Source organism: Rutilus rutilus (genome assembly GCF_951802725.1).
Source record: "Rutilus rutilus genome assembly, chromosome: 2".
Classification (NCBI taxonomy): domain Eukaryota; kingdom Metazoa; phylum Chordata; class Actinopteri; order Cypriniformes; family Leuciscidae; genus Rutilus; species Rutilus rutilus.
In genome coordinates this window covers 57,412,332-57,484,420 of record NC_140210.1, presented here as the reverse complement: position 1 = coordinate 57,484,420, position 72,089 = coordinate 57,412,332, and the positions used below count along the sequence as shown (strand labels likewise).

The window sequence follows — 72,089 nt, the reverse complement described above, 5'->3', positions numbered from 1 at the left end:
ACGGAATGCATAGCTGATATAAAAAATTGGATGACTAGTAATTTCCTACTACTTAATTCTGAAAAAACAGAGATTCTAATTATTGGACAAAAAACTTCCTCACGTAATAACCTAGAATACTGTCTAACACTTGATGGCTGCTCTGTCAAGTCTTCGTCGTCGGTTAGGAACCTGGGTGTGCTCTTTGATACCAATCTTTCATTTGAAAGTCACGTGTCTAGTATCTGTAAAACCGCATTTTTCCATCTTAAAAATATATCTAAATTACGTCATATGCTCTCATTGACAAATGCGGAACAGTTAGTCCAGGCGTTCATGACATCAAGGCTAGATTATTGTAGCTAATGCTCTACTGGGTGGTTGCCCTGCACGCTTAATAAACAAACTACAGCTAGTCCAAAACGCAGCAGCTCGAGTTCTTACCAGAACCAGGAAGTATGACCATATTAGCCCGGTTCTGTCAACACTGCATTGGCTCCCTATTAAACATTACATCAATTTTTAAATATTGCTGATCACTTACAAAGCACTAAATGGTTTAGCTCTGCAGTACTTGAGCGAGCTCTTAACGCATTATAGTCCTTCACGTCTATTGCGATCTCAAAATTCCGGCCAGTTGATAATACCTTGAATATCAAATTCGACTGCTGGCGGTAGATCCTTCTCCTATTTAGCACCAAAACTTTGGAACAGTCTTCCTAACATTGTCCGGGAAGCAGACACACTCTGTCAGTTCAAAGCTAGATTAAAGACACATCTCTTTGACCTAGCATTCACATAATACATTATAGACTTCTATAATTCAATGTTAGGCTGCATAGATTAGGTCAGCCAGAACCGGGAACACTTCCCATAAATCCTGATGTACTCGTTACATCATAAGAAGAATGGCATCTACGCTAATTTATAACGACAACGCAGTGCTGAAGTGCCAACTAGTCTCTCCCTATGGAGGATCCCTTTCCCACTCTACAGATAAAGCGGTGTCGGGAAACTCAATTCGCGTACCTACACCGAATTGATAAAATAAAATAAAATTCTGTATCAAAAATTATAAGGAAAGCCCAGTACTTTGTTAAGGCTTGGTTTGTAGGGAATTCCAAACCTGCGCACATGTATTCAAACGCACATAACTATAGAACCAATTCTTAATGCGCATGTGAACGCCATCAGCGTTTCTCACAGGTTCGCGTTTAAAGTCTGTGTAGAGAGAATGGTGTCGTCTTAGCGGCCCCTAACTTAATAACAAATGATCGTTGCGACGGAAGCGAATCAATCAAAACTAACTTTAGCTGTAAAATAACTTTATTAAAGAACCGCTATAAAGCCAAAACAATCTCTGTTACCTTAAATTATACGTTTATCTCTGTAAAGCTGCTTTGAAACAATCTACATTGTTAAAAGCGCTATATAAATGAAGATGACTTGACTTGACTAGATGCGAACCCGACATTATACATGAAGCTGAAGTCTTACTCTCAGCCTCACGGGCTGATCTGAGATACAGAGAGGCCACGATCTTCTCGTTGCATTTCATTATATAGACAGAAACTCCTTTCACATGGAAACATCTGCTAACAATGGGAATTTACATTCAGTGTTGACACCTTTCGGGGGGTAGGAGACCATTGGCGCTTTTCCACTACACAGTACCAGCTCGCCTCAGCTCAGCTCGGCTCGACTCGACTCGGCTCTGTTTGGTTTTCCACTGTGTAAAAGTTGTACCTGTACCTGCTTCCAGGTACTTTTTTTCGTACCACCTCCGGCGAAGTTCTAAGCGGGCTGAGGCGAGCTGAGGCGATACTAAAATGTGACGTGAAATCATGGCAGACTGCTGATTGGTCAGAGAGAATCGTCACTATTCACTGCGTCATCATTGCACGCGCCAGACGCAGTATCCTGAATAAAAAACAGCAAAAACAAAAACATCCAAAAACAGCATACACTCGATTTCCTCCATTGTCCTGTGTGTGTAGGTAGCGGGTGTGTCTCGAGCATCTCGCGTAAAAGATTAAGTCACGGCAGTTTCCTGAGGCGTCGCTATGACGACCAGGTACTATTGTGAAGGTACTATCTGCAATGGAAAACGGAGCGAAAAGCGAGCCGAGCCGAGCTGAGTCGAGGCGAGGCGAGTCGAGTCGAGCTGGTACTGGTAATGGAAAAGTGCCACATTTGTCTAGAGACCACCTTTCTTTGTGTGCCAGCTATCTCTAAACTCTTAAAAACCTTATTACCTTTTGTTTTACTTATTTGGAAATGAGACCTTTGTACCAGTCGCACTGAGACATTTCAAATGATACCGAACATGTATAATACTCGATGATAATTATCCACATCAAACCATATGTATTTTTGGGTCATTTTCATGTGGTCTCAGCATGAGAGGTCAACTTTCCTGTGAACCACCTCATGTTTAAAGTTTCATTAAATTATATGCTTAAAATATATAAATGCATCACATAGATCTTGGATGGTTAAAATCAGGGTCAGAAATTAATCAGGGCTTGAACTAGGTAAAAAAATCCTCTGTTTTTATCTGTCATCTAATAATTATCTATGCATATTTAGTTATGGGTTTAAACACCATCCCTGCAAACAAGATATGCTCTAAGAATATTTTCCATTAATTTGTAAAAACGTCATTTCTGAATGTTCTCTGAAAGATCAAACCGTCCAGTTTTTTAACTGTTTTGAAAAAGGTTGAGGGGAACAATCCATTTGATCATTTTGCAAACGTTACTTTTAAATCTTCTCTTAACATTCCGAAACAAGTACAACATTTTAAAAAATGTTGCATTTTACCGTTTCAGGTCAGATAGTTCCATGAACGATGTACGGTTAATGATTAGATGATGAATGTTTTATTTGTAACGTTTGTTCATAACTTTAACAACAGAGCACAGAGCACGGATTAGAGTCTACAGATCAGAATACACGCAAACAACTGGAAACAAGATAAGAAATCAACCGGTATGTTCATCTGTTTGTACTATTTACTACAATAAACCACAAACCTCAACTGCAGTAATCTCTGGAAAATCTTTGTGTGTCTGCGTAAAAACTTCACTCCTATCTGTGCATGATGGTAAAGCTAGAGGTACAGTAAGGCAAGGATTGCCATAACACACACACACACACATATACAATATATGTATGTATTAAGTGTTTTAATCATAGTAGTGGACTATTTTATCCCATAACCCTTACGAAAAGAAAATACATTTCCATATATTTTTGATCAATATATTAAATGGTTTAAATATATTGAAAAATATATGGATATATTATTATAATATATGATTATTATTGTAATATATTATTATATTACAATATATTGAATAGTATATAAGGAATTGCTGCTTTTCATTTTATTAAAAATATGTGACAATATAGTTTCTATGTTATTGTCACGTTTTGGGTTTGTTCATGCCTTGTTTCCATGTCTGTCATGTGATTCCCGGTTTGTCATGTGATCCTGCCATGTCTTGTCATTGGTTAATTGTCTGATCATTGTTCACAGGTGTCCTTTGTCTTGTCATTAGTCTGTGTATTTAAGCCCTCATGTTTGCCATGTGTCTTTGTCAAGTATTATTTCCTGTAAGTCTGCTGTTGTGCATAGTTCATGTTCATGCTTTGGTTTTTGTTTTCATGCCACGCCATGTTTTTGTTTCATGTTTTGTTTTAGTTATAATAAACTGCATTTGGGTTTTCATCTTTCAACTTGCCTCCAGTGGACCTCTTATTACAGTTATAGTAATGTGTACTCACAAAGTATGTTACATACAAAATTAGTTGCAATTAAGGCAATGTTTTTACAGTCAAATTGGTTGCTTTAAATTTCTCAAGGATGTTTTACTCAAAGTTGTTAATACCAAGACAAATAAAAGAGTGCTGGGACAACAATAGACCATTTCGTTTGTAGTCGTCATTATGGTGATCAGCGTTTGCTTCCGTTGGGCTCTTGGCTTAAGTTTTTACAGTTTTTTTTTCACATCCGCAGCAAGCAATGTGAGAGGTGTTTTGACAATTCAGAGCCATCGAAAGACGAATATGAAAAACATATACGAAAGTTCAGACTCAGCGTGCAAAGACCTTTAATTAGTAATAATTTTGCACTGTAATGTTCATGTAACAAACTGCAGTGAATTATTGGCACTTTTTTTATTGACTAAAATGAAATAAGTTCCAATACTAATATACTCACGTTATTAACACAGTATAAATATAAAATAGCAGTTGGCCAATTTAAGACAGGTTTTAATTCAGTGCAGGGTATTATTATAGTAACATAGTTCATCTCTGCGCACAAACACAACACAATTAATCACACTTAAACTAGCACATATATTTTTTTTTAAAAGTGCTATCTACTTGATCGCTCACCGATGCATTTTGACTGGCTGTTGCCGTAGTTACTGTAACCCAGGTTACATTTGCAGATGAAGCTGCCTTCCTGATTATTGCACTTTGCGTTTGTGCCGCAAACATCTGGATCTTTTTTACACTCATCGATGTCTGTGTGAGAGAGAGAGAGAGAGAGAAGACTGTCAGTGACATGAATGCAGATTCCTTTGATAACATCTTTTTATTTAATAATATTGAAACCATTTTGATGTTAAGACAGCAGACACACACAGAATGTTATGATGTTTAATGTGATTGTAAGCTCGCACTCGATCGGCCTAAAGTCCGGCATCCGACCAGCGCGGAAGGTCTCTACGTGTTACTGTCTTTTCTCGTGGCAAAGTATTTTTGATTTAATGAAATACATTTGGAAATGTATTCTCGCGTTATTTCATCTGACTCCATAAATGAAAAGGTTTTAATGATATCTGTGCATCATTAAATGTGAGCGAATGTTTTACTATTCTTTTTAACTCTTTAATGAAAATAATGCCAAAGTCAGTTAGAATAATCAAATGTAACAATTTATTATGTCAGGTAAATGTATCATTCCAATTCCATAATCAATTCAAAGATAATCGATACAAAACATCAAATGCTCTGGAATAAAGAGAAGAGATGTATATTTCTTCCAAACCTAACGAAACTTACCAATTCACAAAATTAACGGAATGCATAGCTGATATAAAAAATTGGATGACTAGTAATTTCCTACTACTTAATTCTGAAAAAACAGAGATTCTAATTATTGGACAAAAAACTTCCTCACGTAATAACCTAGAATACTGTCTAACACTTGATGGCTGCTCTGTCAAGTCTTCGTCGTCGGTTAGGAACCTGGGTGTGCTCTTTGATACCAATCTTTCATTTGAAAGTCACGTGTCTAGTATCTGTAAAACCGCATTTTTCCATCTTAAAAATATATCTAAATTACGTCATATGCTCTCATTGACAAATGCGGAACAGTTAGTCCAGGCGTTCATGACATCAAGGCTAGATTATTGTAGCTAATGCTCTACTGGGTGGTTGCCCTGCACGCTTAATAAACAAACTACAGCTAGTCCAAAACGCAGCAGCTCGAGTTCTTACCAGAACCAGGAAGTATGACCATATTAGCCCGGTTCTGTCAACACTGCATTGGCTCCCTATTAAACATTACATCAATTTTTAAATATTGCTGATCACTTACAAAGCACTAAATGGTTTAGCTCTGCAGTACTTGAGCGAGCTCTTAACGCATTATAGTCCTTCACGTCTATTGCGATCTCAAAATTCCGGCCAGTTGATAATACCTTGAATATCAAATTCGACTGCTGGCGGTAGATCCTTCTCCTATTTAGCACCAAAACTTTGGAACAGTCTTCCTAACATTGTCCGGGAAGCAGACACACTCTGTCAGTTCAAAGCTAGATTAAAGACACATCTCTTTGACCTAGCATTCACATAATACATTATAGACTTCTATAATTCAATGTTAGGCTGCATAGATTAGGTCAGCCAGAACCGGGAACACTTCCCATAAATCCTGATGTACTCGTTACATCATAAGAAGAATGGCATCTACGCTAATTTATAACGACAACGCAGTGCTGAAGTGCCAACTAGTCTCTCCCTATGGAGGATCCCTTTCCCACTCTACAGATAAAGCGGTGTCGGGAAACTCAATTCGCGTACCTACACCGAATTGATAAAATAAAATAAAATTCTGTATCAAAAATTATAAGGAAAGCCCAGTACTTTGTTAAGGCTTGGTTTGTAGGGAATTCCAAACCTGCGCACATATATTCAAACGCACATAACTATAGAACCAATTCTTAATGCTCATGTGAACGCCATCAGCGTTTCTCACAGGTTCGCGTTTAAAGTCTGTGTAGAGAGAATGGTGTCGTCTTAGCGGCCCCTAACTTAATAACAAATGATCGTTGCGACGGAAGCGAATCAATCAAAACTAACTTTAGCTGTAAAATAACTTTATTAAAGAACCGCTATAAAGCCAAAACAATCTCTGTTACCTTAAATTATACGTTTATCTCTGTAAAGCTGCTTTGAAACAATCTACATTGTTAAAAGCGCTATATAAATGAAGATGACTTGACTTGACTAGATGCGAACCCGACATTATACATGAAGCTGAAGTCTTACTCTCAGCCTCACGGGCTGATCTGAGATACAGAGAGGCCACGATCTTCTCGTTGCATTTCATTATATAGACAGAAACTCCTTTCACATGGAAACATCTGCTAACAATGGGAATTTACATTCAGTGTTGACACCTTTCGGGGGGTAGGAGACCATTGGCGCTTTTCCACTACACAGTACCAGCTCGCCTCAGCTCAGCTCGGCTCGACTCGACTCGGCTCTGTTTGGTTTTCCACTGTGTAAAAGTTGTACCTGTACCTGCTTCCAGGTACTTTTTTTCGTACCACCTCCGGCGAAGTTCTAAGCGGGCTGAGGCGATACTAAAATGTGACGTGAAATCATGGCAGACTGCTGATTGGTCAGAGAGAATCGTCACTATTCACTGCGTCATCATTGCACGCGCCAGACGCAGTATCCTGAATAAAAAACAGCAAAAACAAAAACATCCAAAAACAGCATACACTCGATTTCCTCCATTGTCCTGTGTGTGTAGGTAGCGGGTGTGTCTCGAGCATCTCGCGTAAAAGATTAAGTCACGGCAGTTTCCTGAGGCGTCGCTATGACGACCAGGTACTATTGTGAAGGTACTATCTGCAATGGAAAACGGAGCGAAAAGCGAGCCGAGCCGAGCTGAGTCGAGGCGAGGCGAGTCGAGTCGAGCTGGTACTGGTAATGGAAAAGTGCCACATTTGTCTAGAGACCACCTTTCTTTGTGTGCCAGCTATCTCTAAACTCTTAAAAACCTTATTACCTTTTGTTTTACTTATTTGGAAATGAGACCTTTGTACCAGTCGCACTGAGACATTTCAAATGATACCGAACATGTATAATACTCGATGATAATTATCCACATCAAACCATATGTATTTTTGGGTCATTTTCATGTGGTCTCAGCATGAGAGGTCAACTTTCCTGTGAACCACCTCATGTTTAAAGTTTCATTAAATTATATGCTTAAAATATATAAATGCATCACATAGATCTTGGATGGTTAAAATCAGGGTCAGAAATTAATCAGGGCTTGAACTAGGTAAAAAAATCCTCTGTTTTTATCTGTCATCTAATAATTATCTATGCATATTTAGTTATGGGTTTAAACACCATCCCTGCAAACAAGATATGCTCTAAGAATATTTTCCATTAATTTGTAAAAACGTCATTTCTGAATGTTCTCTGAAAGATCAAACCGTCCAGTTTTTTAACTGTTTTGAAAAAGGTTGAGGGGAACATTCCATTTGATCATTTTGCAAACGTTACTTTTAAATCTTCTCTTAACATTCCGAAACAAGTACAACATTTTAAAAAATGTTGCATTTTACCGTTTCAGGTCAAATAGTTCCACGAACGATGTACGGTTAATGATTAGATGATGAATGTTTTATTTGTAACGTTTGTTCATAACTTTAACAACAGAGCACAGAGCACGGATTAGAGTCTACAGATCAGAATACACGCAAACAACTGGAAACAAGATAAGAAATCAACCGGTATGTTCATCTGTTTGTACTATTTACTACAATAAACCACAAACCTCAACTGCAGTAATCTCTGGAAAATCTTTGTGTGTCTGCGTAAAAACTTCACTCCTATCTGTGCATGATGGTAAAGCTAGAGGTACAGTAAGGCAAGGATTGCCATAACACACACACACACACATATACAATATATGTATGTATTAAGTGTTTTAATCATAGTAGTGGACTATTTTATCCCATAACCCTTACGAAAAGAAAATACATTTCCATATATTTTTGATCAATATATTAAATGGTTTAAATATATTGAAAAATATATGGATATATTATTATAATATATTATTATTATTGTAATATATTATTATATTACAATATATTGAATAGTATATAAGGAATTGCTGCTTTTCATTTTATTAAAAATATGTGACAATATAGTTTCTATGTTATTGTCACGTTTTGGGTTTGTTCATGCCTTGTTTCCATGTCTGTCATGTGATTCCCGGTTTGTCATGTGATCCTGCCATGTCTTGTCATTGGTTAATTGTCTGATCATTGTTCACAGGTGTCCTTTGTCTTGTCATTAGTCTGTGTATTTAAGCCCTCATGTTTGCCATGTGTCTTTGTCAAGTATTATTTCCTGTAAGTCTGCTGTTGTGCATAGTTCATGTTCATGCTTTGATTTTTGTTTTCATGCCACGCCATGTTTTTGTTTCATGTTTTGTTTTAGTTATAATAAACTGCATTTGGGTTTTCATCTTTCAACTTGCCTCCAGTGGACCTCTTATTACAGTTATAGTAATGTGTACTCACAAAGTATGTTACATACAAAATTAGTTGCAATTAAGGCAATGTTTTTACAGTCAAATTGGTTGCTTTAAATTTCTCAAGGATGTTTTACTCAAAGTTGTTAATACCAAGACAAATAAAAGAGTGCTGGGACAACAATAGACCATTTCGTTTGTAGTCGTCATTATGGTGATCAGCGTTTGCTTCCGTTGGGCTCTTGGCTTAAGTTTTTACAGTTTTTTTTTCACATCCGCAGCAAGCAATGTGAGAGGTGTTTTGACAATTCAGAGCCATCGAAAGACGAATATGAAAAACATATACGAAAGTTCAGACTCAGCGTGCAAAGACCTTTAATTAGTAATAATTTTGCACTGTAATGTTCATGTAACAAACTGCAGTGAATTATTGGCACTTTTTTTATTGACTAAAATGAAATAAGTTCCAATACTAATATACTCACGTTATTAACACAGTATAAATATAAAATAGCAGTTGGCCAATTTAAGACAGGTTTTAATTCAGTGCAGGGTATTATTATAGTAACATAGTTCATCTCTGCGCACATAAACACAACACAATTAATCACACTTAAACTAGCACATATATATTTTTTTAAAAGTGCTATCTACTTGATCGCTCACCGATGCATTTTGACTGGCTGTTGCCGTAGTTACTGTAACCCGGGTTACATTTGCAGATGAAGCTGCCTTCCTGATTATTGCACTTTGCGTTTGTGCCGCAAACATCTGGATCTTTTTTACACTCATCGATGTCTGTGTGAGAGAGAGAGAGAGAGAGAGAGAGAGAGAGAGAAGACTGTCAGTGACATGAATGCAGATTCCTTTGATAACATCTTTTTATTTAATAATATTGAAACCATTTTGATGTTAAGACAGCAGACACACACAGAATGTTATGATGTTTAATGTGATTGTAAGCTCGCACTCGATCGGCCTAAAGTCCGGCATCCGACCAGCGCGGAAGGTCTCTACGTGTTACTGTCTTTTCTCGTGGCAAAGTATTTTTGATTTAATGAAATACATTTGGAAATGTATTCTCGCGTTATTTCATCTGACTCCATAAATGAAAAGGTTTTAATGATATCTGTGCATCATTAAATGTGAGCGAATGTTTTACTATTCTTTTTAACTCTTTAATGAAAATAATGCCAAAGTCAGTTAGAATAATCAAATGTAACAATTTATTATGTCAGGTAAATGTATCATTCCAATTCCATAATCAATTCAAAGATAATCGATACAAAACATCCAATGCTCTGGAATAAAGAGAAGAGATGTATATTTCTTCCAAACCTAACGAAACTTACCAATTCACAAAATTAACGGAATGCATAGCTGATATAAAAAATTGGATGACTAGTAATTTCCTACTACTTAATTCTGAAAAAACAGAGATTCTTATTATTGGACAAAAAACTTCCTCACGTAATAACCTAGAATACTGTCTAACACTTGATGGCTGCTCTGTCAAGTCTTCGTCGTCGGTTAGGAACCTGGGTGTGCTCTTTGATACCAATCTTTCATTTGAAAGTCACGTGTCTAGTATCTGTAAAACTGCATTTTTCCATCTTAAAAATATATCTAAATAGGTCTGAACCCGATGACAACGCAGTGCTGAAGTGCCAACTAGTCTCTCCCTATGGAGGATCCCTTTCCCACTCTACAGATAAAGCGGTGTCGGGAAACTCAATTTGCGTACCTACCCCGAATTGATAAAATAAAATAAAATTCTGTATCAAAAATTATAAGGAAAGCCCAGTACTTTGTTAAGGCTTGGTTTGTAGGGAATTCCAAACCTGCGCACATATATTCAAACGCACATAACTATAGAACCAATTCTTAATGCGCATGTGAACGCCATCAGCGTTTCTCACAGGTTCGCGTTTAAAGTCTGTGTACACTGTAAAAAATTTCTACCCCTCCCAAATCAAAAATTTCAAGTGACCGATAACATCTAAATTTTTCAATTGGCCCAAGTGAAATTCTGTAAATTATAAAATTAAATTTACAGAATTTCACTTGGGCCAGAAAAATTTTGATGTTATCGGTCACTTGAAATTTTTGATTTGGGAGGGTTAGAAATTTTTTACAGAGAATGGTGTCGTCTTAGCGGCCCCAAATTTAATAACAAATGATCGTTGCGACGGAAGCGAATCAATCAAAACTAACTTTAGCTGTAAAATAACTTTATTAAAGAACCGCTATAAAGCCAAAACAATCTCTGGTACCTTAAATTATACGTTTATCTCTGTAAAGCTGCTTTGAAACAATCTACATTGTTAAAAGCGCTATATAAATGAAGCTGACTTGACTTGACTAGATGCGAACCCGACATTATACATGAAGTAGGGCTGGGCGATTTAAATCGCGATATTATTATGCGCATCTCGTCAGTAAAGCCGGTTCCTTGATTAGTAGTAAATCGCCATCACCTGCTTTCAGATGGAGCGGCATTTAGGGCTGAGGAGATAATTAAGTGATTAATTTAGTGATGATTGAGCATTATTGAAGACACCTGATGTTAACAAGCAGAATCACTGAAGAAGAAAATCACAAATTGTAAGTTACCATTAAGGTGATGGGTGTTTGCTTTAGTTGGGCTCTAGACCATTATATGTTTACTTTAATATTTACTGTTGTTTGTCTGCTGTTATTGATTTATAACAGTTAAATGAAAAAAGTAAAATGTTATCTTATAGTGTTGATTATGTTTTGACATAATCATGCTGTGATCTGTAAAATGAAATTTATTGAGATAGTTTGGTTTAACTTGTTAGCAGCAGATTTGTGATTCTACAGCCTATGATTATCAGTACTTTACTTATAATTTAAAATATTTAATAAACATTGTTCTGATCAAAAGAAATTCAGATAAATTCATTTAAAACACAGACATCAATAATCAGCCTGTGAATCTCAACAATGGTGACAGTAATAAAGCATGTTGCAGTGGCTGCCACCAATCACAACTCATTAATGGCTCCCATCATGCATTGCGGTATGAATAAATTATGATCTGAATTGTCTCTATGTAATTTACTTTTCCTAATTGAATATTCTACTCCTCACCATTGTTGAGATGCATAGACTGAATCTTGACATCTGTGTGTGCCTAAAAGAATGATTTTTTTTTTAAACAACTTTTAAGAAATCCTTTATATTATATGAAAAATTCTGGGCATTTATGCAGATTCACTAACCAACAAAATAAATCGAAGTCAGAAAGAAGGATTTTAATGAGTTCAGTGATCAAGTTCAAATGATGATTGTCATAACATAACCAACACCATCAGATCACTTTTTTCTTTGTTCAACTGGTGATTATAATTCAGAAACAACAGACAAACAAAATCTAAAGTTAATAATATAAGGGTCAAGAGCCCAACTAAAGCAACCATTGATCGTCATAATGGTAACTTTCAATTTGAGATTTTCTCCTTCAGTGATTCTGCTTGTTAACATCAGGTGTCTTCAATAATGTTCAATCATCACTAAATTAATCACTTAATTATCTCATTAACTTAAACACTCTTGAGTGTGGACTCATACACTCCCAGGAGTGTTAATTTAACACTGGAGTTTTTGCTGTGTACAAAGAGCCGTAGTTAACTGACAAGAGCCATATTGCATTAATTATCGCTGGCGATACGTCCGCGATATTAATGCGATATGGCTCAGCTTGTCAGTTAACTACGTCTCTTTGTAGTAAAATAAATGCCGCTTCATCTGAAAGCAGGTGATGGCGATTTACTACTAATCAAGGAACCGGCTTTACTGATGAGATGCGCATAACAATATCGCGATTTAAATCGCCCAGCCCTAACATGAAGCTGAAGTCTTACTGTGCGTTCACACCGGACGCGAAAATGCGTCAAAATTCGCGCCTGCCGCGTCTAGTTATACGCTTGACCACTTTGTGTGCATTCGCGTGTCAAGAGCGAAATTGACGCGCGTAAAATCAAAAGTTTGAATCGAAATTTACGCGCGTCAGAGGCGAAAGTTTCGAAACCTGTTGGCGGCCATCTTTTTTTAGATGTTTATCGAGCATTAGCAATAGCATTAATCGAGAGAGTCACCGCTCTTATATGATCTGAAGAGCAGAAACAGCTGCGTAGGGGACATCGTCGCTGTTCTCGGGTCCACCAAACCCTCCGGAGGGTTTCAGGGGTTTCACAATTTTCTCCAGGAGGTAGGTTTGGTGGACCTAACGGTGAGGACGCTGACGAGGAAAGCGTAGGCCGTATAAGCCTCGGCCTCGAGTGGTGGTCGCTGCCTGACGAGCCCGCGCTGTACAGCCCGGCGCGAGGTTCACCCTCGCCCGCACCTAATCTGTGATTTATTTTTGTTTTGATAATAAATGGAGCTGCAGCCTTCAAAAATGAAACCTGTCCTGTGATTTTTTTTTTTATACACTAAATTGTGTTTGTTGTCTTTACATTAGATTAATAATGTTTCATATAATCTAGAATAGATATGGAATAAATAGCATTCAATACAAAATGAGTATCTCTCATATATTGAAATCGAGTTTTATGTTTTTATTTGCTTTATTGTGCATTTTTAGTCATATTACAAAATAATTTATTGAGGCCAAACATAAAATAACATTATAAACTGTCACTTCACCACGTGACAGCAGCATGCAAGCAGGCTCCTGATTGGTTAACGCGGCGCGAATTGACGCAGAAGTTCAGATTTTTCAACTCGGGCGGCAGACGCGAATTCGCCTCAAACGCGTGAATGCACAAATAGCACTAATAAAATCATTCGCGCGTAACGCGCCAAACGCGCCAAACGCTCAATTCGCGTCATTCGCGCGAACTTGACGCGCGAATGAGGCGAATTCGCGTCTACCGCGCCGCGCTAAACGCCTCATTCGCGCCGCAGGAATTTTTTACGCGCGTAACGCGTCTTTGCATTTACTTAACATTGAAATGACTCGCGCCTGACGCGCTAAACGCGTCCGGTGTGAACGCACCATTACGCCGGTTTCACACAGCAAGCGTCAGCGGCGCGTGAGCAGCGCGTTTTTTTTTCGGCGTCCATGTTAATCAATGAGTGCATTCACACCGGGAGCAGGAGCAGCGCGTGAGCGTCAAGCAGGAGCGTCGCGTGAACAGCAGTGCAGCGGGGGTTTCGGCGCCCGGTCTATTTTTTGCTGTGCTGCTCACGCTCAATTAAAGTGAAAGCACACTTTTGATACTTTTGATGGACAAAATAAATGTGATTTAACACAAAACGTGCTCAAAATGCACAGAATAAGCATGTCAAGAGTTTTAACAACAATGCCAATGTCTAGTGTTTTAACAATATGCCAGAAAAGAAAATTAAGTATAACAAATATGTATTTACCCATTTAAACTTTTTAATTATTAGTTTTGGGTGAAAGTAAGGTGTATTATTATAAAAACAAAAATGTTGAAAGAACTGACACATTGTTTGAAATGGTTATATTGTCTGCCAAACACGGTTTGCAGCTGCTGCTGTGACGCTGTACTACGCTTCCAGTGTGAATACTCGCGGGAGTCTCCTGCTGCAGTGATGATGTAGTTTCGCGGATGCGCCGCTCTCGCGCCACTTACGCTTGCTGTGTGAAAGAGGGGTTACCCCGGTTTCACACCGCAAGCGTCAGCAGCTCGTATTTTTTTCGGCGTCCATGTTAATCAATGAGTGCATTCACACCGGGAGCAGGAGCAGCGCGTGAGCGTCAAGCAGGAGCGTCGCGTGAACAGCAGTGCAGCGGGGGTTTCGGTGTCCGGTCTATTTTTTGCTGTGCTGCTCACGCTCAATTAAAGTGAAAGAACACTTTTGATGCTTTTAATGGACAAAATAAATGTGATTTAACACAAAACGTGCTCAAAATGCACAGAATAAGCATGTCAAGAGTTTTAATAACAATGCCAATGTCTAGTGTTTTAACAATTATGCCAGAAAAGAAAATTAAGTATAACAAATATGTATTTACCCATTTAAACTTTTTAATTATTCATTTTGGGTGAAAGTAAGGTGTATTATTATAAAAACAAAAATGTTGAAAGAACTGACCCATTGTTTGAAATGGTTATATATTGTCTGCCAAACACGGTTTGCAGCTGCTGCTGTGACGCTGTACTACGCTTCCAGTGTGAATACTCGCGGGAGTCTGCTGCTGCAGTGATGATGTAGTTGCGCTGATGCGCTGCTCGCGCGCCGCTCACGCTTGCGGTGTGAAAGAGGGGTTACTCTCAGCCTCTCGGGCTGATCTGAGATACAGAGAGGCCACGATCTTCTCGTTGCATTTCATTATATAGACAGAAACTCCTTTCACATGGAAACATCTGCTAACAATGGGAATTTACATTCAGTGTTGACACCTTTTGGGGGGTAGGAGACCATTTGTCTAGAGACCACCTTTCTTTGTGTGCCAGCTATCTCTAAACTCTTAAAAACCTTATTACCTTTTGTTTTACTTATTTGGAAATGAGACCTTTGTACCAGTCGCACTGAGACATTTCAAATGATACCAAACATGTATAATACTCGATGATAATTATCCACATCAAACCATATGTATTTTTGGGTCATTTTCATGTGGTCTCAGCATGAGAGGTCAACTTTCCTGTGAACCACCTCATGTTTAAAGTTTCATTAAATTATATGCTTAAAATATATAAATGCATCACGATCTTGGATGGTTAAAATCAGGGTCAGAAATTAAGCAGGGCTTGAACTAGGTAAAAAAATCCTCTGTTTTTATCTGTCATCTAATAATTATCTATGCATATTTAGTTATGGGTTTAAACACCATCCCTGCAAACAAGATATGCTCTAAGAATATTTTCCATTCATTTGTAAAAACGTCATTTCTGAATGTTCTCTGAAAGATCAAACCGTCCAGTTTTTTAACTGTTTTGAAAAAGGTTGAGGGGAACATTCCATTTGATCATTTTGCAAACGTTACTTTTAAATCTTCTCTGAACATTCCGAAACAAGTAGCAACATTTAATTTTTTTTTACATTTTACCGTTTCAGGTCAAATAGTTCCATGAACGATGTACGGTTAATAATTAGATGATGAATGTTTTATTTGTAACGTTTGCTCATAACTTTAACCGAATGTTCTGAGAACGCTCTCTGCTCTCTGTACACCATTTTAACCAACTGCCACTGTAAATGTCGAAATAATGAAAGCTGAACATTTGTTCTGGAAGGCACATATTGACCATTAATAAAAAGGTAATTTCTGAAACTAAAGTTCTTTGGTTTGATTAACAGTCAATGGAAAGCAATTCGAGTGAGGCCGCTCACCTTCACATCCGAGGTCTAGTCTTGTGTTATGATCAAATCCTTCAGGACACGTGCATTTATAAGAGCCAATGGTGTTCACACACACCATACCATCTGAGCATTCAGAGGTCTTCTCAAGACACTCATTGATATCTGTTGGGGAAACAGTTGGTATTAATCATAGTGTTTTAATCATAGTAATCATAGTTTATCCCATAAACCCCTCTCGTACCCACACACTGTCCGGCTGTTGCTGTGAAATTGGTTGTTTTTGATTGAAATCCTTTATCACAGGTGCAGTAGTAACTTCCATGTGTATTGAAACACTGAGCGTTTTCGCCACACCGATTCAGCGTCTCACACTCATCTTCATCTGTAAGAGAGGCAGGAATCAAGAAAGAAATATCATTACAAAGTTTAAAAACTACAGTTACACAACTTCCCTCTTCTGAGTGACATACAGAGAATTAACTGTGTATTATGCACACACAAAAAAAGACATTGTATTATAACACACAAGGTTCTCATTACCGACACAGTTCCCTTTTTCTCTTTTTAATCCAACGCCACATCCATGAGACTCACTAGACAGCAGGAAAAACCCTGATGAAGAAAAAGAAGATCTGTAGAATTATCTGTTTTTGCATTCATACATTTAGAAAAATATAGAATATATTTAAAAATGTAGACATTTATAATGTTACAAAATATTTCTATTTCAAATAAACTGTCCTTGTGAACTTTTTTTGTTCATTTTGTTCATTGGACCTCAATATATTTCAGATATGCTCACTGAATATAAACCCAACAGATCATTAGAATCATATCAGCTAGAAATACCAAGGGTTCACTCTAAGCATGGCGAGTCTGCTTTTAGCTATTATGCTGGAACCAGCTTCCAGAAGAGATCAGATGTGCTCCTACTGTAGTCACATTCAAATCCAGACTCAAAACACTTCTGTTTAGCTGTGCATTTAATGAATGAGCACTGTGCCACTGTTCGTCCGACTGTTTGTACTGTACTGTATTTTATTTTATTTTTCTAAACTGTTTTAATTATTCTTATTTCTTTTTATTATTTTAATTTCTTCTATGTAAAGCACTTTGAATTGCTATTGTGTATGAAATGTGCTATATAAATAAACTTGCCTTGCCTTGATGTACTATGTGAGAATTTGTTGTAACTGAACAACAATGCATGTGCAGAACGCCTGCCCACAAAGAGGACTCAAGAAACACATTAAACACGCACAACTCTTCTGGTTTGCTACAGCATTATAATACATTATACTACGGGGGCTGTTGAATGCTTGAATCTGATTGGTTGAGGAAACACAGCTAAAGTAGTTCCAGCAGGTCTTGACCGCATTACAGCTCTATATCACTACGCCAAAGGATTTCAGTTATTTCAAAGGTCTTTACAGCCGACAACAAGAACCAAAAACCACAACAACACTGACCAAGCAAATAAATATAGTAAACAATAGGATAAAAACAACAAGTTTTTGCCACAAGATTAGGTCACATACTATCTCTCTCCCGCTTAAACACACACACACATACAGTACACACTCACACTCACACAGAAATGTGTTTTCAGCACTGATCTGACGGTTTTATCAGTGAAATAGTTAACAACTTTAAAGCTGACATTTCTCTTTATCAATGTAATGTTCTTGATGCAGATATATATACGCTTCGTTACCACCTCGGGTGTGCATTATTTTCTCATTCATTGGACTGTTTTCAATGATTCCTTACATATAGTGTATTATATTATTAACTACAGCCAACCAGTGCAGCCCTGATGCATGTAACTTCAAGTACTATCTTTAACGTAAAGATATTTATCACACACATTAAAACAGTGAAGCATCAACTCACCAAAAACAATAAGTGTGCACTTCAGATCCATGTTAGGAAACACTGCGATTCCTGTCTGTTTCTGCTTTGGTTTGTGATATATGAAGGGTTAGTCACTTCTTGTCCTTCGTGTTTCAGTGTACAGGGCTCAGATGAGTGCTTCACACTGAAGCTGTCACATCCTGAGCTGGGTGATGCTGTACACTTGCTTCCGCTCGACTGAAGGGTTAGACATGTGATCTTTACTGATAGTGCCACACTGATAGGACAAATGTATCATTTATCAGTCAAATTTGTAACTGAGACATCGGTGAGGCGCTTTCTCCGTTTCCTCTTTATACGTTATACCAAATTGCTTACCACAGCTATGCAGACGACACACAGCTCTACTTAGCCCTATCGCCTAACGATTACAGCCCCATTGACTCCCTGTGCCAATGCATTGATGAAGTCAACAGTTGGATGTGTCAAAACTTTCTTCAGTTAAACAAAGACAAAACTGAAGTCATTGCGTTTGGAAACAAAGATGAAGTTCTCAAGGTGAACGCATACCTTCACTCTAGGGGTCAAACAACTAAACATCAAGTCAGGAATCTTGGTGTGACACTAGAGTCAGACCTTAGTTTCAGTAGTCATGTCAAAGCAATAACTAAATCAGCATACTATCATCTGAAAAATATTGCAAGAATTAGATGCTTTGTTTCCAGACAAGACTTAGAGAAACTTGTGCATGCTTTCATCACCAGCAGGGTGGATTACTGTAATGGACTCCTCACTGGCCTTCCCAAAAAGACCATAAGACAGTTGCAGCTCATACAGAACGCTGCCGCCAGGATTCTGAGCAGAACCAGAAAATATGAACATATCACACCAGTCCTCAGAACTTTACACTGGCTCCCAGTTAGATTTAGGATTGATTTTAAAGTATTATTACTGGTATATAAATCATTCAATGGCCTAGGACCTCAATATATTGCAGATATGCTCACAGAATATAAACCCAACAGATCACTCAGATCATTAGGATCATATCAGCTAGAAATACCAAGGGTTCACTCTAAGCATGGCGAGTCTGCTTTTAGCCATTATGCTGGAACCAGCTTCCAGAGGAGATCAGACGTGCTCCTACTGTAGTCACATTCAAATCCAGACTCAAAACACATCTGTTTAACTATGCATTTACTGAATGAGCACTGTGCCACTGTTCGTCCGACTGTTTGTACTGTATTGTATTTTATTTTATTTTTCTAAACGGTTTTAATTATTCTTATTTCTTTTTATTATTTTAATTTCTTCTATGTAAAGCACTTTGAATTGCCATTGTGTATGAAATGTGCTATATAAATAAACTTGCCTTGCCTTGCCTACGTTCATGGTTGAGAATGCTGACTCACAAGTGTATGTGCTCACAAAGAAGGACAAGAGAAGGAAAGAAGGATTTTGCACAAGTGGCTTCAAAGTGGGAAAATCTTCTCCAGACACCAAACTCCAGAAGTGACCAGAACGTGCTCTGAGTTCAGCTTCGAGAATATCTTTTGTCTGCAGTTCTACCATTTCTGCCAACTGATAGTGGGAGAGTGAGATGATCATCCACGTGGAAGGGGTTTTCATTAAAGTTGAACATTTCCTTGTGCTCATTCACATCCTTGAATCTGGACTCAAATCCCCCCTCAGCTCTTCCAAAACATTCGCAATCCTGTGTGGCTGAAGAGCTGCTGCAGAGATGGGGCATTTGTGGGAAGTGAATGAATTCTCTGTCGTTGTTTTAACCCAATTTTTGGGTCAAATATGGACGAACTCAAACGTTGGATTAAAAATGCAATTCAACCCAACCCCGTCAACCCAACGGCTGGGTTTGTCCATATATGACCCAAAATTGGGTTAAAACAACCCAGCATTTTTCAGAGGACAGTTATTTTGTTCTGAAATGCTCTGATTGCATTCAGCATGTTGCTTGGAGGCTCATCTCTTCCTTGAAGCTGCAAGTTGCGAGTGTTTTCAGGTTTTCAGTCAGAAAGGCCAGCTGTGTGATCCAGCACCGGTTCCCGTTTTCCTTTGCTGTCCAGGAAAGTGAAAATCCCAGCGAGGAGGCTCAGAAATCGTTCAAGCTCTTTCCCACGGGACAACCATCTCAATTTACTGTGCATCATTTAATCACCATACTCTGTGTCTTAGCGAGGCGCCAGGCGCGACACAAGTGTGTTTTGCTAGTTTCAGCCTGACGCAATTATCATTTTCACGTCCTGCGCCACGTTGTCTAAATAGCAAATGCATTTGCGCCCATTTATGCGCCCATGGGCTGCTGGTCTGAGAACGAGGTGTGTGTTCTGGCGCATTGTTGGCGCGTTGCTATTTTGAGGAACAGAAATAGACTGAGCCGCTGACCGACTGAAACCTGGTCTAAAGTCGATGGCACAATATTTTTTTTGTTATTTAATGAGCGCGTTAGTAATGTGCGCCTACAGGCGGGTCCACAACGCGCGTACACTCTGCTTATTACACACACACTCTGCTTATTAAACACACAGGGACCCACAGCGGCACACAAACATGCCAAATATTACAAATAAAAGGATTACAATGTAAAAGATTAATTTTGTGTACAAGATATGGTGGAATCCGGCTTGTACCGTAGATGGTTTGCTTGCGCTTTAAAGGGACACTAGGCAAGTCTGAGTGTTTTTTCTCTACGAGCTCCCACTAGTGTCTGGTAGTAAATGCTTTCAAACACTCTGTCGTAAAAACGAACTGTTGTCCCTCCCCCCTCGCCACGAGCAACCCAGCTGATCAGCTGTCAACCCAGCTGAGCAGAGGAACCGGCTATTTCAAAACCAGTTATGACTACCGAGGTAAGTAAAGCAATACTTTCTTTCCAACTGATGGCGATTTTTTTTTTTTATTGTGTTGTCATGCATACTAGTATTTTTACCGGGAACGAACGATATGAATGAGGCGAACTACTGCTTTCGTGTTTGTTTGTTTTTGGAAGAATGGGCATGAGCATAAAAAAATATATATACCGTATATATATCGGAGGCTAATATTTGTCTAAAGTTATATTAGCAAGGTCTATAAGTTCATCTGGTAGAATGATGGTTTACCTTTGCTTGTCTAAGAAAACCTCAGAACGTTTTTTCTAGCTCGATCATGATATGTGCAACATTTTGCGCGTCTGATAATGGGCAATATCAGATGCGCAAAATGTTGCACATATCATGATCGAGCTAGAAAAAAACGTTCTGAGGTTTTCTTAGACAAGCAAAGGTAAACCATCATTCTACCAGATGAACTTATAGACCTTGCTAATATTGACTAATGTTGACTTAGTGACATACAATAAAAGTGTAAGTTACACAAATAAAACCGACAGAGGAACGGCCAAACAACTACAGAAATCAAACGTGTTTGCTAATGACAATGCTAACATCAAAGTTATAGCCTACACTGTTAGCCCTTGCTGTAAAAAAAGGCGTAATTCAGACAGTGTCATACCATTTTCCATTAAAACAGTAATATACCGTAGAAAACAAAAATAGCCTACAGGAATATACTGTGAATTAACAGTGCTCAAAATCGACACTCAGAGGCTGTTTTCACAATCACACCCTATACCCTCATTCACTATTCCCTACATTAGTTCACTAATATAGTCCACTTGACAGAGTGAATGAAAAGAAGTGAGTGAATTGAGAAACTGATGAACACCTGATAAGCAGAATCACTGAAGGAGAGAGAAACAAGAACAGAAAAAAGAGAAACACAAAAACTACAACTGACTTCCAGCAACACTGAGTGTGAAACCAGTTTACAAACCAGTTTACGATTATTTCTTTCATACATGTACAAAAGTTCTTGTTGAGAATTAACAGAGATTTAGTTAATAATAAAGTTTGTTGTCACCATGATGGAGATAAGTATTTGCTTTAGTTGGTCTCTTGTCCCTTAACTTCTTACCATTCATCTCTCTCTGGCTGCTGTAACAGTGAGTTTATAAAACACATTTGTTATGGCAAGAAAAAGTCAAGAAGAAGTATATAAGGTGTTATTATTCTTTTGTGATGATGTCACAGTCATCTTGGACATGTCTGATTTTCAGATTTTTCCTGTATATATTCATTGAAATCATGGGTATGTCATATTTGGCATAAACCTGTGTATCTACAAAATGAAATCAATATTTCTGTTATCAGGTCTTCTGAAAAATAACAATCATATAGTGCATTCAATTTTATTTAACTCCTGCTTAACTCAGACACACACAGATATCAACAATCAGCATATGAATCTCAACAATGGTGAAAAGTTTCATGTCGCAATGCATGCTGGGTTCCAGGATAATATAAAACTCCCAGCATGCACTGCTGCATGAATAAAAAAAAAATAATAATATTGCCACCATTGTTGAGATTAATGTGCTAAATTGTGATATCTCTGTGTTTCTAAAACATAGTGTAGCTTTATTTTTTTGGTTTAACCCTCCTGTTACCCCTCAAATCTACCAACATCTTTTACCCACTGGGGTCAATTTGACCCCAGCAATTTAAACCCCCACAATTTGATTTTTTCCCCAAAGGTTTAAGTCAGGTACTTTATGTTTCTTTGTTGACTACTTAAATAGCCCTTTAAATAAAACACCACCAACCCCCCACCCCTTATACATCCAGAATACCTATTGCACGACTATGGACAAATTAGCAAATCACTATAAAATGTCACTGATTTATCTAAAATTCTAAAATTATATATATTTTTTGGTGTTTTAATAGCTTTTTATTTATTATATTACACAATATATTTTATCAAGGATGGGTTTGGGGTCAATATGACACTCCCATTGATAGTCTCAGGATGCCTCACTGTTGGCACGACACAGGACTCATGGTAGCGATCACCTTTTCTTCTCTGGACAATCGATTTTCCAGATGTTCTAATCAGATACATTAACTTTGCACCAGTCTTCTGCTGTCCAATTCTTGTACTTCCTGCAGAATTTCAGCCAATATTTGATGTTTTTATTGGAGAGAAGTGGCTTCTTTGCTGCCCTTCTTGACACCAGGTTGTTGTCCAAAAGTCTTGGCCTCGCTGTGTGTGCAGATGCTCTCACACCCACCTGCTGCCAATATTGAGCAGTTCTGCACTGGTGGTGACACGATTCCCTAGCTGATTCCTCTGGAGGAGAAGTTCCTGGTACAGTACTTGCTGGACACTCTGGGACATCCTAAAGCCTTCTTCACTGCAGCCGAACCTCTATTCTTGAAGCTCTTGATGATCTGGTAAATGGAGGCCATTTTGATGCAAAATGATCCTTCATCTTTCTTTGGAGGAAACCATTGCTAACAGAATAACACAATGATTGGAAGCACTTCTTCCTTCCTTATAGCAATTATGTGCTGATGATATGATTAGTAAAATGATGTTAGCTGGTAATTTGGTGCCAAGGACAAAAACAGTGAAATTTGGGGTTTTGTGATAAAGCTTTTTGAAATTATGTTAAATGCCTCTGATCACTCTGCACAATAATCTAGAAAAATGTGCATCAACATCATAACAACTGAAGCAGCAAAAATTTCACATTTGGCCACAGCTGTACCGTCATTAAAGTGGGAAGTGTCCGGTCGAACAAGGTGATGTTGGTGGCGCATCCACAAAATATCAAAGTTCTTGCAAGAATTATGTTTTCCCTTCCCTGGAAATATATAATTGGCACTGGAAATATCTAATTTCTTGTGAGAATTATGATTCCCCCCTCCACTATATCGTGTGAACTATCAGTGGTTCTCGCAATACTTCAAGTAGGCCTATATGGTAATGTCAGGTTAGGACCCTAAAGCAGAGTGAAGGTTTTTGAAGATCATAAAATCTCAACTTATAATGACCTCAATATCATCCAAAATAATTGTGGGATTTGTGCCTAATCACCAATGTGAACAACAAAAAAATAGATATTTCTTATATGTTTTATACGGTTTTATACAGCAAAATGAGCCTGGGGTCAAATTGACCCCAAAGAACACCGATGCTACAAAAGTACGTACAGAACATTGAAAACCTATCATCATGTTAATTTTATGTTTACCCAGTTGTCCCCATTAAATTAGGAAAAGTCTTTAAATATGAAGCAAAAAAAAAAAAAAATTAAGTATGTATTTAGAGACGTTAAACACTGAATGGGGTCAAATTGACCCCAAAGGTAATAGGAGGGTTATGCATGATGTGTTAAAAAAAAGAGTCATAGCAATTTATTGCTGTAGTTTCACAGTAGTGCTAATGTAACACTTTTGATCGAGAATAAAACTCTGAATGAATAAGAATTAATTCCGTAGTGAATGAACCAGCAATATGATGAATTTGTCACCATAAGCATTACAACCACAATCATTTATAAACTGTGTGTGCACAAGTGTGACTCGCAAAAACACAGCTCAAGCAGCAAAAGAAAAATGAATGTTTTAGCATCAGCATCCCAACTAAAGCAAGCACTGATCTCTATAATGGTAACTTCAAACAAACATTTTCAATTAAACATCTTAATAACAACTTCTGTAGATGTATGACAGAAATAAAGTCATACTGGTTAATAATAAGTGTAATAATGTGTAATGGCTGGAAGTCAGTTGTAGTTCTTGTGTTTCTCTATTTTCTGTTCTAACAGCAGGTGTTCATCACTAATGCTCAACAATCACTTACATATTCCCTTAATTATCTCACTGCAACACTGTCTCAATGTTACTTTTACTCTTTGTAGTGTGGATTTTCCTGTGGGGTTGAAAGGGTTAACAGTGTAAGATAAAAAGACACACCCACAAAATGTATTTTAACAGTAATAAACTGTAAGTTATAAAACTGTTTTATACTGGCAACACTGTTGCCAGTAGTTTACTGTAAAATTCATTTTTTGGGTCACCATTGTGCAGAAGAGTAGAGCCTGTGCTTCAGTCCAGGAGAAGATCTACAAACATTGATGATTTGCTGCATGTTGCTTTATTTAACAGGCAGTGACTGTGTAGTTGCTGGTCCAGTGGAAATCTCTTTATGTTCAATAGTTTTTTAGTGGTCTCAAATGAAAGAAGTTCACAGTAATACTTTGCTCACATTGTAGCTGCATTGGTCTGATGAAATAAAGGCCACGCTTCATACAGATGTCTTTGTAGTTTATTTTGTATCTCTCTCTTCAGTAAACACCGTAGACACCGTGAAAACTACAAGAAATAAAAACATATACTCAAAATATGCATTTCTCAGTCCTTCACAAGTCTCTCGAGCCAATGTCCAATGAAATGTACGTGAATGTTGCAACAGAAGTACAATCAACATCATGAATAGCACATCACATTGTGCACGTAAAGTAATATAAAACAACACTATAAACATTATGAAATAAAGGCAAATTACCGTGTGCGCCTCTCAAACCATGCAGATCAGGCAATTCCTTCTCAGACTACATCGCTTCTCTGCATCCATATTCACTCTGACCCAAATAATGACGCAGACCCGCTCCAAACTGAACTGGGTCATGTGACACATCACGTTTTCTACGTAAATCTTAAAGAACCCCTGACTTTAAAGACCTCAAAGGGCATACATTATAAATATAGACTTCTAAACATCACAACTGTTTTAATTTGAAAGAACTCAAATTGACATTAATTTATAACAAAAACATAAATACACATCTCAACAAAAAACATGTCCTTTGACAGTTACACTCCCACCAAATTACTATCATTTATGATGAACTTGTAAACTTGCAAAAGTTTGAATAAATTTAGTAATTTCACAAACCAAATTTCAGAACCAAATAGAATGTTCTCTGACTCTTGGCATCAAGTCTAATATTTAAACTCTTAATACTTCAAACTCTCAACTTGTGTAGGAGTAAAGAGATTAGTTCCATTGCATAAGATTTAATTGTTTTCTACAAGTACCACTAATTTATGAATAGGACGTTCAAGAATGGATGGATTAGTAAGTCGCTGACCCTCTTTCCCTAACCTTCTATTTCCTATTTGTATTGTGGTTTTTCGCACCAGGCCATCTTCATCTTCACAAACATCAAGCACTCTTCCCAGTTTCCATTCATTGCGCGGAACCCCTTCCTCCTTGATGATGACGATATCCCCAATCTTCACATTGCGTCTTGGAGTATGCCACCGTTGTCTGAGAGTGATGTTTGACAGAAATTCCTTCCTCCATCTACTCCAAAATTGCTCTGTCAGATATTGTACTCTGCACCACCTTTTTCTTCCGTACAGGTCTTCTTGCACAAATTTCCCTGGTGGAGGCAGAGGAACAGAGGTTTTCATGGTGAGTAAATGGTTTGGGGTAAGTGGCTCTAGCCCCTTGGGATCATTGATTGTATCTGTGGTGAGTGGGCGGCTATTAATGATTGACATGGCTTCATAGAAGAAAGTTCTTAAGGAAGCATCATCCAATCTTCCAGAGCTCTGTGAAAGAACGCAGCTTAGAACACTCCTAACTGTTCTGATCTGCCTTTCCCAAACCCCTCCCATGTGACTGGCATCAGGTACGTTCATTATGAAGTCACACTGCTTCTGGGATAGGTAAGCAGTCAATCTGTCCTTGTCCAATTCTTTCAAAGCTTTTGTCAGCTCATTTTTCGCCCCAACAAAATTTGTCCCTTGATCCGATCTGATCTCTCTTACAGCTCCACGGATAGCTATAAAACACCGCAAGGCATTTATGAAGGCATCAGTTGTGAGATCTTCCAGCATCTCTATGTGGATTGCTCTTGAGGAGAAACAGGTGATTATGAGACCATATCTCTTATGCTCTTTACGACCTTGCTTAATGAAAAATGGTCCGAAACAATCCATCCCACAATAAGAGAATGGTGGAGAGGGATCAACACGGCTAGCTGGTAGATCCGCCATCTTTTGCATCTCTGTTGGCCTGCGATTTCGCCTACACGTAACACATTGCTTAATGTGATTTGCCACAACTTTGCTGCCACCAACAACCCAGTAACCGTTCGCTCTCAATTCATTGAGGGTCTGCCCTCTGCCTTGGTGCTGAGTTTTTTCATGGCAGTAACTCAAGATAAGACGTGTGACTACACTATCTCTCGGGAGGATTGCTGGGTGTTTCGAGTCAAGAGGTAAGGAAGCTCTCATCAATCGCCCTCCCACCCTCAGAACACCATCATGCAGTACTGGGTCAAGTTGGAACAATGGATGACAATGTGGCAATTTGCCATGACTCAGTTTTTGCATCTCATCTTTGAAGGCATCCTTTTGTGCCAATCTTACAAGCACAATACTGGCCTTTCTCATGTCTTCAACATTTATGGGTTGAACGATTTTGTATCTTGCTAATTGCTGGATACGAGCAACAACTTTCAATGCTGTGTGCCATTTTGAAAACCGCTTAAACCTCTCCAAAAAATTCTCATCTTCTACTACCTTTGTTTGTAGTATTTGTGTCGTTCTGATTTCAGGATCACCAACAAGCAGCTCTGGAGTTGTCTTTGGTGTGATGATATCCTTTTCCCAAAGAAACTTGGGTCCCGTTAGCCAATTTGAGTGAATCAGATCTGACACCTTGAGGCCCCTGGAGGCATGATCCGCTGGATTTTGATCCGAGTTTATATAATGCCACTGTGCAGGGTCAGTTGTTTCACGAATTCTCTGAACTCGATTCGCCACAAACACGTGAAACCTACGTGCTTCATTGTTAATGTAGCCTAAGACTACATTTGAGTCTGTCCAGAAATATTCTTGATCTATTTTGAGCTCAAGCTCCTCCTTTAACATGCTACTGACCGCTGAAGAAATCACCGCAGCTGTCAACTCAAGCCTTGGTATGGTCACGACTTTTGTGGGTGCAACCCTTGCCTTGCCAATCACAAAGGAGCAGTGCACTTTGTAGTGTTGTCACGGTACCAAAATTTCAGTATTCGGTACCGATACCAGTGAAAATCCACGGTTCTCGGTACCAAATTCGGTACCAAAGCTTAATTTAGATTAAATTTACATAATTATATTAAAGTGTATATCACAGTTACAAAGATGGAAACTGTAGTATTAAAAACACTTTACAATAAGATTCCATTTGTTAGATAACATAAGATAAAATGACCTAACAAAAAAACAATAGCCTAGTTATATACTGTCGCAATTATTCTCCTTTAGGGGTTAATTTAAAAATACATTTTTAAAATCAAAAGTTAACATTATTTCTGTTAACATTATTTAATGCACAATGAATGAAGTGAACAAACATGACCAATCAAGTGTTTGTATTAAATAACATTCACGAACATTAATTAATGTTGTAAAAATATATTGTTCACTCAATGTGTTATGTTAGATAACGCATTAAGTGATGTTAATGAATGGTATCTTATTGTAGCATTACCAAACTATACAGGAGATAAAATATGTTTTATTTGACTTGAATATACTTTTATTTAATCCAAATCTGTATTCATATTTAACTTTAAAAGGGCTTTTTAAACCTGCTAAGAGTTATCCAGCCAAGAATAAGACTAGAACTGCTTTTCTGACGGACTGATATTAATGACGGCTTTTTATTTCTCATCTCCATAAATATATCTAGTAGTAAAGCTAATGCAAGGGCTAGAAATCAATTAATAGGCCTATGTCACACTTCCTCGTCGTCATGGAGAGCGCAGTTCCCACAAGCGTTTGTACTCCCGTGGCGTCTGTCGTTGCTATGCATCCATGAACGCGCATGGAAAAGCGAGCGCGCCGCTTCTATTATGAGCGCGCTTGCCACGCGCCATTTGAAATAACGTATCTGCACGCGCAAAAACATCAGCACCACATCAGCAGCAGCACCGCCGATCGCCATCAGCGCTTTTATGAAGAGGACGCAACTGCACGCGCTTCGGGCATGCACGCGCATCAAGTACCGGGTTTGAGAAAACCTGGTACCGTGACGTTTAAAAAAAAATAGTACCGACTTGGTACCGAAGTACCGGGTCTTTTGACAACACTAGCACTTTGTCTTCACTCAACACTCGGATATATGAGCACTGACCATAGCCATGACTACTCGCATCTGAAAAGTGATGGAGTTCGATCCTCTGAACAGTCCCTAGATGTTCAGGAGCAAAACATCTCATAATCTGGAGATTTTGCAGGTTCTTCAGCTCGTTCAGCCAGCTTGTCCATTGTGGCATTAACTCTTCAGGCAGCGGTTCATCCCATCCAATGCCCTTTTGGCACATCTCCTGCAGTATCTTTTTACCTAATAGGAGGAAGGGAGCCAGGAAGCCTAGTGGATCAAACACAGAAGCCACAGTGGAGAGGATTCCTCGCCGTGTTGCTGGTTTTTCATCCAGGGCAACTTTAAAGGAAAAGGTGTCACTATTTACACTCCACTTTACCCCCAGCACAGTCTGAACTGGGAGTTCGTCAGAACCAAGGTCCACATCCTGAACTTCGCTGGCTCTTTCGCTGACAGGAATTGACTCCAAAACCGTTCTGTTGTTGGACATGAACTTGTGTAGACGCAATTTCCCTTTTGCACACACATTTCGGGCTTCCTGGATTAGTTTGATAGCTGCGTCCACATTTTCTACACTAATGAGCCCATCATCAACATAGAAATTCTTTTTGATGAAACTGGCTGCTGCAGGATACTCTCTTTCATTCTGACATGCAAGGTACTTCATTCCATAATTTGCGCAGCCAGGTGAGGATGCTGCCCCGAAAAGATGGACTTTCATGCGATACTCCTTTGGCTCTAAATTTGTATCGCCATTTTCCCACCACAGGAACCGCAAGTAGTCTCTGTCTTCCTGGCTCACATGGAATCTGTGGAACATCCTTTCTACATCACAAATAACTGTGACTGGATGTTTGCGAAACCTGCAGAGTACCCCTGTAAGCCCATTAGTGAGATCAGGTCCAGTTAGCAAGTGATCATTTAAAGCGGTGCCATCATACTTGGCAGAGCAGTCGAACACAACTCTAATCTTCTCTGGCTTTCTAGGGTGGTACACCCCTTGGTGAGGAATATACCAGACGTTTCCTGCCTTGGGTTGATGTTCAGCTCTCTCCGCATCACCATCATTGAAGACACTTTCCATAAACTTAACATAGTCACTCTTGAATTTGGGGTTTTTCTCAAATTTTCCTTTCAAACGTTTCAGCCGCACAAGAGCCAGCCGCTTATTTTCTGGTAATTGTGGGCGTGTCTTGAAGGGAAGTGGCATCTCCAGGTGTCCCTCTGTATTCTGATGAATTTTTTCATTCAGTAATTGCATGAACTGTATATCGTCTTGCGATATGCTCTTTTCCTTTGGGTTTGTATCTTTAAAGTCTGATTCAAGGGCTCTGATGACAGCAACAGGAGTCAGTATTGGAAGTTCCTTAACAGATACACGATGACACAGACCAGTGACTTCTGTCGACTTTACAACCTGTGGTGAACTACCAACAATACTCCAACCCAGGTCAGTCCTGATGGCATACGGCTCATTATCACCTCCTGTGATGACTTGTCGAGGTGCCAAAGCTCTCGAGCAGTCGTAACCAATCAGAAGTCCAACCTTACAATCCAACAGCTCTGGTATTTCCTGTGCTATTTTATTTAGATGTATCCACCTTTTTGCGGTTTCAGAGGTAGGAATGTGGGAACGTTCAAGTGGGATGAAATCTCTGGTATAGGAAGGTGGCAAATTTATTAGGCCATGAGAGGAAAACCCTCTAACTCTGAGCCCACTAACTCTTTCACTTTGAACGTCAGAATCCTTTCCCATTATTGTAGTAAGCTTTAACTTGACAGGCTCTGAAACTACCCCCATCCTCTCACATACCTCTTGGTCTACAAAGGTGTTGCTACTCTGGGTATCTTGTAGGGCATAAACTAAGGTCTCTCTTTCAGGATTGTCAATTGAAGAAATCCATACAGGCACTATCATTGATGTGCTCCCACCGTTACTACTGTCTACACAACAGGAAAGGGAAGATGTGTTTTCTTCTGTTTGCATAACATGAGAAAGTGCTGCAGAAGACGGACGGTCTTCATGAAGTGGTGTTGGATGATGTTTCTTGCATATACTACAAGTAGCTTTACTCTTGCAATCCTTTGAATTGTGTCCTTTCCTAAGACAGCCAAAGCACAGGTTATTGTCAAATATGAACTTTCTCTTGTCCTCCACAGACTTATTGGCAAATGTTTGACATTTGTGTATGGAGTGACTTTCCCCACAACATCTGCAAGTGACTAAGTATGAACATAAAGGCGCTGCGCTTACTTTATTGGGTCTGTTTGAAACCACTGAGTTGCTTCTCTCTACACTGTATGTTTTCGGCACTGTACTTGGTTTGTCTGATGCTTTCACATTTGTGATGAATGCATTAGCCTTTGAGCGCTTAACTTCTCTAGATGGCCGTTCTTCAGAGAGCTTCAAGGCGTGAAAGGATGTTACAGGGTTGCAGGCTATTTCTGCTTCTTATGCCAGAAATTCAGCAAACTCCTTGAAATTAGGGTATTCCTCTGTTTGTCTCAACTGCACTGTAACATGGCGATTCCAACGAGACGTCACCCAATCAGGGAGTTTTTGTAGCATTTTTCTGTTCTCTTCACAGTCATTTAACACCTGAAGCCCTTTGATGTGTGGCATGGCATTGCTGCAAGCAGTCAGAAAGTCACTTAACTCTCTCAGTTTAACTGATTCTCTTGAACCAATCTTTGGCCAGTTATTCAGTTTTTCTCTAAAAGCACGCTGAATTACAAATGAATGGCCGTACCGAGAATTCAAAGCTTCCCATGCTTGATCATAGGCTTTATCGTCCTTTCTGTAGAAGCTTCCTTCCAATACAGATCGTGCCTCACCACTGACATATTTTTGTAGATAGAACAACTTATCAGCTGAATTTGTGCATCGCTGTTCTATCAATGCCTTGAAACTTGTTCTCCACTCTAAGAACTTAAGTGGGTCCCCTGAGAAAACTGAGGGCTCAGGTGCAGGAAGTCTGCTGAGAACCATTGTGTCATGTAGGGCTTGTACTACTGAGGCTTCCCTATCAGAATGGGTTATTTGTTCCTCTTTAATTTCCTTAAAAGGTACTGGAGGACAATTAGCTACCTCACTGCGTGCTATTCTACTTTCGTTATTAAATTCACCCGAGTCAGCTTCAGAGTATGCTTTGAGCTTTGCAGCTATTACTTGAAGATCACGCTCATTTTCCAATCTTTTAAGTTCTTGTTTTTGAGCAGCAATAGCCTCCTCCATCTTTATCTCTGCTTGCTTTGCAGCCAACTGTGCGGCAAACTCTGCTCTTTTTGCGGAGATGCTTTGGTGTTCTGATGAGCAGCTTGAACGGTGACTACGAATTGTAGACTTGGAGCTTGTAGCTGAAAATATTGACTTAGCATACTCTTTGTCAAGCACCATACGAATTCTTGCATCTTCTGCACTAGCATCAAATTCCTCCTGCCCCACTTCACTCATACGTACTTTCATCAGCCCCATCAAATCTGTTGTTACTGCTGTACAGGAATAAATTTTTCTTCTAATCTCAGTTGAAGGTACTGATTGAGAACGTATAAGTTCGTACATATTTTTCACTTGAGTTTCCAGCCCTTCAACACTGTCCATCATGTCACCCAAGTCTTGGTCAGAGCACTCATCCTTAAGTTTGGTACGAGTAGTTCTTACTTGTTCTTTCCAGCTTTCATACAACTTGATGAATTTACTCTCCTTCTGAGAAACTTCTTGCTGCTTAAGCTCTTGCATTTTTGGAGTTAATTTTCTCTCTCGTGAAGATTTCCTGGGTTCATCTCTTCTTGAAGTGGAAGCAGTAGGTTTTGATATTTGAAGTATTTTAGCATGAATATCAGCTATGAGTGACTCTAATCTTTCCCTTTCAGCATCATCAGTTTGAAATTTTAACTGTTCAGTTAAGCTAGTCAACTCTGCCTGAAGGGACTCAGTTTGTTCACTTGATTCATCATATTGTGATTTTTCTCCACGAACCGACATTGCAAAAGTTTTTAGCAAAGTACTTTAGTGTTACTTAACTACTACTCTCAGATCAAAAAACCTTGTAACTATTCACCACTACGTCAATTATAAGGCATACACCAATTAGACTGTAAAATCAAACAATATGAATACAAATAATTTGTCTTTACTTTTTTCTTCTTCTTTTGATGTCCATAAAGATGTAAAAGCAGCACAGTCTAACCTGCTGTTAATTGCAGAGCAGCACTCTTCTGCTTGTAACAGTAATGAAGTAAACAAACACTGTTCTCTGAAGCCTGCAGAAAGGATACTCGCGAAGCTGTAGTCTACGCGGTTAAATGTCGCCCTCTACTGGTCGGGTCGCGGTACTTCCCTGACGGTGATAACTGCGTGCAGACAAGCCTCGTCTCTGACGCATTCTCTCTCCACGCGATAGTCCCGCGATGGAGCTTTCTCTTCGTATCCGACGTCTCTTCTATACGCGATGCGCCCGCGATCTCGTTACCTCTTCTCATCCAGCCGATGCCGTTCCACTCTTTAAGCAGTCGACTGTAATGGCGTCACGTTTTCACTGTAGCTGCATTGGTCTGATGAAATAAAGGCCACGCTTCATACAGATGTCTTTGCAGTTTATTTTGTATCTCTCTCTTCTCAGTAAACACCGTAGACACCGTGAAAACTACAAGAAATAAAAACATATACTCAAAATATGCATTTCTCAGTCCTTCACAAGTCTCTCGAGCCAATGTCCAATGAAATGTACGTGAATGTTGCAACAGAAATACAATCAACATCATGAATAGCACATCACATTGTGCACGTAAAGTAATATAAAACAACACTATAAACATTATGAAATAAAGGCAAATTACCGTGTGCGCCTCTCAAACCATGCAGATCAGGCAATTCCTTCTCAGACTACATCGCTTCTCTGCATCCATAGTACCCAAATAATGACGCAGACCCGCTCCAAACTGAACTGGGTCATGTGACACATCACGTTTTCTACGTAAATCTTAAAGAACCCCTGACTTTAAAGACCTCAAAGGGCATACATTATAAATATAGACTTCTAAACATCACAACTGTTTTAATTTGAAAGAACTCAAATTGACATTAATTTATAACAAAAACATAAATACACATCTCAACAAAAAACATGTCCTTTGACAGTTACACACATTATTAATGCATTATAAATTTTAGTTAATACATTTAAATGACAGTTGGTCAATTTAAGACAGTCGGTTTCTGCAAGTGTAATTAGTTAACTTGAATTAGAATTTAGTGCATTTTTACAGAAACAAACTAGATTACAGTAAAGAACTGTACAATTAACAGTATTTTACTGGCAACAGTGTTGCCAGTATTTTACTGTAAAAAAACCCGGTAAGGTCTAACAGTGTAGTATCTAGCGTACTAGTAAGCCCGTAACAGACAGCGATCATAATAAAAACCTTTACAGACAATAGCAAACATCCTGAGGTCGCAATTACTTGAAATTTAAATATTAAACACAGTTTATTCCAAAGATACTTACAAGTGCAACAGCAGGATCAGCATCCGTTTTGCAGGCTTCTGTTTCTCTCAGTTCTCGCCATTCTGAAAAAGCCGGTCCGATATTTACTTGAGTCTGACTTCTTGCTCGGTCAGTCTCCCGTTTCCTCTTTCGTTGGTCCTCCGACAAAGATTTCCTAGCTTTCTGCTTCTTTTTTTACAGGCTCAGCCATAACTCAATCTATCGTTGCCCTTTGCTTATAGCTATCCGGTGCTTGAATGGGGGCGTGTACGTGTGCAGTGCCGTCAAGCAATTCGTTACATCGCGAGACCTGATATCACACGATACTTCCTGACGGCGAGGCCGCCGACCCGCCGGCCCAAAGTTGCAAGTGAGTTTTTTCCGCTCTCGTGCACCAGGGGGGTGCGAAACCACCACCATTCAACCCAAAATAAGTAATATAACCATTCCACTGACTCCGAAGCTGTTCAGTTAAGGTTAAAAAGTTACCTAGTGTCCCTTTAAGAGCCCAACTAATGGAAACACTAATCACTGTTATGGTGACTGCAAATGAAACGGAGTTAAACCTCTGTTAAATCTCAATAAAACTTATGTAGACGTCTGACAGAAATAAAGTCAGTCTGGTTAGTAATAAGTGAAGCTGGTAATGCTGTTTGTGGAGTTGTTTAATCCTCCTCTGCTGAGATCTTCACAGATTTAATGTCTCTTGTCTTCATTTGATTTCATCTGGATTCATCTGAAATTACTCCATTTTTAATATACACAGATTAGTAATATTAGTAATATGTACCTTTCAGGGACCAATATGTACTCTTTAGGTACAAAAGTGTACCTTTTGAAAAGGTACCGCCACAGAGACAGCTTTTGTACTTTTTTTTCTGAGAGTGTAGTTGGGCTCTTGACCCTTAAATCATTAACTTTAGATTTTGTTTGGCTGCTGTGCCTGAGCTATAAAAGCCAGATGAACAAATACAAAAGGTGATCTAATGGTGTTGGTTGTGTTTTAACATAATCATTATTTCACAATCATTCATGAACTCATATAGAGCCCAATTTCTGAGTTAGGTTTACTTTATTAATTATAGCAGCACTGTCCTTGTACAACATACTATTTTTAGCCTTTCCAATGAATTTTTTTTAATTGATTTGATTATTTGGATTTCATTGAAAAGGCTAAAAATATTATGATTAGGATGAGATGCCATCAAATATCCCGCAGATGTGGTGTTTGTGGTGAAGGATAAGCCACATCCAGTGTACAGAAGAGACGGATCATTTATTCTGCAAAAATTACACTCAAAGAGGTAAGATGGGCTCCTATTTTAAGAGTTTGCTTACAAACTCTTTTCTTCCCTGTCTGTATTTTTCTAATCCCGTTCTTCTCTACTTTCTCAGGCACTTTGTGGTTGCACAGTTAACGTTCCAACACTGGATAATCGCACGGTTAACTTAACAACTCAAGACATTGTCCGTCCCAGGATGAAACGGCGTGTCACCGGGGAGGGTCTTCCTCTTCCGAAATAGGACTTGATTGTCGAGTATGAGGTCAAGTTTACCGAAAGATTAAGCCAGAGTGCCAAGGACACTATCGCAAATGTTTTGCCGGCTTCTTGAGCCGTGTATACTGCAATGCTGGAGACATTGCCATTGGGAATTTTTGGTTTCATAGTATTTAAAGGATGAATATGAGGGGCTGCTGAAACTGTCGAACTGTTATTCTGTAATGTACTGCCAATGAGAGACTATCTGAACCAAAAACATTGCTGGACTAGACTGGTTTATGTGTTTGTCATGTACATTTATAGCTTCCTAAATTTTTAGTTTCCCCCCATTTTAGTTTCCTTTGGGTCAAGAAAGTCTCCAGCTGCGAACTCTTGGCCAGCGTTTTGTTGTCAACTACACACATCTAACACATCTAAGTTTACTTATTATTCCAAAGATGGACAGTAGAGCATGTTGTGATGTTGCGGGACTACAATAATATAGTTTCTTATCAGCAGCCTGATCCTTTGGACACCTCAGGGAAGTCTTTCTGTGAAAGCAGCCTGTACTTTTTCTGCTAATACGGTCTAATACGGTTCTGCTGATGCCGCTAAAAGTAATTTCCAATATAGTGGTGGCTCAACGTGATGCTTGGATCCTCTCTCTTCTAAGTATGTGAAACAACACTTGATGCAGAAGTTATATGGTGAGAAACTCAAAAGCTCAAAGTCAGATAGAAGACAAATTTGTAACAAATACTAGATTTATTTAAAATAAATGATTCAAACTACTGATATTGTGGTTCATTTCTTATGCAAAATCATATGAAACCTTTTTCTGTTTTATTACAGGCAATTTATGTTATTGTTTTTAATTGTGAAACTAAATTTGTTTATTCACAAATAACTTCTGTGGGATCTTTTTGGATTGTGAGATTATGAGTTATGAATATGTTTTGAGTTTTGAATAGATTGTTTAAAAGAAAATAAGATTCGAAATGTTACAGATATCACACTGCTTTAATAAAACACTTTAAGCTGAAAAATAATTGTTTTTTTTTGTTAGCGTATTAAAAGTGTAACCCAGTATACAAGCCTCTAAAAATCATGGTAGTTCCTCTACCAAAGAAATGTTGCACTTAAAGAAATGTATAGATTCACATAAGTGTATTGACCGCTGTAAATATATAGCAGGTTAACTAGTGAAATTTGTAACTGAGACGGTCACGACAGAATCACTTTCATAAGAATGGCACTTCCTTTGCTGAAAATGGATGCTTTCGTCTTCAGTGTTTCTTGATGGTGTTGATTTGAGTCCACAGCAAAGACTTCTGAAGAACTTCCTGTACTGCTGCCTGACCTGGACAAGAATGAGAAGAGAAATAGTTTTAAACTCTGGTTAAAAAAACTAAAACACAGAACATGCCCAGGTTATTTTTCAAGAATTAAATTTTAGAAGATGAGAAATGAAAAATTAACTTAACCCTTTAGAACCTGAAGCTAAAATAGGTGTGAGAAAAATATATCGACTAGAACGACTAGCTTCCGGCAGACGGCCGTACGCAAGGCGACTTGCACCAAAAGAGGAACCAGTGACGCATGTATGACGTAGATGTAGGAGTGGCGTAAGCTTTGACGCCTCTCGCGGTTCAAACAAACAGGGCTGGGCAACAAACTCAAGCTCCTCTCATATTTTCTCTCAAAAATTGTTCTTTTTAAACTAATTTGTGACTGGTGTTTTGTTTTGCTCTATCTCCGTGTTCGTCATTACGTTGCGCGTCAGGTCAAGAGTCACTCTTTCACCGAAACGGCCATTCACTGCCATTATAAAGCTTGGAAGAGCCAGGACATTTTTTTATATAACTCTGATTGTATTCGTCTGAAAGAAGAATGTCATATACACCAAGGATGACTTGAGGGTGAGTGAATCATGGGCTAATTTTCATTTTTGGGAACTAACCCTTTAATATAAAGTAGGTGAGAGATGATTTTCTGGTAGACTGTCTGTACTGATGTCTGACCTGATTATTGAAGACACAATAGACCAGGAACATGAAGGTTCCCTGCTGGGAGTTCAAGATCAGGAAGAAGATCTCCAGCTCCTTCCAGAAACCCAGAATCCAGGAGCAACCAAGAACCACAAACTGAGCCAGTGTTTTAAATGTCATATTCCTGCAGAGAAAGATGGAGAGTTAATATATATTTATTGATTATATTGTTGTGGAAAATCTGCAATTGTCCTGTTATAAGTATGCCTTTTGTCTGTAGAACACTTCTGTATTGTAATCAACTACACTTGAAACTTGTTTATTAAAGGTAGGGTAGGTAATCCTGTTCAGAAACACTTTTTTTTATACTGGGTGAAATGGTCCTTCCATCCTGAGAGTAGTCAATACATTATGTGTTTAGAAAAAGGAATGAAAAAAATCAGACCTCTGTAGCAGCTGCAGGACAGTAAAAACTCTGACCAATCACTGCCATTCGGTGCGAATGTAAAGAACCAATCAGATGCCTTCATGTCTCGTGCCCGAGCCCCACTGCGCGCGCTGCCCTGCGTGCACTCATCACATGTCACCGTTCCCGGAAATATTCAGCTCAAAGCACCTGCATATGCAGTCAGCGAAGGCAAACAAGGCAAAAACTACTTCCTCGGACCCTGCCCGCACTCTTGAACGACCTCCTCTGCTTTGCCCTCAACCCCGGACCTGTCCTCGAACCGACGATGCGGTACTTGTCTCCGGACTCGGAGTGTACGTTAGTCTTCATTAGAGTCAACAATGTTTTCATCATGGAAACTCTTACATGCAAAACACCGTATATGTTATGAATCTTACACGAAATTCACCTTCATCACAGTGTAACTGATGGTAATGGAAAAACGTGTATCAATGCAACCTGTTTTTAGCTTTGCCTTATAAATATAGCTCGTTACCGAATGAAACTTTACCATTATCGATATGCTAGCTTGATAGTGAGTACTAAAAGAAATCTTATTTGTTTATATTCATAGTGATAAAGTTAGGTATTTTATTACATGTGATTCTGACATGATGTCACTGTATGTACTGCGCTCCTTCCTCTCCACTCGTCTCAGGTAATAAATGCGTCTTCCAGCTGAGCCTGAGCGTTTGGCGTCGCGCGTTCATGTGTTTTGGGGGCGTGGCTTTGGAAGGAGCTCAGAAGGGAGGGGGTGGGAGTGAATGGAAATAATGAGCTGTGTTTATTGCAGATTAAAAGGTCTACAGTCACTCCATTTTTATATTTTCTTTTTCAGAGTACTTACATTTTAATTATGTATTGGTATATAAAGACAGTTTAAACAAATTTGGAATGTTTTTTTTTTTAGAAAAATCCTACCTACCCTGCCTTTAAGGGATTAAACGGACAGGACAAACTACATTACTTCTTATATTTCAAAAGAGATCCGTGCGTGAATGCAGCTTAATAGATCTCCCGCAGTCTATGTTGTTTTGTCTTGTTTTTTATATATTAGTACTTTATATGTAAACTAATTAACCTGTAGATAATAAAACTACATTTAATTGAAACTAAGAAACTCTTTTGCTACTCTCGCCTGCCAAAAGTCTTTGATTTCTACAAAGGTGAGCTGAACAGACCACGAAGAAGTCTTCTGACCTGTGGATTGTGAGTATAAAAATTCAGATGCTTATGATTTAGGACACATTTGACTTTCCCTAACCTGAGAATAATCAAAATAAGGTTAAAGGTGTCTATAAATATGCAGCATATAACAATATATATACACATTTCATGAAGTGTTCAAATCATATTGTTTGTTACTTGGTTCGTTTCATATGTGAAACTTCAGCGTTCAGATTTTTCAAGGTGGAGGTCAGACTGATGATGATGCAGATGAAGAGAATCATGTTTAACTGCACAGTAAGAGAGACAACAGTCATTAATCTTTAATCACTTTTCCTTTTAACACAAAGTCATGATGAGAAATGTGCTTACTGCTAGTATGGCGCAAACAGGTCCCTGAAAACTCCAGATAAAGCCTTTATCCATTTTAATCCAGCACCTGTTTAGAAGAAGAAAAATAATGAAATGAACAAACATGAAGGATGAAGGTGTTGATCTCTGAGTCTCTCAAACTAAACTCACTGTTCACTTCCGTAGCCTTTAGGATCCACCCCAGCAGACACGGCCACCACAACCAGAGCAACCGTATATCCAATCACACACAGGAATCTACTGCTAAGCACCCCCCTCCTTTTGGAGCTGATCTGTGATAGGTTCTTCACACAGATGAAGAGCAGCACAGCTTCAATGAACATCCACACAAAGCCGGAGAGAAAGAGGAAGTGCAGCACACCTGATATCACGGCACACAACACCTGGAGATCATGAGAGACGGTTATGATGATTCTCAGTGAGACTGTGCTGAGCTGTAGGGCTCCTTCATCATTCTCACCTGATGACGGCGTATGAGGCGCAGGAACTGTTGTGTGAGCAGGAACAGAAGGTGAGCCAACAGAAGACTCACGCAGAGGTTGATTCGAGCCACATTATTCACTCCAGGACTCCACTGACAAAGGGCAAAGGTCAACAGGGCCAAACTGAAGAACACCAGCCCCACGATCACACACACCAAATTCAACACGTTCAGCTTTGAGTCGCTCTGAGGAAACATGTCAGAGTACATGAGTGCCAAATCTGTACTGTTCTTCAATGCTCACTATAAATGTTCTCGTACCTCTGATGGGCGGCTGGTTTGCATGATGAGAGCGAATGTGGACAGATGAACACAGGAACACACAGTGTAGCTGCTGGTGGTCTCTAAAACAGAACAACCATCTACAATCCACTCGCTGATGTTCCAGTACACACAGGACAGAGAACCGTCGGGCTCAAACTCCTGCAAAAAGAAGAAAGAACATGCAGAAAATAGTATAACTCTGAATATTAGATGTTTTCAGATGTTCATCAGTTCTCAGGTTGGACAAAAACACATTCCAGTCTCTCACGCTGATGTGTTTGAAGGTGAAGTTGACTGGTTTGGTGAGTTTAGTGTTGGTGGTTTTGGGAAGAGTAACTGAGATCACAGTGGACATCATGGTTTTAATCGTGTCATTTGATGGGTTGAAGAAGTCTGGCTTCAGTAGATTCTCCATTGTGTTATAACTCATGAAAGCCACAGCAGCTGATCCTGTGTGACAGAAACAGAAGAAACTTGTATTCAACACATTAAAACCTTTAGTTAAATGTGGTTTAGTGACATATCTTCTAAAAATGTTTTATTAAAAATGTTCTATTAAAACACATCTCACATACTTGTTTCATTGTTGTTATTGGCGATCCCAATGAGATCGATGTCCACAGAACAATTTGTTGTGTCAAGTCGGGGGATTTTATCTAAGGTGACACTGCGTCCAACCATGAAGACTTCAACCTCTGATTTAGAAAATAAGCAGTTATGTTTTTTATTTTTTATTTAATTTTATTAAAGTTGATTCAATCTGCACAAATGTGCAAAAAACAAAACAATAAAAAGACTAAAATAAAATAACTATTTCATGTAATTACTAGTTTGAACAAATCAGTTAACTTTGTACACAGCAAAATCCCCAGAGTTAAATTAAGTCAAGCTGGTAATGCTGTTTGTGGAGTTGTTGAATCCTCTTCTGCTGAGATCTTGAGAGATGTAATGTCTTCTTTTATCTTAAGTTGATTTATCTTAGGGTAGGGGAGACCGGGGAGTGTTGCAACAGGGGATGGTTGCAACATGTAATTTTTCTCCAATCAGAAACAAGCTAGAGTGATGACACTCATACTGCACATGCACAGTTAGACCCTCCCCCCACCAAGAAGACAGTAGACATTCAACATCTGCTGCTGAATTTATTGAATAAAACTTGTTTTGGAGGTTTGAAAGTAACTTTTCAACTTACTTAGTTTGAATTATTGTTTTGTTGACTTCTTAGTGACATGGTTAGCATGTGTCAAAGTCAGTGTGTCTAGCAGGCGTATGATGTCTGATAGCTGATAGGTTTGGGGACAGTTGCAACAAGTTATAAATTGCATGTTTAATAAAAGTTTGTTGCATTGCAAATTGTTCAATTCTTCCCGTCTGGCACTGAAATATGGAGAGATTGAATAGCATCTGTAACACCTGCACACTGAATCTATCTAGGCCTATGTTCTACACATAAACTAACAAAACTCAATAACTGTTATTTGATAAATATCACTAAATAAATAAATAAATAATGCGCTACAATAATATTATTATAGAAATAAATAATACTATAATATTATAGTGGGCCTAAAACAGTTCATATTTTCAGAATTCTACATGCTCATTGAGACAAAAAGCTAAAGTTAATTAGTGAAATTTAAGGTATTTTTAACGTGTTGCAGCCGTCCCCTGGTTGTGTTGCAGCATCTGGCTTCTTCCATTCAAATAAATACTGTGAACGATATGTCATATATAATCATCTTTAAATGGTATAGAGTTTAATATATACAAATTTGGTTGATCTAGTCCCAATAGTCTCTGAGTAACTGAGAGAAATGCAAAAGTGTTGCAACTGTCCCCGGTCTCCCCTACGTTTACAAGACAACGATACGCTTAAAACTCAGAAGTGTTTCCTTTGAGTTTTCAAAACTTTGCATTTTCAGGCACCCAAACTGACTCTTTGTTGTCGTGGAAACGAACGGCCAAACGTATAAAAAGTTTTACGTTTTTAGTTGAAAACGGTGTCTTGTAAAAAGACCCTAAGACTGTGGCTGAAGCAGGTGTTTTCTATATAAACTATATCATATATAAGCTCAGTTTAATCATCAATAATAACAGTTTCTCCACTCACCAACAGCAGCAAGAGTAAAACTGACTCTGTCATGTGTGTCTGTCGGCTTCACCAATGTAGAGATGAGTTTCTCGTTGGCTTTTAACACATGGTTTCCGTAGGAGGCTAGTTCAGCTCGGCTGACTGATGATGAAGACACTGAAATCTCTCCTGAAGCGTTGAGGACCATATCCAAAACATCCGTCACTGGAGTCTAATTTATTGATCAGAAAAAAAAAATATATATACTGTAAATGTAAATATTAAGAAAGCCAATTAATCAGACATGCAATGTCAATAATGTAACTGACAATTACATTTGATTTGATTAATGTATATGTATATAAAAACAATTCTCTTGAAGACTTACAGTCAAAGTAAGCTCTTGAGCTGTAATGTTCTCGATCTGCTCTAGAAGATTTTGAAGCTTTTCAGTCTGACTCTGAAATCAAAATGGAGAAGACAGAATTTGAGGATGTGTGAGTGATGACTCTAACCGGGCATGCTGAGTGCCTCTGAAATGAGACACAGACAGTGTTTTTGAACGAATTTCTTTAAAGGAGTCATAACCTGCAATTTTCACTTTTCCACGAGAATCAATGTATGTTATGATCGACTAACGATTATACACTGGCCGGGAAGCCGATATTTAAAAGTGAAGCGTTTGTTTACCTCAGGGTAAATAAACCAGCGCGCGTGCACGCGCACTCAAATACGAGATTTTGATTTCAGCTCCCTCTTGACGTCATGAGGTAGTAGGATATACCATATATGGACACCGCAGCAGGAAGCCCCCCTTCCCCTCTCCCCCTCATATTCAGTTCAGTCGAGAAAGATGGAGAAACCGAGTGCTCACCGGACTTGCTCTGTGGTTGATTGCCATAAAAAACATGTAAATGTGTTTTATCTCCCAAAATCGGACGAAACTATCAGGGACCAATGGATGATATTCATTTTTAATGACGCTGTCCCAACAACCCTTTCAACTGGCGTGCAGAGCCATATAGAGCGTCCACGACAGCCAAAACATCGCATTGATCTCGCGAGACAATAATGCCTTCAGAAATAAGGGAAAAAGTAGGTCTGTGTTTATTTTTTTTCCACTTTTCTTTTTTAGAAGGGCCTGAAAGACTATAATACAGCAGTAGGTATCCAATGTAATACTAGGTTATGACTCCTTTAACAAATGATTCAATGACATATATTTTTTTTTAACATTTGTCGCCACCTACTGGTGGAAATGAAAATACTTTTCTAAACGTGCTTTTCTGTATTTTGCTCGCTACAGTGGACAGTGTTTGTATCCAAACCAGTGCAGGCCCGAGCCTTTTGGGGGCCCTAAGCAGAAATTGATTTTCCCACCACGCGTAGTTAAAGTTTTAACTCTTTCTTTACTCTTTTACTAACTCTTTGAAACTTCTGAAAACAAACTGTAAACATATTCCAGCATTGCAATCTTGACATCGCAGCCTGTTCATTATACCCGTAATAAATATATAATAATAAAATAGTCAACCTAACATATAAAACTTACACTGCTCTGTTTAAATAGTCAGTAGTACAATTCGTACCGTTCACAGTAAGCACCGCTCCACTGCGATGTTTCCAAGCACATTTTTGCGTGTGAAGAGGGTGATTTTTTCCAAAGTACAAAGAAGTCTATAATAAAGAATAGTTTACCATCCAAATACATCGCGAATCGCTTACTTTCACTTTCGCTTTAAATTATTTTGGCTTGTTTATAGATATTTTTTTAATTCTTGTTCTGTTCTGAATATCATTAAATTTAAAGGATAAATCATTGATTTAAATGTCAATCATTGATCAAATCAAATTTTTGTATCATGGCTTAAAGGTGCTGTAAGTGATGCGACGCGTTTTTTAGGCCGAAACATTTTTTGTCACATACAGCAAACATCTCCTCACCATGCACTAGCTGCCTGTCCCCTGAACACACTGTAAAAAAACGCGGTCTCTCTAGACACCACAGGCTCCACAAACGGCAACAAAAACAAACTGGGCTCACCCACACCACGAAACATAATAAACAGAGTTCCAGCCAATCACCGACAGGATGTATTTGAGGGTGGGGTTTGGGGGGTTAGTGCGCGTGCACGTGAAGGGGGTGTGGAGGAGAGAGAAGCATGAAGAGGGAAGTTTGAATTATGGCCGACACACGACCAAAGAGACGACGTTCCGATGAACAAATTGCAAAGAAGAGGGACAAGGATAAGGAACGCGCGAAGTCCCGAATTTACATCGGAAAAACCTTCGAAAGGTGGCGAGAACTCCGCCGGCAGAAGGGCTTCCAATCCGACACTCAGTTGCTCTGTTTTTGCAGAACAGGTAAATCCATTTTTCTTTCTAAACTGACGTTCATGTTCGCCAAACCAACACAAGGATGTAATTAGCTAGATCTATGCAGTCAGCGTTAACTTTGGTGAATACAACATGTTTCTAGCAGCTAGCGATCTCTATTGTAAATGATCAAGCAAATTCACAGTAGGGCGACAATTTGTGTGAACGATTGTTTTCACCCACTGTTTGTTATGGATTTGAATGTTCATTTATAGGCTATTGACAACTTTGACTAAATTTGTTTACGCCGCCGCTGTTGTTTATGCTCACTGGACACTGGGAAACGCAAAGCTAACGTTATCTTGCTATTATTGCATCCTTGTATGGGAGCTATAGTTATAACCTCAGGTGGCGAAACGATTTTAAGATAATGTTTCTCTTTTTCTGCATTCTGTTCTGCAATATATAAAAGCATTATCTAACTTGGCGACATTACACATTGAATGAAGTATCAGTAAAGCTTAACTTTGTTTGTAGTGACTATTTTGACTTTCCTTTATGCTGGAAGGGAGGGGAGGAGGGAGGTGACGGGGTGAGGAGGAGGGAGGGTCTAGCTAGCCTCCGTTTTGTTTGACAACAATTCGAATGTCAACAAGAAGTAACGTCTCCCGGGATCGCTTAGAGCACCTTTAACATTACCGTGACTTTGTGCACAAATTGTCTGCACGCGAGGTTATGCGCATGACTCAAACACTGGCAGACACAGCAGGAGTTGTAGGCAGGTATATTGATCATGAAATCAGAATTTTACTCGTCTCGAATTATTCATTCATTCATTCATTCATTCATTCATTCATTTATGTCACTTGTTTAAGTTAATTAATATGTAAAAAAAACAGAGGGTGGCCAGGGGGCCCCAAGCAGACATTTAGTTCGCTTATGGCTCGGGCCGGCCCTGATCCAACCTAACAAACTTTTGTCACAGAAGCACTGGAATAAAAGTTTAAGTTTGTAAAAGAAGTAATGAGAATGTGTGGTTGAAATGGACAGCGTTGTGGACAGCTTTCTCTGCACATTAAATCCCCCATATTGAATGCAGAACAATGATGATGACAGACAGTATAGGCTTCATGGACCCGCTTACCCAAAACCCTGGTTTGCCAAATAAATGAATGACGGACAGTTATGTATTTCCAAAATTTTATGTAAGCTTTATGTTACTCCTCAAATAACAAGGGAATTTGTAGTAATTTATAGTGTTAATTAATTAGCGAGTCCACAAACTCATTCTTTCAATTGGCTTTTGTATGCAGAGTATTCACAGATTATATGGACTGAATGCCCCCATAAACCATCAGCAATTATTAGAAAAGCACATTCATATTTCAGTTTACACACATATCTAACATGCACATGTTATTGCACTGCTTCAGTTTGGACTGTTATTGATAGGAGTCTCTACAACTTCAATTTCAGAAACTCAACTTACGTTGCGTCCTTCCAGCGGCGTTATAGTTATACCTGCAATGACAGAAATCAGCATGAAGACAATAATATAATAAACTGCAAAACTTTGAAAAATAACTATTTACTAAGCAGCAATTTCAGCAAGATTGTGGATTCAGCAAGATTTCAGTGGTGTACCTCCTTCTCTTACGGACTTCAGTCATACCTTTTCCATTAAGGGACAATATTTGCCCCCTAAATTTATTTCCCAGTGCTTTTTTTTTTACCTTTATGCATAACTTTATGAAATAAAAAATGTTTTCAATGAAAAATGTTCAATAGAGCAATATGCAATGATGGAAAAATGAAGTGATACTTTAAAATATATTACACTAAAACCGGTAAGTCACTGTCTTCTCAATGAGCGAGTCATTGAGTCATTCTTACATTCAGTACCAAAGCAACTAGCTGTATTTATAAATGAATCATTGAATGATTGACTCACAATTCTTTTCAAAGCGGCAGAATTGTTTACGAAACACTGCACTCTAAAAAGAGATGTGTTAAAAATGACACATGTTGTGTAGATTTTAACACATGTAGTGTGTGTGTGCTCAGGGACAACACATGTTGCGTAGATTTTAACACACAACCTGTGTCGATTCTTAACACATCTCTGTGTTTTAAGGAGTACACATTTTGTATTACCTTTAACACAACTAATGTGTTATTCCTCTTACACAGAAGTGTGTTGAAACCTTTTACACACTAATGTGTTATAGTTACACAACTTGTGTCAGATATGTGTCACATGTGACTGTAGTCGGTGTGTATTTGCCAGAGTCACTTCCTGTGTTTTTACAACTGAGTGTTTGAATGAACACTGAAACGTATTGTTAACTTGTGTTTATGGAGTCCAGTGATGTTTAATAAAGATAATGCATGTTGACACGAACACTCGCCGATGTATTCACATAAACACAACACAATTAATCACTTAAACTAGCACATTTATTTTTTGAAAAGTTCGCATGCTACTTGATCGCTCACCGTTGCATTTTGACTGGTTGTTGCCGTAGTTACTGTAACCCGGGTTACATTCGCAGATGAAGCTGCCAATCTTATTATTGCACTTTGCGTTTGTGCCGCAAACATCTGGATCTTTTTTACACTCATCGATGTCTGTGTGAGAGAGAGAGAGAGAGAGAGAGAGAGAAGACTGTCAGTCACATGAATGCAGATTCCTTTGATAACATCTTTTTATTTAATAATATTGAAACCATTTTGATGTTAAGACAGCAGACACACACAGAATGTTATGATGTTTAATATGATTGTAAGCTTGCACTCGATCGGCCTAAAGTCCGGCATCCGACCAGCGCGGAAGGTCTCTACGTGTTACTGTCTTTTCTCGTGGCAAAGTATTTTTGATTTAATGAAATACATTTGGAAATGTATTCTCGCGTTATTTCATCTGACTCCATAAATGAAAAGGTTTTAATGATATCTGTGCATCATTAAATGTGAGCGAATGTTTGATTATTCTTTTTAACTCTTTAATGAAAATAATGTCAAAGTCAGTTAGAATAATCAAATGTAACAATTTATTATGTCAGGTAAATGTATCATGCCAATTTCATTATCAATTCAAAGATAATCGATACAAAACATCAAATTCTCTGGAATAAAGAGAAGAGATGCGAACCCGACATTATACATGAAGCTGAGAATCTCACTGTCAGCCTCTCAGGCTAATCTGAGATACAGAGAGGCCACGATCTTCTCGTTGTATTTCAGTATATAGACAGAAACTCCTTTCACATGGAAACATCTGCTAACAATGGGAATTTACATTCAGTGTTGACACCTTTTGGGGGGTAGGAGACCATTTGTCTAGAGACCACCTTTCTTTGTGTGCCAGCTATCTCTAAACTCTTAAAAACCTTATTACCTTTTGTTTTACTTATTTGGAAATGAGACCTTTGTACCAGTCGCACTAATGGCAGGAAAAAATATATAACTCATTGATTCTACTTTGTTATATTTAAAAATTTTCTTTCTCTAAAAGCCTACTGATATATACGCATGGAAAAGTGAGGGTACACTTGAGATCATCACTGTTTTAGGCCTATATAATTCCTAAAAAAATGAAACATGGGAAAATTCAGACATTTCAAAAATTCAGACATTTCAAATGATACCAAACATGTATAATACTCGATGATAATTATCGTCATCAAACCATATGTATTTTTGGGTAATTTTCATGTGGTCTCAGCATGAAATTTCTGAAACTGAAGTTCTTTGGTTTGATTAACAGTCAATGGAAAGCACTACGAGTGAGGCCGCTCACCTTCACATGATGACTCTAGTCTTGTGTTATGATCCAATCCTTCAGGACACGTGCAGTTATAAGAGCCAATGGTGTTCACACACACCAGACCATCTGAGCATTCATAGGTCTTCTCAAGACACTCATTGATATCTGTTGGGGAAACAGTTGGTATTAATCATAGTGTTTTAATCATAGTAATCATAGTTTATCCCATAAACGCCTCTCGTACCCACACACTGTCCGGCTGTTGCTGTGAAATTGGTTGTTTTTGATTGAAATCCTTTATCACAGGTGCAGTAGTAACTTCCATGTGTATTGAAACACAGAGCGTTTTCGCCACACGGACTCCGCATCTCACACTCATCTTCATCTGTAAGAGAGGCAGGAATCAAGAAAGAAATATCATTACAAAGTTTAAAAACTACGGTTACACAAATTCCCTCTTTTGAATGACATACAGAGCATTAACTGTGTATTATGCACATTATGACAAAACCATATTGTATTATAACACACAAGGTTCTCATTACCGACACAGTTCCCTTTTTCTCTTTTTAATCCATCGCCACATCCATGAGACTCACTAGACAGCAGGAAAAACCCTGATGAAGAAAAAGAAGATCTGTACAATTATCTGTTTTTGCATTCATACATTTAGAAAAATATAGAATATATTTAAAAATGTAGACATTTATAATGTTACAAAATATTTCTATTTCAAATAAACTGTTCTTGTGAACTTTTTTTGTTCATCAAAGAATCCTGAAAAATAAAATGTACATCATTGTTCCCAGAAAAATATGAAGCAGCACAAAGGATGATAATCACTGATAATAATCAGAAGTGTTTCTTGAGCTGCAAATCTGTCCGGGTTCTGCCCTGCCTCGTCTGTGTTGTCGGATTCATGTTTCTGTGTTTGTCTTGTGTGTGAGCACATGGCTCTGTCCTGGCGTGTGTTTGCGTGTGCTCCTCATGTCCCGCCTCCTTGTTTCCCGTGACCACGCCCCCTTGATTAGTCCACGTCTTGTCCTCTTCACTAATTGTGCTCACCTGATCCTCATGTGCTCTGGTCCCTTTATATCGTGCCTCTTTCCCTCATGTCTTTGCTGGTTTGTTGTGTGTGTGTACTTTGTGGTGTTTTTCAGTTTGTGTTCTGGAAATTATCTTAGTGCGTAATCTAGGTTTTTTTTTTATCTTTCCTGGTATCAGAGTATCCTTGTTGAAAAAACTGAGACAGACTAAGTCCAGAAGAACTGCGGGAACGTCTCCAAGACGCTTGAAGAAACCTTCCTGCAAAGCTACCTGAAAAACTATGCGCAAGTGTGCAACTATGCAAAAGCCGTTTTAAACGCAAAGGGTCATTACACCATATATTGATTTAAATTATTAATAGAAGTTAAATCATAAATAAATTCATATTAAATATTCATAATATTAACATGCCTAAGACTTTTGCACAGTACTGTATATATATATTATTGTTGGAGCCATTTATGTTTATTGTTGGCATAATATTTTATTTTGTTTAGATAAGAAAATAAGATTTTGTTCAAGATAAGAAATCAACCGGTATGTTCATCTGTTTGTACTATTTACTACAATAAACCACAAACCTCAACTGCAGTAATCTCTGGAAAATCTTTGTGTGTCTGCGTAAAAACTTCACTCCTACCTGTGCATGATGGTAAAGCTAGAGGTACAGCAAGGCAAGGATTGCCATAACACACACACACACATACATATACAATATATATATATTTATTATTATTATTTATTTTTTAAAATGACCGATCGTTTCGCTAGATAAGACCCTTATTTCTTGAGTGGGATCGTGTCGAGACTTTGACGCTGCATTGAGACGGACATTTGAACCTTCTTTGAACATTGGAATAGTTGGTTGCCATTGAAGTCCATTATATGGAGAAAAATCCTGGAATGTTTTCCTCAAAAACCTTAATTTCTTTTCGACTGAAGAAAGAAAGACATGGATATCTTGGATGACAGCGGGGTGAGTAAATTTATCTGGAATTTTTTTTTTTAAAGTGAACTAGGGTAAGTGTACCCATTAAGCCCATGTACCCTTTAAGCCCACTTTCAACTCTGAAGTCAAATTAAAAAAAGAGAAAATAATATTTTATGCTGCTTATTATTTTAACCAATCCAGTGATTTGTTACTTCCCTGGCATTTTTTATTGCATACCGATCACATTTGGCAATGTTGAGTTAGCCCCACCCATGTGCACGCTGTCTCAGCGGACCTCAAAGTCACCCCAAAACTTTGGTGTTTCGGGACCCTTCAGAAAACAACACATTTCTGCAATTTTCAGCCATTTCTTTGGTAACTACATTGATATTATGTCAAATAAGAGATAAATGTATTGTTTTTTTGTGTATGAACAAATAGTACTTTATCATTTTATATCATTTTCCTTTCAATGGAAAGATGAGTTTTATTAGCTTGCGTTCAGAGCTAATCTCTTGGTCAAACCATTAGCCTTTCAGAAAGATAGACTGCCAAAGAATTAAGCATGTGAACTGCAAACAATGAATGTTTTGTGATTCATTTTACATTCATTTACAAATAAATACATCATAAATTGTTTTGTAGAGAAGATTATTTTTATAAATTAACTTTTTTTTAAGATGGGCTTAAATGGTACAGTGCCACAAAACGCATGCAAACTAGAGCCAACACAAGCTAACCTTGAATGAAAAAAACTTAACATTTCTCAATGTGGGCACAATGAAAATTACAATGATACTAGTCCACAGTATATTTAAGCTCCATGCATGTATTTGTAAACATATCTTACATTTTTAAAGGAAAACATTGTCTTTTTTTCACCATTACTCACTGTGGAACCATTTAAGCCCTCCATATGTGTTTCAATGAGGAATATTTGATACATTTTCTGAAAGTGTTTAATGATAACATGTCTTTGTGTGCTTTTACCTTACTAACCTTTTACCCTTACCTTACTTACACACAAATTACACACATTCATTCAAATGAGATAGAGCCTGTTTTGTCCTAAAGTCCTTTATGTATAACCGGGCATAATTCGGGAGTCAAGCTGAGTTAAGGCTTGTGATTCCGGCCATGAAGAGCTCCCAGAGGGACCCTACATTCCCCACAGTCCTGAGCCCCTGGGACTGTTAGGGGGGCCTACTAGGAGCCCGAGTATGGAGTATGGAGCCCTAACTCAGCTTGGCTCCCGAGATACACCCGGTCAAACTTCCAGTTTGACTCCAGATACAAATCCAGTCAAGCCGACTTAAGGCTCCAGACCACCTGCCACTAACACCAACCCATCCCACCCAGGGCTCTAATCAAACATTAGCAAAAGGATTTTTTTTAATACTTCCCTGTCACTGAATAAATATATTGATGTTTTACTTCTTTAAAATCATTTAATTTTTTTATATTTTGTGAATCAATGATGATGCGGGCTTAAATGGTGCCAAAGTACCAATTAAGACCATGCCAGACTTCTGACTTTATTCCTAAATTATCTTAATTTTATATTCTAAAATGTACATTAACTAATTAATATAATTTCAAATGAGAGATTAATCTTGCATTTTAACAAATGATTTTTCTTATAAACTGTCAATATCTATGAAAAAAACCTAGACTTAGATTTTGGTGGGCTTAAAGGTAGGGTAGGTAGGATTTTTATAAAACACTTTTTTTCAAATTTGTTTAAACTGTCTTTATATACCAATACATAATTAAAATGTAAGTGCTCTGAAAAAGAGAGTATAAAAATCGAGTGACTGTATACCTTTTAATCTGCAATAAACACAGCTCATTATTTCCATTCACTCCCACCCCCTCCCTTCTGAGCTCCTTCCAAAGCCACGCCCCCAAAACACATGAACGCGCTCAGGCTCAGCTGGAAGACGCATTTATTACCTGAGACGAGTGGAGAGGAAGGAGCGCAGTACATACAGTGACATCATGTCAGAATCACATGTAATAAAATACCTAACTTTATCACTATAAATATAAACAAATAAGATTTATTTTAGTACTCACTATCAAGCTAGCATATCGATACTGGTAAAGTTTAAAATATAGGCTACTTTGTTTGATTCGGTAACGAGCTATATTTATAGCTAACGAGCTATATTTATAAGGCAAAGCTAAAAACAGGTTGCATTGATACACTTTTTTCCATTACCATCAGTTACACTGTGATGAAGGTGAATTTCGTGTTAGATTCATAACATTTACGGTGTTTTGCATGTAAGAGTTTCCATGATGAAAACATTGTTGACTCTGATGAGGACTAACGTTACAGTCCGGAGACAAGTACCGCATCGTCGGTTCGAGGACAGGTCTGGGGTCGAGGGCGAAGCAGAGGAGGTCGTTCAAGAGTGCGGGCAACCAGGGTCCGAGGAAGTAGTTTTTGCCTTGTTTGCCTTCGCTGACTGCATATGCAGGTGCTTTGAATTTTGAATGCTCTTTCTCTGCCATAATTTTACTCTTCGTAGGTTCCGCGCATCTCTTGACTTGCACTCCTCAAATCAAACGGGTGCGCGCGCATATGGGCAGATCTAGCAACAGGGGTGGTAGCCATGGTTGCGAGAGTGAGTGACAGTCGCCCAAACCAATCAATTGTTTCGTCCCGAATGGAAATAATGAGCTGTGTTTATTGCAGATTAAAAGGTCAGTTTAAACAGTTTAAACAAATTTGAAAAAAAGTGTTTTATAAAAATCCTACCTACCCTACCTTTAATGGGTACACTTACCCTAATCCTTTAATAAAGGCCTTTATTGGTTATCTGCTCATTTGCATCTGGGTCCTGTCTCTTGCAGAATTGTGACAAAATCGGCATATTAGAATGATTTCTGAAGGTAGCTACACTTGATGTACTATGTGAGAATTTGTTGTAACTGAACAACAATGCATGTGCAGAACGCCTGCCCACAAAGAGGACTCAAGAAACACATTAAACACGCACAACTCTTCTGGTTTGCTACAGCATTATAATACATTATACTACGGGGGCTGTTGAATGCTTGAATCTGATTGGTTGAGGAAACACAGCTAAAGTAGTTCCAGCAGGTCTTGACCGCATTACAGCTCTATATCACTACGCCAAATGATTTCAGTTATTTCAAAGGTCTTTACAGCCGACAACAAGAACCAAAACCCACAACAACACTGACCAAGCAAATAAATATAGTAAACAATAGGATAAAAACAACAAGTTTTTGCCACAAGATTAGGTCACATACTATCTCTCTCCCGCTCAAACACACACACATACAGTACACACTCACACTCACACAGAAATGTGTTTTCAGCACTGATCTGATGGTTTTATCAGTGAAATAGTTAACAACTTAAAGCTGAAATTTCTCTTTATCAATGTAATGTTCTTGATGCAGATAAATATACACTTCGTTACCACCTCGGGTGTGCATTATTTTCTCATTCATTGGACTGTTTTCAATGATTCCTTACATATAGTGTATTATATTATTAACTACAGCCAACCAGTGCAGCCCTGATGCATGTAACTTCAAGTACTATCTTTAACGTAAAGATATTTATCACACACATTAAAACAGTGAAGCATCAACTCACCAAAAACAATAAGTGTGCACTTCAGATCCATGTTAGGAAACACTGCGATTCCTGTCTGTTTCTGTTTTGGTTTGTGATATGAAGGGTTAGTCACTTCCTGTCCTTCGTGTGGAGGATATTGTAGACTTGCTTCCGCTCGACTGAAGGGTTAGAGATGTGGTCTTCACTATTTTTTTCATGAGAGCCACACTGATAGGACACAAATGTATAATTTATCAGTCAAATTTGTAACTGAGACAAGATGATTTCCCTTAATGACAAAGAAGCAGGATTACCTTAATGCTGGGATGAGTGGAAGCATGCATGCATTTCCTTGGCTTTCTTCATGTGGTATTTGTAGCTTGTTGTTGCAATTCTTGTGAGGCATGCACAATGTTCATTGGTGAGGCGCTTTCTCCGTTTCCTCTTTATAAGTTCATGGTTGAGAATGCTGACTCACAAGTGTATGTGCTCACAAAGAAGAACATCACTTTTTGCACAAGTGCCTTCAAAGTGGGAAAATCTTCTCCAGACACCAAACTCCAGAAGTGACCAGAACGTGCTCTGAGTTCAGCTTCGAGAATGTCTTTTGTCTGCAGTTCTACCATTTCTGCCAACTGATAGTGGGAGAGTGAGATGATCATCCACGTGGAAGGGGTTTTCATTAAAGTTGAACATTTCCTTGTGCTCATTCACATCCTTGAATCTGGACTCAAATCCCCCCTCAGCTCTTCCAAAACATTCGCAATCCTGTGTGGCTGAAGAGCTGCTGCAGAGATGGGGCATTTGTGGGAAGTGAATGAATTCTCTGTCGTTGTTTTAACCCAACTCAAACCCTGGACAAACTCAAACGTTGGATTAAAAATGCAATTTAAAAATTCAACCCAACGGCTGGGTTTGTCCATATATGACCCAAAATTGGGTTAAAACAACCCAGCATTTTTCAGAGGACAGTTATTTTGTTCTGAAATGCTCTGATTGCATTCAGCATGTTGCTTGGAGGCTCATCTCTTCCTTGAAGCTGCAAGTTGCGAGTGTTTTCAGGTTTTCAGTCAGAAAGGCCAGCTGTGTGATCCAGCACCGGTTCCCGTTTTCCTTTGCTGTCCAGGAAAGTGAAAATCCCAGCGAGGAGGCTCAGAAATCGTTCAAGCTCTTTCCCACGGGACAACCATCTCAATTTACTGTGCATCATTTAATCACCATACTCTGTGTCTTAGCGAGGCGCCAGGCGCGACACAAGTGTGTTTTGCTAGTTTCAGCCTGACGCAATTATCATTTTCACGTCCTGCGCCACGTTGTCTAAATAGCAAATGCATTTGCGCCCATTTATGTGCCCATGGGCTGCTGGTCTGAGAACGAGGTGTGTGTTCTGGCGCATTGTTGGCGCGTTGCTATTTTGAGGAACAGAAATAGACTGAGCCGCTGACCGACTGAAACCTGGTCTAAAGTCGATGGCACAATATTTTTTTTGTTATTTAATGAGTGCGTTAGTAATGTGCGCCTACAGGCGGGTCCACAACGCGCGTACACTCTGCTTATTACACACACACTCCGCTTATTACACACACACTCTGCTTATTAAACACACAGGGACCCACAGCGGCACACAAACATGCCAAATATTACAAATAAAAGGATTACAATGTAAAAGATTAATATTGTGTACATAAAGATATGGTGGAATCTGGCTTGTCCCATAGATGGTTTGCTTGCGCTTTAACCTCACACACACACACACACACACACACACACATACACATACACACAGCTTTAACCTCACGCTGTGTTGAGCTGAAACTAGCCAAAAACTATGGAAGCTTGTTTCCGACCACAGAATAAAACATTTTAAAAGATAATTGTGACTTTTTATCTCAGAATTACGAGATATAAAGTCAGAATTGCGTGAAATAAAGTCGCAATTGCGTGTTATAAAGTCAGAATTGCGAGATATAAAATCAGAATTGCGTGTTATAAAGTCAGAATTACGTGTTATAAAATCAGAATTGCGAGATATAAAGTCGCAATTGCGTGTTATAAAGTCAGAATTGCGAGATATAAAGTCAGAATTGCGAATCTCTGAATTATATCTCGCAATTCTGACTTTATAACACGCAATTGCGAGTTTATATCTCGCAATTCTGACATCTTTTCTCAGAATTGTGAGATATAAAGTCTAATTCTAAGGGAAAAAAAGACGGACTTTTTTTTATTTTTTATTTTTTACCACAGAATAGTTTATACCTCACAATTCTGACTTTATAACGTGCAATTCTGACTTTATATCTCCCAATTGCGACTTTATTTCTCAGAATTGCAACTTTATATCTCACAATTGCGACTTTATTTCTCAGAATTGTGACTTCATATCGCGCAATTGCGACTTTATTTCTCAGAATTGTGACTTCATATCGCGCAATTGCGACTTTATTTCTCAGAATTGTGACTTCATATCGCGCAATTGCGACTTTATTTCTCAGAATTGCGACTTTATTTCTCACAATTCTGACTTCATATCTCACAATTCTGAGAAAAAAGTCACAATTCTGACTTGATATATCGCAATTTTGTGGGAAAAAGTCAGAATTGTGAGATAAAAAGTCGCAATTATTATTATTTATTTATTATTCAGTGGCGGAAACAAGCTTCCATAAAAAACACTAGCGTAGCGTCTTGCGTCACACACACACACACATACACACAGCTTTAACCTTGCACTGAAAACTGTGTTGAGCTGAAACTAGCCAAAAACACTTGCGCGGCATTGCGTCGGGTGTGTGATAGGGCCCATTAAGTTACTGTTTCTCTTGAACACACACATAGATCAAAATCTACAACTTGGAAAGACCCATATAATAAGACAGACTAGACAGAGCAGGTTACTTAAGATATAAAAAAAATCTCAGCTCTCAGATTCTGTAAATTTTATTACGAAATTCATTCAAACAATAAATACTGTTTTGTCGCTTGTAAATGTGACGTGACAGATCCCTAGCGGCACGTGAACTGATCATCTCTAGCTAATAGTAAATAAACACAAACACTGTTGAAAGATGCAGTACAACTTACCGAAATGTATATTCCTCATACATGATATCGATCAATCAGTGTTTTTCAACCATGGAAAGGGGTCAATAAAACAGCTGGAGAACAATTATCACATAACATTTACCTCAGAAAAGCCATTTAATGATCGTAATATAGGCTATAGCACATTATTTGGCTAGAAAACAAGAGCTATATAATCAGAATCAGAATCAGAATCAGAATCAGAAAGAGCTTTATTGCCAAGTGTGCTTGCACCCACAAGGAATTTTTCTTGGTACTGAAGCTTCCAGTGCACATATACAAATACAAATACAACAAGAACATAGTAATACAAATTCTAAGAATGAAAATATATAAAAAATAAATAAAAATAGTATAAAAAGTAAAAAAGTAGGGTCACAGTTGGGTTTAGTCTTAATAAACATTTACAGATTATGAACATATTTACAGTATTTTGAGTAGTATGAATAATATAAATATCACCTGAATTAGAGAATATTACACTAGACAGTGGGAGTCTAGCGCATGTTACAGATTATAAACATATTTACAGTATTTTGAGTAGTATGAATAATATAGATATAAATATCACCTGAGTTTATTGCACTAGACAGTGGGAGTATTGCACTTACAGGCATATGCTTTGGGGGGCATGTTAAGTGTTCAGAAGGGAAATGGCCTGTGGAAAGAAACTGTTCCTGTGCCTGGAAGTTCTTGTGGCCAGTGATCTGTGTCGCCGTCCTGACGGTAACAGTTCAAACAGGGGATGTCCAGGGTGAGTGGAGTCTGTGATGATTTTACCTGCTCTCTTCCTCACTCTGGAAGAGTACAGGTCCTGGAGGGTTGGCAGGGGGGCACCAATAATCCTCTCTGCAGTCCGGACTGTCCGTTGTAGTCTCCTGATGTCCGATTTGGTAGCTGAACCAAACCAGACAGTGATGGAAGTGCTTAAGACAGACTCAATGACGGCTGAGTAGAACTGGATCAGCAGCTCCTGTGGCAGATTGAACTTCTTCAGCTGGCGAAGGAAGTACAGTCTCTGCTGGGCCTTTTTCACAATGGAGTCAATGTGATTTGCCCACTTCAGGTCCTGGGAGATGGTAGAGCCCAGGAACCTGAATGACTCCACTGCTTCCACAGTGCTGTTCATGATGGTGAGAGGGGGGAGTGCTGGGGTGTTTCTCCTGAAGTCCACGATCATCTCCACTGTTTTGAGTGTGTTCAGCTCAAGGTTGTTATAACTGCACCAGACAGCCAGCTGTTCAACCCCCAGTCTGTAACCCAGCGGGCACCTTGATGTCAATTTGACATCAAATTGATGTCAAAATTACGTCAAGAAATTGGTCAAAAATGAAAATCAAATTGACGTCAAGAGTTTGACCTCTGCTGATGTCATTTTGCCAAACAAAAAGGTGAAACGCATGGCCGTACACTTATTACCAGCTTCACTTACACTAACCAGAATTACTTTATTTAATTTCCGGTTTAAATAAATATAATATTTAAATAGTTTAAAATATATTAAACATATTTTGATGACACATGATGGTGGTTAGCGTTTGCTTTAGTTGTTCTCTTGACCCTTAACTCTTTAATATTAATTTTCTCTGGCTGCTATAACTGTGTGTTTATAAAGCACAACTGTTGTAGCTAAAAAAGCCATGAGAAACTGAGATCAGGAGATGTTGGCTGTTTATTGATGAAATCATCATGTAATTGCCTGAATCCCTGATCATGTTCAGTGTCTAATGCTTTGATTATATGGGATTTGTGGTTTAAAAGCGGTTTTATTCATGACAGAAGTAATTTGATTCTACAGCATATCTAGAAGTGTTGTTTATCAAATAATATACTTGGTTTTTAAAAACTATTTAGTGCACAAAACCCTGTCATCTATGGCATTAATTAGACGCACACAGACATCAAGAAACAGCGTATGAATCTCAACAATGGTGACAATCAAACAAAATATCCAGATAATCAGATCAACTACAGCTGCATAATTTATTAAAGCTGCAATGCATGCTGGGAGATATGGGTGAGTTTTGATTGGTGGTACCCAGCATGCACTGCAGCATGAAGCATTTCATTGATTGTCACCATTGTTGAGAGTCATACACTGATTCTTGATAGCTAAGTAATAATGTTAAGTTTAATGCATTAAATGTTTTTAAAATCCTTTATTAATTATAAAACAAACATTCTCATGCTGTTAGATTAGATGGCTTATATTATAATACAACATTAAAATCACAAGTCCTATATAACCAAAGATTAGACACTGAATAAGATCAGCGATTCAGGCAATTACATGATGATATTGTCATCATCTTCAATAAACCACCAACATCTCCTGATCTCAGTTTCTCATGGCTTTTTTAGCTACAACAGTTGTGCTTTATAAACACACAGTTATAGCAGCCAGAGAAAATTTAATATTAAAGAGTCAAGGGCCAAGAGCACAACTAAAGCAAACGCTAACCACCATCATGGTGTCATCAAAATATGTTTAATATATTTTAAACTATTTAAATATTATATTTATTTAAACCGGAAATTAAATAAAGTAAATCTGGTTAGTTTAAGTGAAGCTGGTAATAAGTGTATGGCCATGCGTTTCACCTTTTTGTTTGGCAAAATGACATCAGCAGAGGTCAAATCTTGACATCAAATTGACATCAACACTTTGACGTCAATTTGATTTTCATTTTTGACCAATTTCTTGACGTAATTTTGACATCAATTTGATGTCAAATTGACATCAAATGCCCACTGGGAAGCAGACTCGTCACCATTTTGGATGAGACCGATGACAGTGGTGTCGTCTGCAAATTTCAGGAGCTTGACAGAGGGGTCTTTAGAAGTGCAGTCATTAGTGTACAGGGAGAAGAGCAGTGGGGAGAGAACGCACCCTTGGGGGGCGCCAGTGCTGATGGTGAGGGTCCTGGATGTGAGTTTCCCCAGTCTCACTAGCTGCTGCCGGTCCGTCAGGAAGCTGGAGATCCACTGACAGATTGTGGATGGCATGGAGAGCTGAGTCAGTTTGGCTGTGAGAAGATCAGGGATGATGGTATTGAAGGCCGAACTGAAGTCCACAAATAAGATCCGTGCATAAGTCCCAGGTCTGTCAAGATGTTGCAGGATATAGTGCAGTCCCATGTTGACTGCATCATCCACAGACCTGTTTGCTCTGTAAGCAAACTGAAGGGGATCCATCAGGGGTCCGGTGATGTCCTTCAGATAGGCCAACACCATATAGAGTATTTTGCTATGTGTAGGCTACTATATTACATATTTATTATATTTTAACTTATATCATTAAATAAAGTTGATATTATAATAAAAAACGCATTATATTTAATTTGAGTTATTTTTAACTAATATTTTTAACTGAAATAATACTACCAGCTGCCAGGGCTCTCTGTATGTTTACAGCATTAGGTGAGATTTTTTTTTTTTGAGAAAAATTAACGCCTATCTTGTGTACCTAATATTTATCCAAATTAGTCAATATTAACCCTTTATGGGGCAAGTAACTATATTTAGTCACTTCTGCACACATTCAAAATGCCCCCCCCCCCCCCCCCCCCCCGCCTCCGTTTGGAGTGCTAGAGTCATGTAGTTTGCTCTCAGCCAATCAGGGGAGATCAAGCTATCTGACAGATATTGACATCAAGGCATCTGACCAATCAGCAGTGGCCTGGCGCACCTCAAACACAGCCATCTTGCAGAAATCAAAAATATTGCTTTTTTGAACCTGGCTTCTCCCACAGTTATAGTAATAACATCATAACTAAACATGGTAAGTTGATGTAACTCACAAATTATTTGGTTGAATAGTTGTGTTAAAGATTAGGATTGCTGTTATTTGCATAGCATTTGTAAAAATTAGCTTAATGATTGGCTGAAAACTAAATGCACCATATTTGATCATATGCCCCGTTTACCTAAGTCGAGGAAGTGTCCATTTTTAGACATATGCCTTATGAATGTATTTTTTTTTTTTTATAGTTAAATGGCATACACACGTGCTTATTGTTCGTGTGAGGCCTAGTACTGTGTGAATTGATTTTAATTACTGAATATTGGTTTGTGATAAAACGCAATTATGAGCAAATATAAGCTCATGACCATACACTGTTAACCCTTGCTGTAAAAAAAGGCGTAATTCAGACAGTATCATACCATTTTCCATTAAAACAGTAATATACCGTAGAAAACAAAAATAGCCTACAGGAATATACTGTAAATGAACAGTGCTCAAAGTCGACACTCAGAGGCTGTTTTCCCAATCACACCCTATACCCTCATTCACTATTCCCTACATTAGTTCACTAATATAGTCCACTTGACAGAGTGAATGAAAAGAAGTGAGTGAATTGAGACACTGATGAACACCTGATAAGCAGAATCACTGAAGGAGAGAGACAAACAAGAACAGAAAAAAGAGGAACACAAAAACTACAACTGACTTCCAGCAACACTGAGTGTGAAACCAGTTTACAAACCAGTTTACGATTATTTCTTTCATACATGTACAAAAGTTCTTGTTGAGAATTAACAGAGATTTAGTTAATAATAAAGTTTGTTGTCACCATGATGGAGATCAGTATTTGCTTTAGTTGGTCTCTTGTCCCTTGACTTCTTACCATTCATCTCTCTCTGACTACTGTAACAGTGAGTTTATAAAACACATTTGTTATGGCAAGAAAAAGTCAAGAGGAAGTTTATAAGATGTTTTTATTCTTTTGTGATGATATCACAATCATCCTGGACATGTCTGATTTTCAGATTATTCCTGTATATATTCATTGAAATTATGGGTATGTCATATTTAGCATAAATCTGTGTATCTACATAATGAAATCAATATTTCTGTTATCAGGTCTTCTGAAAAATAACAATCATATAGTGCATTCAATTTTATTTTACTCCTGCTTGGCTCAGACACACACAGACATCAACAATCAGCATATGAATCTCAACAATGGTGAAAAGTTTCATGTCGCAATGCATGCTGGGTTCCAGGATAATATAAAACTCCCAGCATGCACTGCTGCATGAATAATAAAAAAAAAAGAAATATTGCCACCATTGTTGAGATTAATGTGCTAAATTGTGATATCTCTGTGTTTCTAAAACATAGTATAGCTCTGTTTTTTTTGGTTTATGCATGATGTGTTAAAAAAAAAAGAGTCATAGTAATTTATTGCTGTAGTTTCACAGTGTTGCTAATTTAACACTTTTGATCGAGGATAAAACTCTGAATGAATAAGAATTAATTCCTTAGTGAATGAACAGGCAATATGATGATTTTGTCATCATAAGCACTACAACCACAATCATTCATAAACTGTGTGCGCACAAGTGTGACTTGCAAAAACACAGCTCAAGCAGCAAAAGAAAAATGAAAGTTTTAGCATCAACATCCCAACTAAAGCAAGCACTGATCTCTATAATGGTAACTTCAAACAAACATTTTCAATTAAACATCTTAATAACAACTTCTGTAGATGTATGACAGAAATAAAGTCATACTGGTTAATAATAAGTGTAATGTGTAATGGCTGGAAGTCAGTCGTAGTTATTGTGTTTCTCTATTTTCTGTTCTTGTGTTTCTCTTTTCTTCAGTGAATCTGCTTGTTAACAGCAGGTGTTCATCACTAATGCTCAACAATCACTTACATATTCCCTTAATTATCTCACTGCAGCACTGTCTCAATGTTACTTTTTACTCTTTGTAGTGTGGATTTCCCTGTGGGGTTGAAAGGGTTAACAGTGTAAGATAAAAAGACACACCCACAAAATGTATTTTAACAGTAATAAACTGTAAGTTATAAAACAGGTTTATACTGGCAACACTGTTGCCAGTAGTTTACTGTAAAATTAGTTTTTTGGGTCACCATTGTGCAGAAGAGTAGAGCCTGTGCTTCAGACCAGGAGAAGATCTACAAACATTGATGATATGCTGCATGTTGCTTTATTTAACAGGCGGTGACTGTGTAGTTGCTGGTCCAGTGGAAATCTTTTTATGTTCAATAGTTTTTTAGTGGTCTCAAATGAAAGAAGTTCACAGTTATACTTTGCTCACATTATTAATGCATTATAAATTTTAGTTAATACATTTAAATGACAGTTGTTCAATTTAAGGCAGTCGGTTTCTGCAAGTGTAATTAGTTCATTTGAATTAGAATTTAGTGCATTTTTACAGAAACAAACTAGACTACAGTAAAGAACTGTACAATTAACAGTATTTTACTGGCAACAGTGTTGCCAGTATTTTACTGTAAAAAAACCCGGTAAGGTCTAACAGTGTAGGTGAGAGTAGGAACGGAAAATCGACCGGAAAATTGAGAGCTTCACTTGGCAGCTCCTTCTTCACCACGACAGACCGGTACATACTGCATTACTGCAGAAGCTGCACCAATCCGTCTTCAATCTCCCGTTCAGGCCTTCCCTCACTCGTGAACAAGACCCCAAGATACTTGAATTCCTCCACTTGAGGCGGGAGCTCTCCACCAACCTGAAGTGAGCAAGCCACCCTTTTCCGACTGAGGACCATGGCCTCGGATTTGGAGGTTCTGATTCTCATCCCAGCCGCTTCACACTCGGCTTCAAACCATCCCAGTGCATGCTGAAGGTCCTGGCCTGAAAAAAACTCGTTAGCGCCAACTAGTGGCCGATTTCTTTCAAAATTCTTACAGACCTCTAGGGCCATGAGTCGAACATGCCCATCGAGTTTCGTTCCGATCAGCCTCCGTTAACCTTGTCTAATAGGTGCTCAAACTTCATTGGCCGATGGCGGCCATGTTTTTTGAGATACTCCAATGTCCTCATAGACATACATGGCACCTTGGACCAAGACACTGCATACCAATTTTCAAGTCAATCGGACTAATGGTCAGGTGGTTATAGCCTGTTTTATGTTTTTTTCATGTTATAGCGCCACCATGTGTCCAATCGCCGCGGATTTTTTACTGTGACCTCAGATTAACCTATTACACATGTGTACCAAGTTTGGTGAAGATACCTCATTTACTTCTGGAGTTATAGCCGTTTTAGTAAAATAGGCCCCTCCCACAACGTACGTTTTGGCGTCCCTTAGCATCCGTGAATCGAAATTTCAACTTTTTTTCGATAATTATTGATATTCAGACTCTAGAGAACATTTCTGCACTGGTTTGGTTCCGATCGGGCGAAAAACCTGATGAGGCCAGCACGACAACATCATCCGCAAAGAGCAGAGATGAAATTGCATGGTCCCCAAACCTGAAACCCTCCGGCCCCTGGCTGCGCCTAGAAATTCTGTCCATAAAAATTATTAACAGAACCGGCGACAAAGGGCAGCCCTGTCGGAGTCCAACATGCACCGGGAACAAGTCTGACTTACTGCCGGCAATGCGAACCAAGCTCCTGCTCCTACAGGGACCGGATAGCCCTTAGGAAAGGGCCCCGGACCCCATACTCCCGGAGCACCCTCCACAAGATGCCCGTATCAGTACCTAAAGACAGAGATGTCTCTAAATAAATGTTCCTTGCAGTTTGTGCCTATAATAAATAAATGTTCCTTGCAGTTTGTGTGTGTTTGTGTCATATATTTTTTTAATTCACTCTCTGTAATTTATTTTACCCTAGACAGGCAAGTGCTCATATATGGTAACTTCATTGACCTTGATTTGCAATGCAAAGATGAAAAAAATTGAGAAATTTTTTTTTTGTTTAAATGTCCTTTAACATCCCCCATTAGGGTTCTGAGGTTAAAAATTAGAATTTCCAAATATTTCAATGAGTGCCCTATAAAGGGTTAAATCAAATCACAAGAACTGACCTGAATTGAAATCCTGAAATTTGTTTTCGAATCACTCCAAGCAAAACTCAAAAGTTGGCAGCTATGGGTTTATAGGTCAGCTGAGTTTTATGCTGATGAGGCTACAAGTTCTTCATGACATCAGCGTAAACATGTAGTCAACAAACATCCACATTTGTTGTACTTTCTGAAGTGCTTTAGAGATGAAACAGGCTTCGCACATATCCACAGCGGACCAACACCACAAACAATGAAAGTTTGCACAATTTAACACGTCATAAATGGATTCGTCTGCATTTAGTCAAAGTCAAACCAATTTACTGGTATTTTTGGATCTCTTACCGGTAATTTACCAGTAATGAAGAGAAAACACATTCTTCACTTCGACTGCAAAGCCTTTTTAGGCAGAAAGCACATAAGAACAATAAGAAATGTAATTACAGTTATTTCCCTTCACTCTTGCAAACTCAACTCTTCTTTTATGGTGAAAACTGAATATGTTTCGAGCCCTGTCTGAGTCCAGAGCTTAACTTCACTGAAAGTCTATGGGATGTGCTGGAGTAACTACCGTAGTTTTAAGCATATAGGCCTACTGTAAAATAAAGTACAGGATTATACTGTTATTTTTATTCTTATTTTATTCATTTTACTGTTGTACATTCAATAACACTAGTTATTGCTTCACATCTACAGCTTTATTCAGGGTTCATCTTTTACATTTCATAGCTGAACTTCAACCCCCCCCCCCCCCCCCCCCCCCCCCCAAAAAAAAAAACTGATTTACCAGCATATTAGCCATATTTCATCAATGAACAAAATACAATTATAGTAAAATCTCAGTAGCCTAACACTTTGTGACATTGGAAACTAAATGTTGGAAATATTAAAATAAATGTTGGAAGAGTTAAAGTACTTAATTAGTAGTAATATACAACAGTAACCAGTGAACACATATCGTCTTAAAACGTTTAAAACCACATGCTGTAAAGAAAAAGGTCCTCTTTGTTGCAAAGATTCTTCCCACCTATCAAGAAGATGAAGTTGTTTTGTTTGGACCTGAAGAGACTTAAGTTGAAATCCTTCTGTTTGATTATTAAACACACCTGAAGAGACTGATGAAGAGGTGTTTACTGGGAGATTACACAAGCGAAAGATCCTGAACCTCTCAGGCTGTCACAACACATACACACACACACACACACACACACACCGACAGAGAGACTCATGGGTCAGCTGAGTTTTGTTTCCCTCTGTGTACATCTAGAACAACTAGAGAGTAAACTTCCGATGTTGTTGTATACTTTCTGAGGTATAAAAGAGGAAATGCTCCTTCACACATGATGTGCTATAATCAAAGCTGACCGCTCAGAGCCAACCAAAGCCACCACACACTTGCACAATTCATAACTTCATATTTCTAAGGTAATTCTTCTCTAAAAATGTCTAAAAATGTCAAACGCTTTCCTCACTTCGACTGCAGAGCCTTTTCAGGCAGAAAACACAGAAGAATAACGAGAAAGGTCATTACAGTTAATGCAACGGTTATTTCAGTTCACTCTGGCAAACGCAGAGTCGTCTTTCAAGGGACAAACTAAAGTGAACCTGAAACATGCATGGTTTAAATAGATCTGTTTCGCTTCTGTTTCTGATCTCAGTGTGTTCATGTAAAACTCATGAGAATGAGTAATAATCGTCTCATGATTGATGATCTTCACATGAGCACACAGACTAAAACACATATAACCCGTATGATTTGTGGTTTGGAAAACACTGCAGTTTTTTCCACACAGGGCTTTACGTCTATTGAAGCAGCTGTGGTTTTGTGTGTGTGTGTGTGTGTGTGTGTGTGTGTGTGTGTGTGTGTGTATAAGCATCTTTCCTTCAGTTTCTTGCGTTACATGTGGTCTGTTTGCATAACCGTTTATCTGTTGCAGCTCCTAAAGCTCTTTTGGCCTTGTGTGTGACACTGAGTGATTCAGTGAAGCATCTTTATAAAGCGTATGAATGAGTGTTTGATCTCTGACAGCGCTTCACTTCCTGTCTTCGGTCTGCTTCGGGGAAACAGTAACTGTGGCAACCAGACACGGTTGACTGATCATGTGACACGGTGACAAGTCGCATCATCAGTGCTTCGCAGTGTGAAACATTCCCTCAGCTACAATGTTACAAAGAGTTGCTTAGCAACGCACAAACAAAACAATTCTAAACCGTTTTTGCCTCATTAAATATTCATGAGCTGTTACCATGACTGTGTTAATTTCAGTTCTTGAGGGTTACAGTTTTTTTTTTTTTTTCAACTGCTTACACACAAAATCCTCACTTGTCACACAATGAAACCCGCCACCCAAACACGAGAACCACACGCCAAATCTGCAAAACCATGCACTAATTCTCGGCCTTCGACTCCGTTTTCAATTTTAGAAAACACTTTTTGCAAACCACAACACACAATTCTCTAAATGTAACACACACAAATCTAACAGGAAGTATCTAATAAAAACTAACAAAAAGCAAGAAATTGTTAGATAACAATAAAAACAATTTTTAAAAAGTAAAAGCAAAATCATGTTCCCCCCATCAGTCTATTATAATTCATAAATCAAAAAGTAAACATTTAGAAATTGACAAGAATGCAGTCAAATTTTAAAAATAACATCATTTATTGTCTTTTTGAAAAAAATAAAGATAATGTGGAACTGGTAATATTATTAAATAAAGTTAATAAATGTATTCATCCAAGTGCAGTGTGTTGTATTGGTGTTGTCTTGATGTAATAAATACATCATCAGCGGCAGGTCCGGTGCATAATGCAATGCGTCGTGACTCGTGTACATTTTTAACTCTATTTACAATACACAGTAAAAAATGATCGTGATTTTTAGCCTAGAAATCTAGACGCACCCTAGTGGCAGCAAAATTATTTTGCAGCCAGGGTGGGTCTAGCAACTCTCAATAGACCTTTTTGCTGCAAATACCCAAAATTGGGTCAGGCCAATCACGTCGTGTATAGAGTAGGCGGGGGCGGGCTTAACATATGACGACAGAGTTGCGACGGCTCCCTGCCACTTGAAAACAAAGAATGGCTGCTGCGGATGGAGAACAGCGGTCTTTCGAATCGGCTTTGGCCGCAACTCTGGAGGAGTTGGAGTTAAGGTTTTCTTTGAGAAAAGAACAAAGAACGGCACTTAAGTCATTCTTAAAAAAAGGAAGATGTGTTCGTAGTTTTGTCGGCCAGATTTGCATATCACGGTCAGCAGCCATATCACCCTGTAGCCCAAGACTGGTTGCCCACTAAAGCTAAGCAGGGCTGAGCCTGGTTAGTACCTGGATGGGAGACCTTCTGAGAAAACCAGGTTGCTGCTGGAAGAGGTGTTAGTGAGGCCAGCAGGGGGTGCTCACCCTGTGGTCTGTGTGGGTCCTAATGCCCCAGTGTAGTGATGGGGACACTATACTGTCAATGAGCACCGTCCTTCGGATGAGACGTTAAACCGAGGTCCTGACTCTCTGTGGTCATTAAAAATCCCAGGATGTCCTTCGAAAAAGAGTAGGGGTGTAACCCCGGCATCCTGGCCAAATTTGCCCCTTGGCCTCTGTCCATCATGGCCTCCTAATCATCCCCATACACTGATTGGCTTCATCACTGTCTCCTCTCCACCAGTAAGCTGGTGTGTGGTGGGCGTTCTGGCGCAATATGGCTGCCGTCGCATCATCCAAGTGGATGCTGCACATTGGTGGTGGCTGAGGAGATTCCCCCCTTTCATGTAAAAGCGCTTTGAGTAGGCCTACCTAGAAAAGCGCTATATAAATGTAATTAATTATTATTATAATTATTATTATTATTTAAAAGTTGAATCTATCAACTAAGCTCCGCTGTTGGGAAAACGCTCTGGTTGGTTGAAGCGCTGTCCTATTGTGTGCAGAGGGAATTTGAAAGACAGCCGTTTATCCCGCCCATCAGATTGACCGTGTCTATGGTGAGTTGCCAGACTAAACATCTTGATGTACGTCTGGCTTGCCAGGCTACGTGATTTTAACAGTAAAAGACTGTAAAAATGCTACAGTGAAAAACTGTTAATTGGTTAACAGAAAGTTTCCTTACTATACACGGTAAATAACTGTGATAGATCTAACGGTACATTTAATGTAATTTTACTGTAAAATACCATTACATTTCCAGTTTTTGGAAGTAAAAACGAACAAGTGATTGTATAATTTACAGTGAAAAAACGTAAGTTGACATTCCCACAATTCCCTGTGTGACACTTCACATTTGATGTATTTTTGTTGAAATAACTATGTTTCGTCATAGTTTTCTTAGTTTTTTATAATCAGTTATGTACATTAGGGTTTTATGTTACATTTAATGTTGTTAAATTAATGTTTATTGTATTTTTTAAATTTCATGTGTGTTACCATGATGGTGTTTAATGTTTGTGTGAATGACACTGTGCACCTTCTACGTATTAATATTAACTTTCTTGTGGAAGAGCTACTTGTGATTAGCTTTGATTAATCATGTGACTCGCATTTACATTTACATTTATTCATTTAGCTGACGCTTTAAAAGCGACTTACAATTGCTATATATGTCAGAGGTCGCACGCCTCTGGAGCAACTAGGGGTTAAGTGTCTTGCTCAGGGACACATTGGTGTCTCACAGTGGATTCGAACCCGGGTCTCTCACACCAAAGGCATGTGTCTTATCCATTGCGCCACCACCACCCAGCATTACTGCTGTGATTGTTGGTTTGTCAGTGTAATACTATGGTACAAAACAGATATTAACTCAACAGAATGTTGAATTCACATGTTTAAAATGTTACATTTACATGTTACTCCGTAAGTATGTTTACAGTTTGATGTGATTTTTACAGTATTGGTCTGGTAACCACAGCTGCCAGTTTTTTTCCGTAAAAACAACGGGATTTTTTTTACAGTGTAGTGTAAAAGACAGGAATTTTGAGCACGTAATCATTCGGTGGATTGTGGTGCGCACCGATAATGAAGAGTGACAGGACCGCCAGTTTTCTTATTCCCAGCGAAATAACAATACAACCCGTCTTTAAGAACGTCTTGATCGACTGGGATACATCAACTCTCCTGGCCTCCCTCTCATTCTGTTCATGGCGTTTCTGGATCCCTGATTTATGTCTTCAGTCAGTCAGTCAGTCTCCTGCTCTTCATGGTTAACTTCAGGCACTGCCGCCTCAACTCTGATTGGCTCTGTTCACGAGCTGGGGCGGGACTTACAATTTCATTGGGTCCATCTGATGTTTGTCACTGACTGAATAATTAATAAATACTTTAGATTGGACTAAACCATTTATAGGGAGGTAAGAGAAGCAGATCTTTGGAAAAATATTTAACCAAATTGCATGTTTTTGTGGTTTTCATTTAAATCTCAGGCACACAACTATATAAAATATTATAATTATTCATACAACAGGGGCCGATATAGTATAACTGCTGGATTTTGTGATGCCCCTATAACTGTCACCGCCTTTCACCCCACTAGCGACGGCCCTGCACACACACACACACACACACACACACACACACACACACACACACTCCTCACATGTGCAAACACTCATTGCTTTACTGAACACCAACCGATCATGGCTTTAGAATAGGCCTATAAAAGGTCAAAGGTCGAGTTATAGGTCTTTCGGAAACCATTTGCAACGTAACACAAATGTTTGCTTTTGAGATGTGTTTGTGATATTTTGAATGCAGTGCTTCATTTAGCAAGAGATGTGAGGCATTTTGCATTTTGTCTGTGCAATTCTTGGATTTGTGTGTAAAGTTTTGGGGGAAAAAAACAGGCAAAGTTTTGAAAATGTGTGTAAGCAGTAAAAAACAACAAAAAAAAAAAACGTAAAAGCACATGTCGAACAGACGCGCGGTTGTTAAATTGACAGAAATTGGATGATTTCATGGCTCTCTGGTGTATGATGTGATTATCAGCTGGAATCCGCGGCCACTCCACCTCTCCTCTCTTCAGGAAATGCTCCCGAATCCACTGTTATTCATTTCCAGTGTTGGGCAAGTTACTTCGAAACTGTAATGCATTATTTATTACTTGTTACTGTCATTTCAAAGTAATTTGTTACATTACAATATTACTGTATTTAAAATGTAAGGCATTACACTACTATTGCATTACTTTTAAGTTACTCTCACCAAAATAACTGCAAATATGGATTTGGCAATCTAAATGTAGCGTATGATGCTCAATTAGCTCATTACACATCCAGTAGAAGGTGATGTGGTATCCGACTGAGCTTGGACCCATAAGAAATTTTACCATGATGTACTATAGTACATACCATGGTATACCATAGTACCATGGTACCTTACATCTAACCATGGTACATACTATATAGTACTTCAGATATTATCATGGTACCATTGTACATTGCATGGTACTGTAGATGTTACTATGGTACATAGTATGGTACCTCAGATTTACCATATTACCTATGGTACATACCATAGTACCTCAGATATAACCATGGATGGTACATACTTTATAGTACTTCAGATATTATCATGGAACCATGATAATATCTGAAGTACTATACTGTACAGTATGTTATGGTACATAGTATGGTACCTCAGATTTACCATGGTACATGCCCTAGTACCCTCAGATATAACCATGGTACATTCTGCCATACATATTACCATGGTACATACTACCTCAGATATAACCATGGTACCTCAAATATTACCATGGTACTTTGCATGGACGCATGTACAGACATCTTTTTACTTTAAGCCCGGGGTAAACTTTAGCAAAAATAAAAATAACTACTGAATAATAGCTAAGCCAAATATTTTTATTTTATTTTAATTATTATT

The 72,089-nt window shown here is 38.5% G+C and overlaps 2 protein-coding genes across 2 annotated transcripts in view; both read right to left on the bottom strand.

Annotated features, from left to right (window-relative positions):
* The window catches only part of LOC311286412 (uncharacterized protein), a 24,859-nt gene extending 6,738 nt beyond the window's left edge, over positions 1-18,121 (bottom strand). Inside the window, exons 1-6 of the mRNA XM_084402626.1 lie at positions 17,975-18,121; positions 16,622-16,693; positions 16,323-16,463; positions 16,112-16,243; positions 9,446-9,577; positions 4,384-4,515 (exon numbers count right to left, since the gene is read on the bottom strand). Of these exons, the coding sequence (XP_084258752.1) occupies positions 4,384-4,515; positions 9,446-9,577; positions 16,112-16,243; positions 16,323-16,463; positions 16,622-16,693; positions 17,975-18,005 (640 nt within the window). The 5' untranslated portion in view covers positions 18,006-18,121. The remainder of the gene's footprint in view (positions 1-4,383; positions 4,516-9,445; positions 9,578-16,111; positions 16,244-16,322; positions 16,464-16,621; positions 16,694-17,974) is intronic.
* An 18,423-nt stretch (positions 18,122-36,544) lies between these two features.
* LOC311286344 (adhesion G protein-coupled receptor E3-like) lies at positions 36,545-54,787 on the bottom strand. The gene is made up of 18 exons (XM_084402515.1): positions 54,670-54,787; positions 54,395-54,583; positions 49,328-49,399; positions 49,027-49,167; positions 48,816-48,947; positions 47,513-47,644; positions 46,506-46,537; positions 43,089-43,160; positions 42,740-42,932; positions 41,205-41,324; positions 40,898-41,079; positions 40,627-40,788; positions 40,345-40,551; positions 40,035-40,267; positions 39,885-39,951; positions 39,711-39,802; positions 37,931-38,081; positions 36,545-37,269 (listed from the first exon to the last, which is right to left on the bottom strand). The coding sequence occupies exons 2-18, from the start codon at positions 54,423-54,425 to the stop codon at positions 37,105-37,107; spliced, it is 2,184 nt and encodes a 727-aa protein (XP_084258641.1). The 5' UTR covers positions 54,426-54,583; positions 54,670-54,787; the 3' UTR covers positions 36,545-37,104.
* Between the last annotated feature and the right edge of the window lie 17,302 nt (positions 54,788-72,089).

Coding starts and splice junctions, on each gene's coding strand:
- LOC311286344 (XM_084402515.1), bottom strand. CDS start 54,425: ATGGATCTGAAGTGCACACTTATTGTTTTTG. Junction 42,933..43,088: donor CTCAAGAGCTTACTTTGACT/GTAAGTCTTCAA, acceptor TCAATAAATTAG/ACTCCAGTGACGGATGTTTT. Junction 39,952..40,034: donor AAAGGCTACGGAAGTGAACA/GTGAGTTTAGTT, acceptor TCTTCTAAACAG/GTGCTGGATTAAAATGGATA.